This window comes from Nannobrachium achirus (genome assembly GCF_963921795.1).
Source record: "Nannobrachium achirus genome assembly, chromosome: 24".
Taxonomy (NCBI): Eukaryota; Metazoa; Chordata; class Actinopteri; order Myctophiformes; family Myctophidae; genus Nannobrachium; species Nannobrachium achirus.
The window spans coordinates 46,235,319-46,306,026 of NC_137831.1; the positions used below are offsets into that span (position 1 = coordinate 46,235,319).

The 70,708-nt window shown below is 43.2% G+C and overlaps 1 long non-coding RNA gene across 1 annotated transcript; it reads left to right on the forward strand.

Moving 5' to 3' along the window:
- Nucleotides 1–28,942: 28,942 nt before the first annotated feature.
- Nucleotides 28,943–58,052, forward strand: LOC308280003. Its single transcript, XR_013961710.1, has 3 exons — nt 28,943–29,060; nt 35,307–35,460; nt 57,949–58,052. It is a non-coding gene; the product is annotated as an uncharacterized lncRNA (long non-coding RNA).
- Nucleotides 58,053–70,708: the final 12,656 nt, after the last annotated feature.

The following is a 70,708-nucleotide window of genomic DNA, read 5'->3' on the forward strand; positions in this document are numbered from 1 at the left end:
ATGTCATCATTTGTCTGGAAGTAATTCAGTGAAGAACCATGCAGAAATGCACGCAGGCGCACACACACACACACACACACACACACACACACACACACACACACACACACACACACACACACACACACACACACACACACACACACACACACACACGTGTGCACACGCACACATGCCATATGATTGATAATGACTGGAGAATGAGCCTATTGTAAAATCACTCAGTGTAGGTCTACTCTTTTCATAGTCAAACGTAAAACAGCACACAAATATATAGATTTACATGTAGGCATCATGCCCCATCTATTAAAGAGGACAGCTCTCATCACCTTAATTCTGTATATGAATTATTGACTTCCGGCCAATTGTTAAAGGCCCCGTAACAAAAAATAATAGGTAGAAATTCTCATGTGTAACTACTTCCATGTGTCTTGTGACCATGTCCATGTATATGTTCTTGTTTATGTGAGTTCATTGTGTTTTTAGATTATTGTTATTATTTTTATTTTTGTTTATTTTTTTTATCATCTGAATTGCCCAGTTTGGGACATAATAAACTTGATGGAACCGCTCACACACTTGAGCAGCCCGGTGGAAGCTAATATTGTCCTAGACAACAACATTGCTCTCCACATCTGAATGTTTAGAGATTTGAATATTTGTGTGTTGTAATGCTTTAAGATTTGATTCTGAGAATAGTGTGTAGTGTTTGGACAACAAGGTGATGTGTAATTGACATCAGAGAGAGAGAGAGAGAGAGAGAGAGAGAGAGAGAGAGAGAGAGAGAGAGAGAGAGAGAGAAAACAAGACAGACAGGCAGTGTTATGGAATTGTGCATCAATCATTAATCGATGAGGCAATTAGAAGACGAGACAATATTCTAGGTGGTGATGGTTATGCTTTATGTACATGATATGATGGGGAGAAGTACAATGACACAATAACACTGTCATTGATTGGTACAGTAGTTCTGCTCAGAGCACAAGGCAGAGTTCACAGTTCTACTGTCGCTGCTTCAAGGACGAGCTGAACCATAACAAGACATACTGTAAGATAAACAATGGCCATCAGGCCTAGTGGAGACATTTAGACTCTTACAAGCTATCAAATATCATAATGTATTGTATACGTATTATTATACAACAGGTAGTTCCGACAAAGCAATCTGATTGTTTGAAATAGCTATAAATAGTGGCGATATCATTATGGAACAGGTCTCATCAAACAAAGATATCAGCTGTGCTGGTCCCAAAAACGCTGCCGGCTCGCTATCATTGTTTTCGTGTAGGCGAAGCCTTCTAAGCGGCTATGCTAGCAGTTTCATGTGAAGTTCAGGGACATTGTAGCTAAAGGTGGCATACATTTCTATTGCGCTGGTTTCACACTGGAGTTTTATAAAACACAACAGAGCAATTAAACATACTGTAGGTGACACGTCTTTGGTAATAATGTCAACAATGCAGTCATGCCTGGCTATTATGTGCAGTTCTTTGTAAACACAAGTGTACAACCTTTTAATATGTGGGATATGATCTGATGCTGTCCATGGTGTAGACATGCACACACGCACACACAGTCCTGACTCAGTAGATAAAGTGGTCATATTTAACCCTGGCACTCTCTGTACGTTCTGTAGGATACATAATAAGATAAGATGAAAATGTCACAATGGGCTCAGCGCCATGACAAAACATTGGGTAGGGGTAGAGGAAAAAGTGTAACATAAGGGTATTTATTAAATAAGGCCTCTAAAGATAAACAAAAGAATGTTGTTAGCAGCATGACAAAGGATCCTATGAGGTTTGGAGTCAGTTACAGTGGTGTAAGTGTGGATGAGTGAAGCATTGTGTAGTGCAGGGTTTTGGATGGAAAGTAAAGCTAAACAGAACTAAACATATATACACAGAGGCATGGAGACTGGGGGTAGCAGTGGTGGAGACAGCAGGTCTGTCTCCTCTGGATCTCATCTCAGGACTAGAGAAGGAGGGAGGCTTTTATATCCTCCTAGAGTCACCGGGCCCAGCCAGGGGCTCTCCAATGAGCCATCAGCCAATGAGGCCCCACCCTGCTCACCTACAGGGAGACAGTTATTTATTGTAGGAGCAAGGCAGGCACACCCCAAACCACCCAGAATACATGTACTGTGTGGGGCATCACACCCCAAACCACACCCAGAATACATGTACTGTGTGGGGCATCACACCCCAAACCACACCCAGAATACATGTACTGTGTGGGGCATCACACCTTAAACCAGGCATGTCGAACTCATTTTGGGAGCTGGGCCAAATTGGTCAAAAGGTGACTTGAGCTGGGCCGGCACCAGTTGCGGGCATGCATGTGCGCTCACGCACATTCAGTTAAAGAACCAGGTCACCTCTGGGACAACCAGATCTTATTTTATTGTTGTTTGGGACACGATCAACACAATCCTGAGTTATTTTTTGTGTTCAATCTGTGTTATTAGATATTTTAGTATTTCAGCCGATTTCAGCATGCTACAACTGGTCATATGATGCAAAATGCATCATATGACAAGTTGTAGCATGCTGAAATACTAACATATCTAAAAACACAGATTGAACACAAAATAATATTCAGGATTGTGTCGATCGTGTCCCACACAACAATAAAATAAGATCTGGTTGTCCCAGAGGTGACCTGGTCCTTTAAAGGGATCCCTGGCTAATACAACAAATATGCCTTAATACATTATAATTGTCCTCTATAACTACTAGTGTATGTAGTTATGTAGCAAAAAGAAGTTATTGAAATTTTTCATATAGATTCTTGTAAACCATGTTTTTTCTGTTCTATGGTCCCAGTAGGACACACACACACACACACACACACACACACAAAAAAAGAAAAAAGAAAACGGTTTCCATTTTTTCCCCCCGCCCTGGCACTATGTTGACACCATGGCAACATATGGCAATGTGAGTCTGTCTGTATTTCTGTCGACATCATTTCTTCAAATCTGCCTGGCTGATTTTCACCAAATTTGGTGCACAAGTGTATGATGTGTCCCAGAAGACCCCAATACATTTTCACCATGATCGGCCCATAGGTGGCGCTACAGCAATCAATTCAAAAAGCAAATTCATGATTACTTACAAACTACTCATCCAACTTTTATCAAATTTATAAAAAACAATGTATTGTTACAACCCTGGCTATAGGGTTAACTAACTATCAATCAGTATTGATGAGGCAGTAAGAATCAATCAAGACACTATGAGTGGTGATGGTTATGCTTTATGTACTGTACATGATATGATGGGGAGAAGTACCATAACTTTCATGTCAGTGGTACAGTAGTTCTGCTCAGAGCACAAGTCAGAGTTCACAGTTCTACTGTCGCTACTTCAAGGACGAGCTGAACCATAACAAGACATACTGTAACATAAACTATAGCCATCAGGCCTAGTGGAGACATTCTGGGCTCTATTTTGATTGTCTTAAGTACCAGCTCTTATGCCTTAACTTAAAGGCCTGTCCATACCATCTTCAACTACCAAACCTTTCGTCTGCCGACTCACCAGCGTCGTCAGGTTAGCTACTCGCCAGCGTCGGCAGGTTAGCTACTCACCAGCGTCGGAAGGTTAGCTACTCACCAGCGTCGGAAGGTTAGCTACTCACCAGCGTCGGAAGGTTAGCTACTCACCAGCGTCGGAAGGTTAGCTACTCACCAGCGTCGGAAGGTTAGCTACTCACCAGCGTCGGCAGGTTAGCTACTCACCAGCTTCGGCAGGTTAGCTACTCACCAGCGTCGGAAGGTTAGCTACTCACCAGCGTCGGAAGGTTAGCTTCTCACCAGCGTCGGAAGGTTAGCTACTCACCAACGTCGGAAGGTTAGCTACTCACCAGCGTCGGCAGGTTAGCTACTCACCAGCGTCGGAAGGTTAGCTACTTACCAGCGTCGGTGACATGGCATTGGTCCGAAGGTTCATTAGTCCGAAGGTTCATTAGTCCAAATTTGTTAAGAATACTATGCCTAACTCTATCGCTAACCTTAACCCTAACCCTAACCTCAGTAACCCTAACTAAATTCGGACTAATGAACTTTCGGACTAATGAACCTTCGAACTTATGGGCAGTCCCCACCAGCGTTGGCAGGTTAGCATTTCACCAGGTTAACATTCCCCATTGGAAATTGCAAGTGTGGTTGCCTTGAGGTGAGTCACACTTGCAAATATCTCCGTATCTGTCAGTCCTTGTCCCTATTCGAGCGGTGCTAACCATTCCTTGTCCCTTTTATGCCCATATATGGAGATCCACCATGATGATATTAAGTTTTCAAATAATTGTAGTTGTAGTAAAATTGTTGCCTCTGAGATGTAAGTAGTGGAGTAGAATTAAAAGTAGCCTATTGTAAATCGGAAATACTCAAGTAAAGTACAAATTTGGGGGGTAGAGTGCTGTAGTGTTTACATATGAGCTGGGGAGCGATTGACATTATATTAGCCTATTAATTATTGTATGGTGAGAAGGGGAGCGACTTGCATTATATTAGGCTATAAATTATTGTTTAGTGACCCGTTTTTAACAGAGGAAAACAAATAAAAAGGCACAGGCTGAAAATCAGCCTGTGTCTAGGGCCCAGTTTTACGTTAATACGGCCCACAAATAAGTCAGTGTGTCCAAAAACATAGTTAGTGCACTTTGGCTTTGTAGGAGCAGCTCACAGAATGTCATCATTTTAGAGGCAAGGACAACAAGATAATTTTTGTTTTTACTTAAAGAGTGAATAATGTTGTTGTTTTTTCTTTGTCAACTATTATACCCCTGAAGGTCACATTGTTCATTTTTGAAGCACACAGGTCAAATAGCAGGACTGTCTCTCTGCCTGTCCATAAAATTATAAGTAGAACCCCACTGGTGCCTGATCATTGTACTACTAAAATGATGTATATAATATGGAGCATTGTGATGGAGTGCAATGACACCATTTTGTGGTTACTTTTGTTTTTGCAACACATACTGTATTTAATTGTTCTCTGATCACTTAGGCCAGTGGTTCTCAACCTGTGGTTCGGTGTCCCCAAATAATTTTGGGGGGGGGGGGTCCACAGATGATAAACTTAATGTGCAACATTGTTTTCTCACTCAACAGTAAACAAACCAACATAGTGTTAAGTGTACAGTATAGAGGGTATCTGCACAAAGTGACAATTTAACGACTTTCTAACATGTCAAATTAAACATTGGCCAAATTGTCAAATATTAATGTCAGAAATTGTGAAAATATCTACATGCTCATCCTTTAAAATCGCCCTGAAAAACCACTTACAGGCGGCAGCAACTGGCAATAACAAAACAAGCCTAGCCTTACCCTGACCCTTCTGTGTATTACCTACGGTATATATTTTTTGCACTGTTTTTTTTAAGTCACTGTTTATTTATCTTTATTTTCTCCTGACCATATCTACTGCATAGTACTGTGTTCTATCCGTCTGTCATTCAATGTTGAGATACTTCAATGGTTTCCTGTGTAAATAAGCCAAGTGCTTTCCTAGGATATCCTTTTAGTTGACCTTGTACCAGTGAACTGTACCGTCATGAAACTGTACTTTTTTCTATGCAAACTTCTAATAAAGTCTTCAATCATTCAATCAATCAATCAATCAATCAATCAATCAATCAATCAATCAATCAATCAATCTCACAACACGAGGCATTGTGAGCATGTAGATCTGCTATTTCATAACAGAACTGTGTTATACAAAATGTAATACCTCAACTTTTAGTGCTTGTCATGGTGGGGGTGTCCCCAGTTAAAATATGATTATTTTGGGGGTCGCAGCTTGAAAAGGTTGAGAACCACTGACTTAGGCCCCAGTGCTTGTTGAGAGAACCTTGAGCTGTATGGGATTATTGAAACTTGCTCATAGATAACATGGGATGTTATTAGATTGCCTGGAGCCTGCAGCCTTGCAGAGAGGCCTCAATCTTAGACACAGATCCGTGGTCTAAGCACATAAAACGCAATTCTTTGCGCAGGGGTGTCGCACCAAATTCTGGGCCCTGGTTACAAGGATTCACTGTGGGGGCATTATTTTGTGCTTTAATTGAAAGGGTTAGGGTTAGGGTTAGGGTTAATAGCAGATATATAAGCTCTCAGCATGCTGCGAGCTTGTAGAGCTGCTATTTTTGAAAGATTTTGAACATTTTTGTGAAGTCTTTGAATATGTTTTGACCCGATTCTAGATGTTTTTTTTTTTTTGTTTTTTTTTAACCTATGTTTCTATGGCAGTGGTGCTCAAACTTTTTCAAGTTAAGAACCCGCAAAATGATATGTATTGGGCCACGGACCCCCATTTCAAAATATTTAGTTCCAGGGACCCCCAAGAAGCAAAATTTGAGTTACAAATGTTCGCTTAAAAAATACAAATATTCAAAGATTTGCACACATTTTCACGACTTTTCAAAAATAGCAGATCTACCAGCTCGCAGCGCAGGACTTGATAAATACGAAATTCAGACAAATAAAAGAAAGATAGAACCTTTACTAAAATATAAAAGAATATGGATCCGAGATGATGAGTACGTTTCCAGCAGCTTTATTCAGGCAGGTATAACAGCATAGTCCAGGACAGCATAAAATCAAGTAAAAAGTCAGGATAGGAGAGAATGTCTCCAGCACTGAACCACCTCACGGCAGTGTCAGGCCAATACTGAATACCAACATCAAGAATAAAGTCAGTGTCTGGTGGCGCTATAATAGGCCAATGTGAAGGGTGCCACATGTTTTTGGGCCTTTCACAGTAATCGGACGCTGCATGCGGGATTTGAGGCATTTTGTTCCAAAAATCTGTTATGCAAAAGTTGACCCACTGGTGGCGCTATAACCAGTGTTGTACCCGAACGCGTTCAATGAACGATCGTTCACGAACACGTTCATATTTTGAGCGAACGTGAACTGAACGTTCTTTGTTTCCGCTTGATGAACGCTATTGTCGAACGCGTTCATTCTGACGTCCATGAACGGCGCTCCTCGGCTCGTTCGCTCGTTCAGTCCGCGGTCTTCTGTCCTTGCGTCTTTCTTTTCATTCGCATTTCACATTATGCTCCAATAACACCCAGCTTCAGACTTGAAGACCTTGCGAAAGTTGAGCGGACTGAGCGCCTCGGTGCGCTCACTGCGCTGGGTCTGGGTGCTTATCTTCCTCGTTATGTCTCGCAATGCAAGTAAAGCCTGACTACTTTGCCGTATGACGTGTGTTGCATGCCAAAAATAGCTGATCTGCAAGCTCACAACGCGTCGCATCCGCAAGACAACGTGAGCTTGTAGAGCAGCTATTTTAACCAACGCTTAAACATGCAGATGGGTACGACGTTTAGAAACCTCTGACTTCACAATAAGCCCCGTTATAACGTCTTGGAGAGTGGGGGGATGACATAACCGCGCCAACATGCACGCGCGCAAAGCGCGCGTGCACGAAAATTGGTGGTTTTTCGCGGTTTTGAACGCGTTTTATTCGGATTTCCGCGGTTTATTTTGTTGCTAAACAATCGGGAACGGCACACTACACTTTCCCTTTGCCTCTCTCCACATGCACCAGCCAGCAAGATAGTCTATAGTTATATAGTAGATGGAATTCTTGGTACCAACACTCCAACATACAGACAACACCAGTATCATATCATTCAGTTCCAAAAGCTTTTCAGTTAATCTACTTAATTTTACACCACTGTCACTACAGCAAGCATGATGGTACCCAAACGTTTTAGCCTGTGAACCAAGAGAAACTAAACCCAAACAAGTAGAAGTGAAAATAGCCGATCTACAAGCTCACAAACGAGTCGCTTCGCGCTGCGAAGCTATTTTCAAGACCCATACAATGTGTCCACAACGCTAGCCAAAACAGTGTTAGCTAGCAGCATAGCATCCATCATCACTCCAACTCCAATAGCCACGACTCACTCACCAATTGCTGACTGAGTACGATGAGACGAGCAGGACGATGTTTAATGCCTTTATAGCCTACATGGTCTTGTCTTGGTGTTCTGTTTATATTCCATTTATGCCTGTGTTGTTAATTTCACCACGAGTCCATCAGGGCGCAAGCATAGGGCGCAAGATACGCACTGACGACAGAGTGGACGACCGTTAAAGGCTCGTCCTATGAAAGCCATTTCCTCTCTGCACAGAAGGGCATTTCAAAACAAGAGTCTTTATTTTATTTTTTTCATCTATACAATCGATCATTCAACATGTTTATCTTTTGCGTCTTTTGCGTCTTTTGCTTGAAGAGCTGTTCTTTTTGCACACGCATCCATCCAAAAGTCCCTCCTCATTTAAACTGCCTGCTAGTAAGCAATGGGCATTTTGGACGTGTTGAATTAATGTTGTAGATCCTCCTGTCGCCTGTCGATCTTACTGTAGAGAATGATGTGCGCAGGAACGTGCATGCAGCGTTCCTCACACCAGACGCTCACGCACACACAGCGACGCATCTAATCATTAGGGCTACTTCAGAATCAGATACAGTATTTTAAGCCCTTTGTTGCTCAAATCGCGGCCGAAGTGGATGTCTCAGTGACACTTGAGTTGACACAGTTTTCCACTTTGTGACGGCTGGTGATATGACGGCGTGAGAAATACGATGTGTGGCGTGAGAGCGTGAGAAGAGGGTCATTTGCGTGAGTCTCACGCTCATTGCGTGAGGGTTGGCAGCTCTGGTTACGTTTGTGTTGATGAGAGCCAGTTTGCAGCGCAGGGGAGGGAAAAAAAATTAAAAAAAAACACCCCGGCCGGCAAAAAAGGTGGGGGGGATGAGATTACGTTTTTATGAAAGTGGGGGTGTCCCGTCGTACTCACAATGAATGGTGGTGACGCGCCTGAGCACCACACCCCACCACACCACACCACACCACATAAAAAATATCTACATTTTCCATTACACAAACGTAGCCCTATTGGTAAGAAACAAATTGACCCTTAAATGTGATTATAATACAATATACATTTGTATTACAACTATCCTAAATTATAATACACTATAATGGATTATAACTGTGATTATAATACACTATAACGTATTAATATATTACTATGCTAATTATAATACACTATAATAGATTATAATAGTGGTTATAACACAATAGAATCTATTATCATGTATTACAACTATATCCTGGTGATCTAAATGAAAAGTCAGTGAGTGGTCAGTCATTATGAGGGTGCAGGAAGACTGGGCACTAGTGGTTGGCACCTAAATATTGTGGGCACTTCAATGTTGGATGAAATACGGTAATAGTGGCCTTTCTGCCCCTCGCCTCTGGCGAGTTTCTAAATTCTAGGAGAGCTAAGGCAAGGAGCGCTCGTTTTCACCAGCGTCAGCAGGTTAGCTGCTCACCAGCGTTGGCAGGTTAGTTTTACTGAGGTTAAGGTTAGGGTTAGGGTTAGAGTTAGGGTTAGGGTTAGGGTTAAGGTTAGAGTTGGGGTTAGGGTTAGGGTTAGAGTTAGAGTTAAGGATAGGTTTAGGTTTTGGTGCACCTCTGCCGCGGTCCAAGTGACTACAATGGAGCGCTCCCTACCTCCGGTTCAGCCAATCACAAGCTTAAAAATGAGTGCGGGGCGGGGTTTTGCCTTGGCTCTCCTAGAATTTAGAAACTCGCTCCCCGCTGTACTCTGGTCCGCCCACCGCCGCCATCTTGCTGTTGGCAACGAGATGTTTACATTCCAAGCATTCCATAGCAACGCTGTGTGTTGAACGCGTCTGCATTGGCTGCAGCTAAATCAATGGACCCGACAGGACATTTATCAACTGTAGAGAGAAAACGATATGAAGAAAATATCAGGGTCATTGGTGTTGATCCTTACAAGTTAAAAAACGAGTGAATTTAGGACTTTTATCTGTTGGTTTAGTATCCTAAAGCAGGACTTAACGATCTGCAAAAAACACTCTCCCGTTTTTCTCTATGGATGTTTTTTTCTTCAGATGAAAGGCAACAGCAACAACGTTTAATTTCGAAAGGTAGGCCTACAGTAGACTAATAATGGCTTTGCAATCTTGGTTCTCTTGCTAATGTTTTCGGTTTGAGAATGATTTAGTGGGACCATAGTTATAAGAAGAGTGGGACAGACTGTAGGAATTGAGCTAGCTGTGCTAACATGGTAGCTATTTTCCTGTGTAGGCTACGTTTTATTTTTGTGGAAGGAACTATAATCATATCATGTTTATGTCAATGCACACTCACCATAGCTTTGGCTTAATCTAAACCATTTCCATATAGTCATTCTGGCAGGAATATCGCCTGTGACTTATGCTTTTTGTCCTTAAATATATCTGTAACATATCATTATATCTAGCCCTGAAACATGGTCACTCACGACCGTCATGTTTCAGGGCTACTTTATATCAAACTTAAATTTTAAACCACTATATTTGCATAATGGTGGACGTTCAGTTTCTGTTGAATACTAATTTATTGGGCAATAGGTCCTGACACATCTGTGATCTAAATGCATGTATTCACAGCTTCGTTCACACCAAGAACTAGGCTACAACTACAATTTAAATGACCATTGTCTGTTATTTTGGTGTGATTGGGCCGTTCTTTGTAGATGGAAATAAATGAATTAACCCATACAACTAATGAAATGTAATTCTTTAGCAATTTAAAACATATTTAAAACATACCAAACATACCAAAAACGTATGACAATCAAGTGCATATCTTGTCTTTCTCCTCTAGGAAATGGAAGCTGGCGGATGACTGCATCAAAGACAGAGTTTGACAGAGGGTGTTCCACATGCATTGGCTGTCATCAACAACTTTATTGACAATATTTGTATGGTCTCAATAAAATAAATACAATAACAATTATAGGAATCATTCGTCCCTCTCATAGGAATACAGAGAGATGATGTCCACTTTCTAAAGTCATAAGTTGACTGTATCTTTGCTTTAGTGTCATTTATTGATTTTTTTTATATAATTGAACACATTTTTTTATAATATCAGTGATATCACATAGTATTAGAGGAAAATAACATAAACACAGTAGCCTAGTCAGTCTTCTAAAGATAAAAACTGTTGGGTCAGTTACAAAACATAATTCTGTTTTGTTTTAAGCTAATCTTCTGAGTTATATCTAAAGTAGTCATCACTTTTCCACTACTTCTCTTCAGCATGTAGATGTAGGCCTACAAACCTGTATACATTGTTTACAATGATTATTTGAATACCCGCTGATGGACTGTAAACATAATGTAAATATGCTAGCCTTATATAATGGTGGACAAGGTTTAAATGTTTATTTTCTCTTAATGTTTAGTTTGATCAGCTGAAAATTAAATGTAGGCTATATGTATATATGTAATGATCCTGTTGTGTTTACTACACAATTACTTTGTCCTTGTCGTGTGAAACATTTACATGATTAGAGGAACCATAACCATTTAAAAAAATGCAAAGGGAGATGTTGCACGGAGGTCTGTACTCTGGACTCTTCAAGTAGCCTGCATCAAGAGGAGCCAAGATGATGGAAGACAGACGACAAGGAGATGTGTGCCCGCTCCAGTTCCATGTAGCGGTTGTGACCTGTTAGAAAATAAATAACAATGCTGCTCTTAATATAGCCTAAACCATTTCCTTAGATCGGTCATTTTGGCAGGCATTTCGACTGTGGCTTAGGCTTTGTTATTCGTGCCCTTTATATCAATCTATAACAAACCATTTATATCAAACCTAGATTTTAAACCACTGCTGTGTTTATAATGCATCCATATTGGTGGACATACAGTTTCTGTTGAATACTAATTACGTGGGGCAAGGTCCAGACCTGACACATTTGTGATCTAGGCACATATTCAAAGCTTAATTAGGATAGTTCACACACCAAGCACAAGTAAAAATGTAAATGAACATTCAACAACCATTGTCTTGTTTTGGTGGGCAAAACGCTCCCCAAGAAACAATGGCTGGCTATTTTCTAAGGTAAGCTACTTTTATGGCAGGGAACAGACTATAACATCCTTAATTAAGCAGTAAAGGAGTTGCATAAAACACAGTGGTTGATATAATGACAAATTACATGGTTAAAACGGAGTCTACACAGGGAAGTTAGCAATATTAGCATTGCTAGATTCCATTATCCACATCTAGTTATTGTAAAATGCAAAAGACAGATAGCACCAGCAAGGCAAAAGATTGCAAAGTTGCTGTCTGTTGACTACCACAAAAATAAAACGAGTAGCCTACTGATCCCTACACAGGAAAATAGCTACCATGTTAGCACAGCTAGCTCAATTCCTGTCCCACTCTTCTTATTATAACTCTATGGTCCCACTAAATCCTTTCCGAAAACATTAGCAAGAGAACCAAGATTGCAAAGCCATTATTAGTCTACTGTACCTTTCTAAATTAAACGTTGTTGCTGTTGCCTTTCATCTGAAGAAAAAACATCCATAGAGAAAAACGGGAGAGTGTTTTTTGCAGGTCCTTAAGTCCTGCTTTAGGATACACCAACAGATAAAAGTCCTAAATTCCTCTAAATTCACTCGTTTTTTAACTTGTAAGGATCAACACCAATGACCCTGATATTTTCTTCATATCGTTTTCTCTCTACAGTTGATAGATGTCCTGTCGGGTCCATTGATTTAGCTGCAGCCAAATGAGACACGTTCAATACACTGCGTTGCTATGGAAGGCTTGGAATGTAAACATCTCGTTGTCACAAACAAGATGGCGGCGGGGCGGCGCTAAGGAAAGATGGGCGGCGCTGAGATTCCTCCCTATTGTAGAGATAGAAGTAGTCTGATGAAGCATATGAAGATTCATACAGGGGAAAAGCCCTTTAGCTGTACAATATGTGGGAACAGCTTTAGTCAAAAAGGTTATCTGGAGCAGCACATTAAGATTCATACAGGAGAAAAGCCCTTTAGCTGTACTGTTTGCGGCAGTAGCTTTAGTCACAGGGCCACTCTGAAAAACCACATGAGGATTCATACAGGGGAAAGCCCTTCAGTTGTACAGAATGTGGCAGTAGCTTTAGTCAGAGAGTTCATCTGAAGCAGCATGTGATTATTCATACAGGGGAAAAACCATTCAGCTGTACAGTTTGTAAACGTAGCTTTAGTCAAAGTGCCAAACTGAAGAACCATATGAGAATTCATACAGGGGAAAAGCCCTTCAGCTGTACAATTTGTGGCAAAAGCTTTAGTCAAAGTGATATGAAGCAACACATGAGGATTCATACAGGGGAAAAACCCTTCAGTTGTACAGTTTGTGGCAACAGCTTTAGTCGAAAGGGTCATCTGAAGCAGCACATGAGAATTCATACAGTACATGGGAAAGGCCGTTAACAGTATAGATTGTGGCGCAGTTTTAGTAAAAAAAGAAAAAAAAAGAAAAGGTCATCTGATTGTTCAGACAGGCAGGAAGCCTTACAGATTATTTTGAAGCTTTGTTTGGGAATTTGCATGAGGAACATTGTATGTATGCACTTTTGCAGTGTTTATAGTATGTACTACAGCAGGGGTTCGCAAACGTTTTGATGTCACGACCCCCATAATACTATGAAAGTTTAATTAGGTAAAATGGAAATGGAACTTAATGTTTATGTTCATGCTTTTGTTCATTTTTTTTTTAATAAAAACTTGGACAACATTCATTGTATTAGTTTTATTCATTCATTTAAAAAACTGCGCACCCTACCTCAATTCAAGGCCGCTGGCCATGATAAAATCGCCCCCAAATTTCTCATAGACTCAGCTGCCACCATTGCCCCAATCATTACCCATATTATTAATCTATCTATCAAGCAGGGTTATGTCCTCCAGGACTTCAAATTAGCTAAGGTAACCCCCCTGCACAAAAAAGGCAGTAAACTTGACCCTGGCAACTACAGGCCAATCTCAATCCTTAGTTCCATCTCTAAGGTAATGGAAAAAATTGTCTATGAATAGGTGGCTAAATATCTTGAAGAGAATAAACTGATCTACGAGTTCCAGTCTGGCTTCAGAGAGTCCCATTCCACAGATACATGCCTCATCTATTTGAATGATTACATCAAACGTGAAATTCACGATGGCAAATATTGCTGCATGGTCATGCTGGACCTCCAGAAGGCATTTGACACCGTCGATCATTCTATTCTGATTGAAAAACTCAAAGCTATTGGTCTTGATAGCACAGCAGTGAGATGGATGCACTCTTACTTGGTGGGGAGGGAACAGATGGTGGAAGTCAACGGAACCCTGTCCCCCCCTCCTCCCAGTAAACTGTGGAGTACCTCAAGGGAGTATACTAGGACCACTGTTGTTCTTAATATACGTAAACGACATGTCATCTGCTTGTGACTGCAATCTGTTTCTGTTCGCGGACAACTCGGCTCTCCTAGTCTCAGGCAGAGACATATCGCAGGTTGAAAAGGCCCTTAACTGTGAACAAGATCTGCACCTGGCTCAATGACAACAGACTCTCAATTCACCTAGGCAAAACTGAATGTATCCTCTTTGGATCTAGTCAGAAACTTAGCCTAGTTGAGAACTTCACAATTAAAGTAGGTGACACTGTGATAGAAAGAAAAAACTACATCTGCTACCTGGGTTGCATCCTGGAGGCTAACCTATCCAGTGAAAAAATGACCACCAAGGTAATCAATAAAGTCAACCAACGAATTCGCTTCTTGCAAAGGGTTGCCCCGCTGATCAATATTAAATCCCGAAAGACACTAGGAGGTGCTCTTATTGGGCCCCTCATTGATTACGGAGTCCTTGTCTGGTATCGCGACGCCCCAGCTTCCTTAAAGTTAAAGCTCCAAACAGCCCAAAACAAACTAATTAGGGTTGTGCTTGGTCTCCCTCCTCAGACCCACCTCACCGATCATCGCCACGAAAGTGTGGGATGGCTCAAAGTAGCTGACAGAGTACAGCATCTTGCAATGGGCCTGGTGTACAAGATACACTACACCTCCAAGATTCCCATGTACCTGACAAACTACTTCTTAAAGGTCAAGGATGTTCACGATCACAACACCAGAGGCAGCTCCATTAATCATCATCAACGTAGATTTAACACTAAACAAGGCTCTAACTCGTTCTCCTGCTACACCATCAACATGTGGAACGCCCTTCCACAAGCCCTAAAGGAGAGCAAATCCCTAGCCTCCTTCAAAATTGGTATGAAAAGTCACCTTCAGACAGCTGCTACCCGTGACTTGTAAATAGACTAAGCCCCCATGCTCCCCCCCCCTTTTTTTTCTCTTTTTCTGCCTTTGTATTTGATGTTATGCTTTTGAAACTGATATTATCCTAGATAAAGTACTATGTTCTATCCGTCTGTCTTTCAATGTTATATGAGATACTTAAAGTGTGGTTCCTGTGGAAATAAGCCTCGGCTTTCTAGGATCTCCTTTTAGTTGACCTTGTACCAGTGATTTGTACTGTCATGAAACTGTACTTTTTTCTATTGCAAACTTCTAATAAATTCTTCAATCAATCAATCAATTATTTTATGCAAGGAACTGTGATTATGTGTTCTTTGCTCGCATATTTATTTGTAGTAAATATATTTCGATACTAGAAAAGAACAGTTCTAAGACATTTTGTATATATGGCTGTGCCAACGGATAGGAATCATTGCCGCGGCTGTTGTTATAATTGCTGCAGAGATGCACAGAGATGTCCCTGTCCAAAGACAGCACGATCCACTTCCACCTCGCGTTTCCACACTCACCCATAAGGCTTCCATTTAAGAATAATAAAGCCTAAATCATCCAACACAAGTGAATGCTGATTTAGTTCCGGTGACGTCATCAACGTGTCCTTAGAACTTCATTCTTAGTACAGGGGCTAATACTGATGTTTTCACAAATTGGTACCACCCAAGGTGACCGTATGTTTTTTACATTTTTGTCTTCCTACATGTCTCTAGTTTACATTTTGGTATGATAACCCTTTCTGAGAAGTAGCTTAATTGATGTTATCAGCCGCTAGAGTCATACCCAGAAAACATTTCTTTTTTTTCTGGGTATTTAAGTAGGATGTGAGGGGTATAACTTTGTCATGATGCTGAATCCATTGCAAGCATTTGTTTTGCACAAAAAAAACATTCCTTGGGCTACAAATGGCCCCAGAAAACGATGGTTTAGTGATGAAAAGTGATGAGTCATCACTTTTCATCAGTTCCATCAGTTTTGTGGGCGTTTTCTGGGGCCATTTGTAGCCCCATGAATGTTTGTATGCAAAACAAATGCTTGCAATGGATTCAGCATCATGACAAACCCCTAGTTAGACCCCTCACATCCTACTTAAATACCCAGAAAAAAATAAATTCTGGGTATTTTCCTCCTGTATAGAAAGTCGATGGGAGACCGACTCTAGCGGGTGATAACATCAATTAAGCTACTTCTCAGAAAGGGTTATCATACCAAAATATAAACTAGAGACATGTACGAAGAAGAAAATCCAAAAATGTGAGGGTGGTACCAAAATTTGTATTAAACCCTGTACTATCTACAGAACCTTGGAAAAAAATTGGTGATCCAAAATCTAGCGAACCATTATCCCATTCGAATCCCTTATTAGGGGTTTTCCTTTCTTGACCTAAAAAACTGAAATGCTGATTTTGGTCTGGTGACATAATCAGCGTGTCTAGGTGATCTTCTGGATACCCCGGAGGTAATTGGTGACCCATAAGCTAGCGAACAGCCCCATCCAGGGTAAAAAAATAAGCAACTCGTCAAACTCATAACGTGGCAGTTTTATAGGTCGGCCATAACTCCTCAAACTCGTCACATGGTAGTCAATGAGTTTAATATTCTGCGATGCACATGGATATTTTGTCTCATATACTGTACTGCATGTGCCATGAATGGCTACAAACATAACATTGGTCTTCCAAAGTAGACGTATGCTTGTCTTCAAAATAGAAACATAGACTCAGTGCTTTTGAATATGAGTTTATTGACAGTAGGGCAGTCACGATATGACATTTTACATGACGATTAATTGTCACTCAAATAATTGGCGATTAACGATTTAATTGTGTATTTGTCGTTGATAATTACATTTCTGTTTGGCTTTTAGGCTTTGAAGTTGTACATGGTAGATATGACACATAACCTAAATATACAAAGAAATTACTGACATATTTGACAACTTACTACTTAAAAAATAACTTTGATAGTGGAAATAGCCGATCTACAAGCTCACAACGCGTGGCACCACAACGCGTCGCGGTGCGACACGTTGTGAGCTTGTAGATCTGCTATTTCCACTATTTTTGACTTTCTTAAAAATATATGAACATTTTTCAACATGGAAACGATTATGACGATTATGAAAAATAATCACAATTATGTCAAATAATCACGATTAGACGATTATGTAATAATTGTGACAGCCCTAATTGACAGAATGAAAGACAAGTGAGCATTATGGTACACTAATCATATCAACCAGTGTTACATAGAATAGACCAGAAAACCACTAAACATGTTGTGGTTGTTCACGGTATCAACAAGCCTGTGCCCACCAGTAGGTAAGCGCATGTACACTCGGTCCCCCTGTTCCAGCTCGATGATGATTCCATTGGATAAGTATTCATAATACTCGTGATTATTGTATCCGCAGTTGTAAATTAGTTTCTGCTCATTCTTTGACATGTAGATGCAAACATACTCTGGTGACATATTGTTAGCTGCTGTAAATCTGAAATTATAGACTCCTTTCGCTGGTGCTCTGAAGACTCCTACAGAATGAGAGAATCATGCATGCACGCATGCACGCACGCACACACGCACACACACACACACACACACACACACACACACACACACACACACACACACACACACACACACACACACACACACACACATTGAATACAACATGATGAATGAACCATTTACCATATTGTGTAAAAGAAGATGGTGGTTTCAACCTAAATGTCATTAATTGACCATGTTGACCCTTTTAAACACGATTAATTAAAAACAACTACAGTAAAGCTCTCTCATCCCATCCTGATCATTGATTTGATTTCAAGGTGATGCACACCATTGAAGATTTATTTAGACTGCTGTAATTTAGTTATGTCTGAGATATATTAAAGTTGTGGAATTAGTTGGTGAGACCTCATTGATTGTGTAAACATTACTTAATCACCACCTACCTGTAGATGGATTGTATGCATTGCCCACGTTAGTTATGACTTTCTGGTAGACCAGAGTGGTATCAGCATTAAAGGGTCCAACTGTTCCAGAATCAGTAAGTCCAGCAGAAAAGGCCACCTTTGGGTTTGTCTGTCAACACAGAAGCATTGTCCAATTGTTTATATCAAAGTGTATTATGCTATTCAACCAATGCACCAATAAATGTAAATCTGTTGTCCTGCTTTAAAGGGACCCCACCATGCTTTTCAAAATATATATTTTATATAAATATTGGTCCATAATACGGTTTTAACGTCCATAACGGATGTGCCGTTATGGACAGAATAGTAAATCCCCCCGACTTTCGGCACCTCCGCGCGGTCCAATTGAACACAGCAAAGTGTTCTGTATATATATATATATATATATATATATATATATATATATATATTTTTTTTTTTATTCTCTCTCAATAGAATATAGCCTCCCAAAAAGTACCGCCCCCTTCTCTAGGGGGCACAATAGGAAATGAGCCCCTTTGTGACATAAACAAGGGCCTGTGATATAAAAAAGGGCCCGATTTCAAAAGAGTGCCGTTCAGACACGCCCATTCAGAAAATCACTGAAATGAAAGGCAAGGCTTAGACTAGAGTTAACTCACTCAGTGCCAATGACGGCTTTTTTTTCAAAAGCCCTGGGTGCCAATGACGGTTTTGACGGTTTTTGTGTTTTTTGTATAGAAAAAAAAACATTTTTTTTTTTTTTTTTTTTTAACTCATACAGGGCCAGATTTCCAAAATATGAATATGAATGTGCGCTTATAACGCCAGGAAATAGCTATTTTGTATCCCCCCAGACCACCTTAACCAGACCACCTTAACGAATGCACGTTCATCATACCATACCACCAGATGACCACTAGAGACCACCATACACCATACACTGACATGGTCCCATGTTAAGCCTGTTTAAATCCACATAACAGGATGAGACGCTGACTTGGTCCTCATTGACTTAACATGGACGGGCCGCCGGTCACCATTTCAGCTCAATACTGTTCAATTCGTGCTTGATCGTCTCAAACCACCATTGGTATGGGCATCGGGACGTATATAGATGCCACACAGAAAGTTTCAGAATCAAAATCCGACCTAGTGAAGCTACGTGAGGGTCGGATGGTTGCATTGAGGCTAACGCTAGCAGAGGCCTGTTGTCAACAGGAAGCCCTGGTTTAAAGGTGACGTCATAATCGTATCCTTTTTTTTCACGGTTTACGTGTGGACATTAGCTGAGGTAAGCTAACCATTTCGCTCCGTCTATAAACACATATTAAAAGCTTAAACAATGCTTTTATATAAAAGTCGCTCCGAGTCGCTCGGCACCAAACGCCATAGTGAACTAGTCGCTCGTAAAGTCGCCCGGCGCTAACTGAGTTAAGATGTCAAAATGACCTGAGATCAGAGAGATGCTTTTCTCTGTTTGTGTGTTGGCTCCCTCGTTTAGCTGATTGAGAAAATGTGTGTTCATGTGTGTTCATTCTAGTGGATGGACACTTTTTTTTCATTCAAACAGCTCTATCTCTGGAACCATTAATTTTGTCTGATTGACAAATTCTTTTTGCCACTGAATCACAACAACTGTGTCTGTTTCTGTGGGGAAAAAATTATATAAAAAAAAAAACATTTTTTTTCATTGCATAGTAAAGAAAAACATACAAAATCGTGGCACATCTACCTTGGAGCCATTTTGGCATTTGGCATTGAGAGAGTTTTTAATGAATGGGTTTTTGGGGGGGCTGGGAGAGACACTGGGAAGATCAAAAAACAAGAACAAAATGAAAAATGTAAAACAGATTATATTCAAATATTCCAGTTCAATATGTCCAGATTTATTAGGGGTGTAACGATATAGTAACTGCATCAAAATATTGTTTTTAACTTAACAAAATCGAAGTATATTGAAATGAAAAAAGCTAAAATCGAATCATATCGTTTGATTTTGTATCGTATCGAATCGGCAGTGCAAAGAATCGATTGTATCGATACTACCTACTTGTGCATTGTATTTAGCATTTTTAAGACGAAAAAATGAAAAAGAGGGGATTTAATTACTTTTTCATATACAGGTAGCTACACTGGCCTATCGATAAATGTGTGTAATCTCTGTGTTCATGTCAAGGTGCAGGTTTGTCAACATACAATGTCCATGCATCTGGCTGATAATCACAGTATTTACTTATTTATATCCATAATAATATGTTTCCCTTCTAAATCTAAATTTAGTTTAATTTAATCTAAATCTGCACTATCCACACCTTTCACACAGATTTAATGTCTTTGCTAAATAGTTACTATATCGATTTTAAATCATTTAATCGAATTGTATCGTATCGCCATGAATGAACCAATATCGTCCATGTATCGTATCGTCAGCCATGTATCATGATATGTATCAAATCGCTATTAAAATGTATCGTTACACCCCTAAGATTTATACATTCAGGAAGAGCGAATACACTTCCCGGCACCGACACCTGCCGTGACGTTGTCGTGGCAGCCACCGACACCTGCCGTGACGCTGCCGCGGAAGGCACAGAACAGGACTGGCAGTTCGACCGTCTGTCGCGCTGCATCGCCGGCGAGCCGCCTACGCACCGGCAGGTAGGACCGGCCAGAGATTCCGTTAGCCGGTATTTACCGGCCATTGACCGGTTAAATGTTTAATTGGCCGGTAATTATAAAGTCCACCGTCCACCGTGGCCGGCTGGGAAAATGCCTCTTAGGCTATTTTATCATTTACATAATTATTTGGCTAAAGTAGTAAAGCTACAACCATTAAAACCTATCATAATTTTAAAATTGTATCATGTTCTATGAGTCTGACAGCAGGGCTCGCCACTGCTGCTGCTTCATGCTGTGCTGTGCGCATTAGATCAGTCAATATTCGTCGTAAGATGGTTACGCGCATTGAATATATCAGAGCGTCAAGCTCACAACATTTCGCAACGCGCCGCGCTGTGAGCTTGTATGTCTGCTATTTTAGATACGCACGCGGCCATACGGAGAAGCACACATCAAGTTTCACAGCTGACAATTCCAGCAGCGTGTAACAATCAGTGCTATACAGCGTGGCAGGTTTATTGTTATGATCCGAACATAACTGGGGTTCTTCCAAGGTAATCTGGACCAAGCTGGGCCCAGTAGACGATAATAAAAAAGGGACCCGAACTCTGTGGAATCACATGGATATTATACAAGTATGCACATGACTTTCTGATCGCATGGATGGTGCCATAATTGTGGTGGTCAAAGCAACAGAGGCAAGTCAACCTTCCTTGTGCCATCATAACATAACATTAAGAAAACAAAACAAAGGTTGTATGTTTGCATATTAAGGTTTAATGAGACGTGAAGCCAAAATCATATACTATTAACCTATTAATTTGTAGGCCGCTGTGTGGCAGGGCGCGCAAATGGTTTGCTTGAGTTGCGCCCACTTTAGCCTATTCACTTCTTTTTTTGGCAAGCGATACCTCTACTTAAGTAGATAGTTATTATTTAGTTAACTCAGGAACAGATTGCAATTGCATCTGTGATAAAGAGGAAAGAAGCCCAGCGCTAACATAAAATGGTGTAATTATCAGTTGGTGCACCGTACACATTGCACATACAGTATCTCATCTGCAAACACGCATGTGACGTTCATTGTAATATGGCCGATACATTAATTGATTCGCCTGTAAAATATAATCCTGACGGCCAAGGTGGCCGGCCCCAAAAATGCATAGCGGAAACCCTGCAGGTAGGACCGGGGCCTGTTCTTGAACCTTTCACGGCAATCGGATGCTGCATGCGTGATTTGAGGCATGAAGGGCGCCATCTGTTCATTGATCTTGTAGGAATGTGCATGCAAAATGTCTCGCACATCGCAGGCTGTGTTCATGATTTGAGGCGTTTTTGGCAACTTCATCGCTGCTTGCAGCTATATATATATATATATATATATATATATATTTAATATTTTTATCCCTGGATAAAAACGGGTTTAAGCGTTTTACAAACTGCTCAAAATGGTGGAAAATCTAAGGGCGGAGCTTACTTGACAAATACACAGATGTGTTCCTCTTGAGTCAAGGCACGTGTGTAAGCAAGTTGCATGTCTTCAGGCCAAACAAGGCATGACTTATGCCCGTTTAAAGTTTGAATTTTCTTCGTATAGTCTCCCCCCCCCCCCCCCCCCCCACACACACACACACTTTATTTTTCATTTACTTACTCCACAGTTCCTGCACTTGGTCCTCAGCAGTAGTCAGCTTCATTTCTACGGTGGACAGCTGAGCATGGTGGGCTGAAATCAGAAATAATTTGAGTGGCTAAGATTTAGAAAGCTGAGCCATTCAAAATACAATGAATTACATACAATCTATCTCTAAGTTGTTTTTCAAAACTGCCCTCTCCTTGCTGCATTCACTGAGCAAATTACCTTCACTTTCTTCCTTCAAGTCTTTCACCTGGCCTTCACAGGTACTCAGTCTGGTATGGAGATGTTTGACCACGGTTTCGCTGGCAGTCAATTTGGCATCCATGACTGGAAAATATCAGAGAGAACTGCTAGTTAAACCATTTTAAACACATTTCAGTCCGTATTTTAAACTTCTTCAAGGTAAATTTAGAGCATCCTAACCAGTGGCGTCAGTTCAGAAAAAAGCTAAGGTATGGCAACATGACTGGTGTCTTGCACGCGCGTGACACCAGTCATGTTGCCATACCTTAACAACAGGTATGATACATTTATTTTAAGAAGTACAATTCATTTTTTCCCCTGTTTCTACGGTTTCTTGGGCTGGATATGGCAGCCTGGAACGGTTGTTCAAGTGCAGCTAAACTTGGCATGTTAGTAAACGTGCCACAATTAACAATAATGCATTGCACCTGTGCAGCTGACCTGCGGAACCTGGGAATATACCATTCTGTCAAGATGGGGAGAATACAAGTGTAGAGAATATAATACCTTGTTAAAGTGACCATTTTGTTAAATTTTGCATTATGTAGTTATTTTACTGTAATAATAAAACATAATAACCAGCACAGATAGACAAAGAAACATTAATGGATTTATATTTAAAAGTAACTTTTATTTTCCACCCTGGACCCAGGGTATGGCAGCTGCATACCCCTGCCATAACCAAATGACGCCCCTGATCCTAACCTGCCACTGAGATCCTCAGGTTCTTGGATTCTTCCTCGCTGGCTGTCACCCTGGCCTCCATATTACTCATCTTCTCTTGCTGTACTACCACCATGTCTCTCAGCTCTTTCAGCTCAGCCCACACGTCAGGTTGTAAGAGGGTTCAACGTTGCTCGCTCTCTCTTTGACAGGTACATTCTCTCCCTGAGCCTGAGCACCAGCCCCAGACAGACAGAATAGTAAAACGAGCAAAGCCCTACAACACATCATCCTGCAACTGAGTCACTGAAGCTATCTTGCTGGCAGCCAGCTTTTATACTCTCCCACCTCACACACAAATTGGACTCGTTGTCCCAATTGGAAAGTTAATGTACAAACTAAAGTTAATGTACACTAAATAAAGTCAAGGACAATCTGAGAACTCCAACATGTGTTATGATAAGAGCTGTCAAGGTTGTGTCTTGGCTCTGAAAATAGTGGAAGTAAATATACCGGTATTTATGACAGCTGTTGTTATTTAAAGGGGGGTGGGGGAGAGAAAATAGTAGGGTTGGTGTTTAGTGAGATGACCAGATACATTTTCTTCTACAAATGGTAAATGGTGCATTTATATAGCGCTTTTATCCAAAGTCCTTTACAGAGATTGTGCATTATATTCACCCATTCACGCACACATTCATACACCGGTGGCGGAGGAAACCATGCAAGGCACCAACCTACTCATCGGGAGCAATTAGGGGTTCAGAGTCTTGCCCAAGGACCCTTTGACATTAAGGCCATGGCTACACGGAGCTGGATATTTCTGAAGCTAGACATTTTTTTTATGCGTTTGGGGCTTGCAGCCACACGAAGCTGGATATTTCGGCTGCGAAGCTGGATATTTTTGAAACCGGATAAATAAGTGGAGAGGTCGAAAAATATCCAATTCACTGGAACCGTGTAGACAGGGAACCCAGATATCTCTGAAGACTTTACTGTGTGTGTGTGTGCTTGTTAGACCTAGATATCTTTGTCGTGTGGACCTAGATATTTTTCTATGTGGATATATGAAAAACCAGGATATATGAAATATCCAGCTCCGTGTAGCCATGGCCTAACTCAGGGGGAGCCCGGATTTGAACTGGGAACCCTTCGGGAACCCTTCGTGCTCTAATAACGGTTTCTCTACCCCTGAGCTATGCCGCCCCTATATATACTACAGACATGAATCACATGTGTTTTCTTTGCATGATCATTTTTGCTGTCTAAAGGTGTTTGTTTCAAGTCCAGTATTTATCACTGAACTAGAATTTAAGATAGAGTGTCTCTCAGTCTGTGTTAGAAAATTCATTTCAAACTATTCTTATGCATCAACTCAAGTGTATTATGGACTCTGTCAAGCCTGCCTCAGAGCAAAAGGGCCTTCAAACGTTTCATCTTTGTATACAAAGAACCAGTCATTATGTTGATAGACCTTTAATGATCTTGAGAGATATTCAGTTGTCATAGGACAGCAGAAACCACAGTGAAGATGAAACAAAGATACAGGTATGGGCAGTGGTGTGATATGGATTTTAGAAGTGTGGGTCCTCTAAATTCATGACGTCATGCGCGCACGCTGTTTTTATTGTTAATTACTGTTTTTATTGTTAATGTGTGCATATGAGGCGCGCGCGCGTGCAGCAAAATAAGTGTGGGCTCGCTGAGCCCACGCGAGCCCATGGCATCTCACCCCTGGGTATGGGTAAAGTGCAAGTACATGTGTGTGTGTGTGTGTGTGTGTGTGTGTGTGTGTGTGTGTGTGTGTGTGTGTGTGTGTGTGTGTGTGTGTGTGTGTGTGTGTGTGTGCGTAGTCTACAATAAAATGTTAATATTTAACCCTTTCACTCTGTGCTTTCTGTAGGAATTTTGACCGGTAAGCTGGAATGAAATATAATTCCAGTAACTCCCTCCGCTCCTTACGTATCTCTATGTCATAATATAAGATCAACTAGAAAAGTGTGTTCCTCTTAGCCATACATGGGCAACTGGCGGCCCGGGGGCCACATGCGGCCCCCACCTTCACTTAATGCGGCCCACAGGTTAATACTGGAATACTGAATATATTACTGATTTCAGCTGTTACAATTCCAAACATGACCTGCTTTAATTCTCTCAATCTATATTAGTAGCTTAATGACTAGCATTAAAATGTGTTTTTATTTTATGTCCAATGTATTTATTTGTATTTAAGTTCATAAAATTAACATGAATATAATAAATGTGTTTGAAATTCTTTCAAAATGTTACATTTCAGGATTCCAATTCAAAAATAACAAAAAAGAATTCAGGATTCTAATTCAAAAGAAGCAAAAATAGCAGATCTAGCGCGATGCGTTTTGAGCTTGTAGATCTGCTATTTTTGCTTCTTTTGAATGAGAATGAAAAAGTAGGACGTAGCAATATGCAATGTGGCCCTCTGGAGTGAAGGTGGAAATATAGTGGCCCTCGCCATCATCAAAGTTGCCCACCCCTGCTCTTAGCGTAAGGGTTGCCTACCCAGGGTCAGCAGAATTGGGAAGGCAGCCAAATTGGAATGGTGTATAGCCAGTCAATTGGAATGGTGTTATGGTCAATCATTTGATCACATGCAGATGTACCGATTGCGTGGGTTAGACAACATTTGAGGGAACTGTAGAAAAGTCACCAACCCTCCCCCTGGAATGTATTGGTTTATGAGAGTTCATGATATAGCATGTTGTATTTTATTATTGTGATTGCCATCTACCTGTTTGTATTGATACCTTTAGAGATGGTGTAATGTAATGTACTGTATGGACCTTATGTCATAGTATTGTGCAGCAACTAGATATATCCAATGTTTGTGTATTGGCCTATAGTTAGTACTCATGCTAAAATGCCCTTCCTCATAGAGTGCTAATTATTATTATAACTAATGGTTGTTAAGGTGTATTGCATAATTATATATCTAATGTATTATTTTTGTCTATTATTTATAGTAAATAAAACCATAACATGAACGTGACAACCTGGTCCTCCTCTGCTATTCTAACCGAAGCCCTCATGGCAGTGTTGAACAACACCTAACCAGCCCTAAACCACCTAGTATCCACCCTATTCAACAGGAACAGTATCAAAAAATGTGTTTAGAAGAAAATGCAAAATCATAGTCTGGCACAAATGGCCAAGGCCTATACAGGTTATGTGGAGTTTTGTTATAATCCACAGAATCCAGGGGGAACTAGAAGCAGTTCTCTATGAGCACAGGTCTCCACCAGGTCAGGTAGGTTATTGTGGCCTCCTGGTTGTGTTATAATAGGCCAAAGTGAAAAGGGTCTTCTTGTGCCTTCGCGTCAATCGGACGCTGCCATGCATGATTTGATACATTGTGTTACTTCCAAAAAGGTGTTTTGCAAAGGTCAACCTGCTGGTTGCGCTATAACAGTCCAATGTGAAAAGGGTGGCATTTGTTCCTTGACCTAGTGGCAATGTGTGCAACATTTGATGGAAATTGCAGGCTGCGTTCATGATTTGAGGCATTTTGATTAGCTGGTAACAGATGGACGGACGGACGGATGGACGGACGGACGGACTGACTGACGGAACAGGAGGCAATACATAGTCTCGGCCTAGCGGAGACAATAATAGGGACCCCCAGGTTAATGTGGTTTACCTCATAGTACTGTATTTGGAAGCAATGTGAAAATGTTTCCAGCAGTGGTATTAGACAAACATCTTCTGCTTAGTTAATAATGGTTACTCTGGTTAACATTAATTTTAAATTAAAATGCTACATTTTCATATTATCAACAATAAATATCAAATATAGCTGCCAAGCCAGAAAAAGCAGGAAAGCAAAAAAAGCAGCAAGGGAAAGCAAAACTAGAAGCAGTGTTCTTCCGAACAGGTCTCCGGCAGGTCAGGTAGGTTTTTTTTTGGCCTCTATTATAGGCCAAAGTGAAAAGTTTTCCTTTTAGGCAGGGTGTTTAACTGTACTTACTTATTGTACTAATTGTTGTTTTTTTTTACAATACTTGTAGGCTACTGTCTTCATTTTTGTCTAATAAAATATTCAATCAATCAATCAAGCAGTACATGCTGCGGTATCAGTTATGTCAGAAATTTGGGAACTGTTTCACCCATTTATGCCCATATATTCCATGTCCTATGCCCATATATGGTGTTCCGTGTCTAGGCCTGTATGTGACATCAGTGTACTGTAGACAGACCGATGGAGGACAGACAGAGATTCCTGCCATCCAGGATTCTGGTGAATGATGACGATAAATTAAACCTTTGATTCTGTGAAAAAAAAAAATGAAAACAGCTAAACCATTAAACATAGCATTTGATGTAGTAAACCATGCCCACTGTGGCTTTTTTATCACTTACATTTTAATTAACAAACACACACAGTACAGAAAATACACAGACAAAAAAAAAACACAAACGTACTATGTGTGTGTGGGAATACAATTGCCCTCTTCATCATCAATACCCGTCTAGAAAAAGAGTAATTCCCATACCGGGAGTCGAACCCGGGCCGCCTGGGTGAAAACCAGGAATCCTAACCGCTAGACCATATGGGAGGTCTGTTCCTGCCGTTCTTATTTTACAATCTTATACGTTTGAACCATGGGTGTATTATACTGTAAATAAGACTATACAGCACTTGATGTACTTAAGATTGCGAATGTTTGTTTATTATTGTTTTGTTTCTAGGTACGAATGTTTAGTTTTTGTAAATTTTTGTATGACACGCTGTTCCCTTGCGTTGCCGCGACCTGGCGTTTCCCAACGAACCTAAGCACAACGGTGGGGGCCAGTGGTGGGCAATGAGGTAGGGAGCGCTTTGCTGTGTTTACTTGGACCGCGTGGAGGTGCCGAAAGTCGGGGAGATTTACTTCTTTACATCTTACTTTATTTATTCTGTCCATGACGGCACATAACTCGGTACCGGCGCTGAGTCTGCTCATCATGCGACCGTCGCTACCGCTCGCTCGGCAGTGTCTCACGTGGCCCATGGTCGCCTCCGTCCGTCGTCATCACAGAAAACAAGCTCTCCTTCCCTTGCAGCCCCCCCCCCCCCCCCCCCCACTTAGCGGAGAGTGTGGTGTGATAGAGGAGGTCTCCCCGAACACGTGCGTGTGTTCAAAGTGCAGACGCAAAGAGACGCCTCCCATCCAGCGCCCACTAGAGTCCGAAAATTGTGTTTTTTTTAGTGAGTATGTTCGCACTAGAAAGCCAACATAACTTTATTTTACACCTCTCCCACTTAACGGAGAGTGTGGTGTGGAAGAGGAGGTCTCCCCGAACGCGTGCGTGTGTTCAAAGTGTCGACGCAAAGAGCCGTCTCCTGTCCAGTGCCCAATTTGAAAAGGCTATGCACTGCAGTGAACTGCATTTATCCATTTATATATTTTTTTCTAATGTTATTAAAACCTTTTTTTTTTTTTTACCCAGAAATATAATTAGCATTGTGTGTGTTTGTTTAAATGATTAATCTATGTTTTGAATGTGCATATCATGGGACAATTATTTTTCAATTGCCTCAGGGATACTCTTATTCTGAAGAGATCGGCACCGGAAGTCTTATTGCAGCTAACGCTAATGCAGCTCACTTCACATAGGCCTAGAAGCTCTAGAACGCGGTTTTGTTTGTGTCTCATGGCCGTGGTGATCTACAAACAAGCGTCCTCCTTGTTGCCCCTTGCGAGTAGCGACGCTACACATTGATTGCTGATTTGTATCTGTTTTCTTCGGCCTTTTCCGTCACTTTCATCAGGTATTGTTTAGTTAACTTACTACTGGTTCAGACTAATAGCCTAAAAGGCTAAGGCTACAATAATCAACAAGCTAAAGTCAGGCACAGAGAGTGCACAAACAGAGCGTCCAAAAGCAAGGCTTCATGATAAATAGTCAACAACAGCCTCTCAGCGTTGAAATCAGACTTGGAATAATTTTCTTAATGTGTTATGATATAGGCGAGCATGTTGGTTCCTGTAGATTGTAGAAGTAAGCCTCGGCTTTCTAGGATCTCCTTTTAGTTGACCTTGTACCAGTGATTTGTACTGTCTTTAAACTGTACTTTTTGAGCGGTGGTCACACCGTCTCCATAGCGTGGCCGTGTGTGTAGGTATGTTTGTTTGTTAGTTTGTTTGTATGTGGGTGGGTCTGTATGTAGCCTCAAGCCTGTGTAGTACCTTTTCTGACCACACATGTTAAGGGAGGGGCGCTGTTGTCCAGGCCACACACACACACACACACACACACACACACGGGGGGGGGGGGGGGAGAACCACCGCTCAGTTCACACGGGTGTCATTTTTTCTATTGCAAACTTCTAATAAATTCAATCAATCAATCAATGTTTACATGAAAATAACATAATAAAGATCTTCTCAACCACTGAAAACAACTAGGCTATTATTATTTCAATTCTGACAAAAACCGGGACATTTTCGTAGTGAATGTTGAAAACCTAGTCTTTTAGATATATTCCCATTTTAGCTTTGAAACTGGGACAATCCCAGCCAAAGTGTGTCGTCTGGTTTTGATTGAGGTAGGCTATTTATTAGAAGTATTGCATAGGGAAAGGTACAGTTTCATGATACAGTACAGTTCACTGATACAAGGTCAACTAAAAGGAATCTTGACAAAGCATATTTCCGGTCTCCCTAATGTAGTGATGCACGGAAGCGGGGATTGAACCTGGGGGTCCCACTCGCCAGACTGCAAATAGGGCTGAGCCCGATTGGCAGGGCTGTTGTGGGCTGGTTCATGGCTGTACTAACTGTGGGGCTGACTAAAGATAGATAGATAGAAAGATATATTTTTCTAACCTACCTTTTTAGAATCCTTAAGGTGTCTAGTTAATGAATGTTGATGTTACCAGAGCCAATTCCGATATGTTTTTTGGAGCTGTGTGCAGCTCCCTATACGTGGCTGTGTGGGTCTGTCTGTGTGTCTGTCTGTCTGTGTGTCTGTCTGTGTGTGTGTATGTAGCCTGAACTTCCTAAACTTCGGCACGCCACTAGTCCCACAGTTTTGCCACCACACACTCGCGCCATATGTCAAATCGACCGGCTTACTCGGGAATCGTGGGCTATTACTTTTCTAAGAGAAAGGTTCTATAGTTTAATTGATATTAATTTATTAGTGAATTAATTTTCCCCATTGACTTATAATGGGAATTGCAAAAACTCACATTCAATTATTTGTCTCTCGCAAACCATAGGGGCTAGAGTTTCAAGACTTGGAGAGGAGGTTCATAATGATTTTAAGAATGAATCGAAAAATAATTACATCACTCGGCCTCATGGTGGCGCTATAACGGCCCACTTTACGTTTTGCCCCGTAACTCTTGAACCGTAGATCGGAAAATTAAAATTCTTTTTTCCCTGGATTCCTTGGGTCAAGACGCATCTCCCCATATAGGCCACGCCCATTTGCGCCAGGATAGATTTTCCGCCATCTTGAATTTTCTCCAAAACACACTTTTTGCTCCTTTTCCTACATATTTTCTTCAAATGTCACAAAAATCGGTACACATGATCTACACACACACACACACACACACACACACACACACACACACACACACACACACACACAGCTCCACTTCACACGGGTGTGATTTTTTTAACCATATGTTGTCCGTCCTGGATTTTCGGCTATGAAAAACTTTAAATCAACATGTCATAGCTTGTAGTCCCCCCAGGAATCCGCGGAGAAAAAGTCTTGATTCCGCGGAGAACAATCCTGATTCTGCGGAATTCTGCGGAGAACATTTCTTGATTCCGTGGATATTAAAAAACAACCTGAAATGACCAGTTATCAAGCAGAAAATTATATATAGTTCTAACAATAAAGTAAAACTCTTCATGAAATAGCTACAATTAATTGTAATTATTGGTTAGAATAATCAAATAATCATTTTTGAGAATAAAAATCTAATATTAAATCTATTATTTTTTAAATGCTATTGTTTTTAATAATTACTTTCTGTTGCAAAGACTATATTGTCATCCAAACCATGCCCATAGTAACCACATTTTAGAGGATAGCCTACCTACTACCTAGTATGGGTGTAATATGTATTTATTCTCTTCTGCATTAGCATTGTTATTGCCAGGACCATAGAGGCATAGAGAGGAACTATAGTTCAGGACACAGTTTCTGTCAGGAACGAATGTGGGACCGGACCATTACAGCGTCAGTGCTAGCAGGAGGGAAGCTAAGCTATTCCCCAGGCTCTGTATGAGGTGGCCACTGATCAAACCATGTACACATCGTTTTATAATAGTAGTAATAACTACTCCCGCGCTCTGCTGCCACTCACGACTGTTATTCCGCGGCCGTCAGAAAAGTCCGCGAATGGCCGTGAAATCCGCGGGTGGTCGCGATTTCCGCGAAAATTTCTGCAATCGCGGAATCGCGGATTCCTGGGGGGACTAGTATCCGACAGAAACCATTCACCCCATTTTATGTTCGTCTTTGCAAGATGAATTGATTGATATGAAGATTTGCCATGATTCCATCATGTTTAGTGCATTAAAACCCAAATAAACACAAAAAAAGTTAAAATGGATCACAACAACTCCTCCCCCCTGCACCCTATTGATATATTTTTTCTAACATTTGCATTTTTGCAATCTTCAAGATGTGTAGCAAACAAATGTTGATGTTCTCCACTTGAAATATTGACACATGTATGTTTATTCTGGCATATTGTTTGCTATAGTGAATTTTCGCAAATGCAAAAAATCGACATAAGGTCTTAACTATAAATTATTCTGAGACAAATGTCCTATTTGTCTGTTTCATTTTGGCATGAGGCACTGAAGGAGATGGCTAGTGACATAATATGTACATTTATGGATCATCAATACTCAAATAAATGCCAAAATGCAGACAATTCAATAGGCGGAATGGGGCCAGAGGACATTTACCAATACAAATGAAGTTTATTTTGATTTTATTTTATTCAAATTGTTAATACTAGAAGCTCGGCCACCCGAGCGTCTAGTCGGAAACCTGGCCAACTGGGGAACGATGTAAATAGGGAATGAATGTTCCACCCTTTAATGCAAACCCCATTATACCTGTTGTCATACAACCTGTTTTGACCATCTGTTTGCCGGTGTCCATTTTATGTCCATATATGGAAATATCTGTCTGTCTGCATCCATGTTATGCCCATATATGGAGATCTCTATTTCTGTCTGTGTGTGTGTCCCTTTTATGCCCATATATGGTGATCTCTGCCCTTCGGGCGGCCAATCGTCTAGTCGGGGATTTTATGCCCATATATGGATATCTCTGTATCTGTCTATCTTCATCCTGAGCAGTATACACAGATATATACATGACGTCTTAATTAAATTATATGCATAGACAAATTACCCTATTTGGTATTATTTTGGCATGACATGTCATGCCAAAATACCATTTCATGCCAAGATTTGATTCTAGACGACCTCAGGTTTCCAATGGAACCAACCTTGTCAGAGAGAGTTGGCAGAGAGGGGGGGGGGGGGGGGGGGGGGGGGGGGGGTTCAAAGATACACAACATTTTGGCAAAGGATGAACGGCCATCACCAATTTCCAAATGGAATTCACCTCGATATATATGAATGGAAATGTGTGAAAGCCTCCCCTGTACAGAGGGTTAGGGTCAAATTTAGGACAATCTCATGCAGTGTTGGGAAAGAACCATGCCGTTTTTATGTCTTTATAGGGGCGGCATAGCTGAATGGTTAGGGAGCCCACCTGGGGAACTAGAGCCCCTGGTTGAACCAAGTTCGATTCCAAGCAAGGGTTCCAATGTCGATGTGTGTGGAGGAAAATAGGTATACTATCTATCTATCTGCATCTCAACTAAACAATTAAAAGCACATTTCTAAAGCATGTTTAACATGACCAGGTCACCCAAAGTGCTGTACAGTCGTCTATAGATGTAGAACAGTGGTCTGAAGATGCACTAGAGTGGTCAACAGAACACAACAGTGGCCCACAGATGCACTAGAATGGTCTACAGATCACAACAGTGGTCTACATACGCACTGCAGTGGTCTATAGATGTAGTACAGTGGTCTGAAGATGAACAGAGTGGTCAACAGAACACAACAGTGGCCCACAGATGCACTAGAATGGTCTACTACAGATCACAACAGTGGTCTACATATGCACTACAGTGGTCTATAGATGTAGTACAGTGGTCTGAAGATTCAATGCAGTGGTCTATACAGTATATGTTGTACGTGGTCTTCATATACACTATAGTGTCTGCACATGCACTACAGTGGCCTACAGATGTACTAGAATGCTCTACAGGTGCACAACAGTGGTCTACAGTGCAGGCTCGGTAACAGCTTGCCCCTACACAACAGAGCTGCCCAGTCAAATGATATTCTCTATTAAATATGCCTGGTCTTTAGCTGAGACTGGCAGTCCATGATTTTCCTTTACTGATGCTAATGTTTTGCTTTAGTTTATTTTGGTATTTCATGCTAAAGTCTATTCATATTGCATCGTTATGTTTTTTCCATTTTAATTGTACAGCACTTTGGGTGACCTGGTCATGTTAAATGTGCTTTTACCGGTAATTGTGTTGAGTCGAGATGCAGTGCAGTGGTCTATATAGATAGATAGATAGATAGATACCTATTATCCTCCAGTTTACAGTTTAGGCATTTAGCAGACGCTTTTAATCCAAAGCGACTTACAATAAGCAGATACCTATTATCCTCCAGTTTACAGTTTAGGCATTTAGCAGACGCTTTTAATCCAAAGCGACTTACAATAAGCAGATAAAACATCACAATAATAAACAAGATAATATGTCAGTACATCAACAGCAATATAACAAATGCAAATGAATATCTATCTAGAAAACTAAAATAATCAGTCAAGAAAAAAGGTTCTAAAAAAACTGAAAACAAATGCTAACTAGCTTCATGTATGGTCATTGAGTGTTTCAGTAGTGCAAAGGGTTTAGGTAGAGTCTGAAAAGGTGAGTCTTCAGTCCACGGCGAAAGCTAACGTGTGAGTCCGTTGTTCTAAGTGCGATAAGGAGTTTATTCCACAGCTTGGGGGCCAGGAGGGCAAACTGTCTCGGACAAGTAGATTTTTGTCCTGGGGCTTTTAGCGAGGGTTCTGTCAGCACACCCTGTGTTGGCTGATCTAAGTGAAAGTGGTCCACACACATCGACATTGGAACCCTTGCCTGGAATCGAACCAGGTTCAACCAGGGGCTCCAGTTCCCCAGGCGGGCTCCCTAACCATTCAGCTATGCCGCCCCTATAAAGACAGTAATAAAAACGGCATGGTTCTTACCCAACACTGCATGACATTGTCCTAAATTTGTACAGGGGAGGCTTTCACGCATTTCCGTTCACATACATCGAGGTGAAAGCTCAAGTGTCCATTTGGAAATTGGTGATGGCCGTTTATCCCTTGCCAAAATGTTGTCTATCTTTGAATCATTAGGCACCCCCCCCCCCTGCCTGACAAGGTAGCATGACAAGGTTGGTTCCATTGGAAACCTGAGGTTGTCTAGAATCGAATCTTGGCATGAAATGGTATTTTGGCATGACAAAATAAAACAAAAAACAAAAATGCCAAAATAAAACCAAATAGGGTATTTGTCTATGCATATCATTTAATTTAGACGTTATGTATCAGTATTTGAAATTGTTTGTAGAGTCCAAGACTGTAGGCAAAATTAAAACCTGGCACTAAAGCACCTAAATCATTCATATTAACAATTTGAATAAAATAAAATAAAAATAAACTTCATTTGTATTGGTAAATGTCGTCTGGCCCCATTCCGCCTATTGAATTGTCGGCATTTCAGCATTTCTTTGAGTATTGATGATCCATAAATGTACATATTATGTGCCAAATTTTTGATTGGCCGAGGCCTGAGCAGGCGCACTAGGGTAAACAGTAGCCTAGCCTTAACTGTTAGCATACACAAGCGCAGTAATGTTTAACTCGGTTTAACTGCAGTCCCATGTTTGACCACTAGGCTAATGGCTGCTTCAATGTTCTACCGTGGTTCTGGGGGCTTGATCTGCATCAGCACCAGAGGAGGAGGAGGAGAAGGTAGTGCTGCACCGCCTCCCGCTGGCCTGGAGGATCACAGTGATGGAAAAGTAGCTGGACATCCCAGTGTAACAGAGGTCAGTGGGTCCAGATAATCAGGAATCTATGCACTGTTGTACATGTGTAATCTACTCTACTTTACAGCCGTGGTAACCAATAGAGCACGGTTCCCCAATTTGTTTCCCCCAAGGGCCGAATCATGTCTTGGGTACCAAGCCGAGGGCCACAACATTGCAGGGTGCGACGGTGGCGTTCCCGCTACTCCAGCGACAGTTCAGATATCGTCAATGTCGGGTGAAAATCGTGTATGTCCAAAACCGTTCGCTTTGCATTTATCATTTTAAAAATGATTTAACCTCTTGAGCCCCATTGCCCCCGCCGACGGGGGCAACGGCCGTATACCTCTTTTCACCAGTCAATAAATCAATAGAGACCTAATAAAACCACAATTCCCATGTTGATTCAGCTACAGTGGGCCTATAGCATATATAATGTGCTGCAAATGTATGTTCCATCCATACATTAGTCTAATAAATAATATCTTAAAAAATAATGTCTAATATTTACAAACGCCAGAAATATAAGAACGATTTACATGCACTCTCGTATAGAAACACTTTCCCGTAAGCTAAACAAACAAACCCGGTATCGAAACGCATGAGGAGATTCAGCTCTTTCAAATGAGACCAACCTTGAGTCGATACGATGTAAACTCGCCTCTCCAGCCTCGAAAACGTAAGCAGACGAAGTTTGCAAAAAAAAAACATTTGCGCAAATTGTAGTTCCTTTTTTCGGTGTACTCCATCAAAAACGACAAACATGGCCATTTCCAGTCCTAATTTGCAGAGGCGCATCCTTCATGATTCATTTCCATACTTGGAACTGCTTTCTGTGAGCTTACAACGAAAACGAACATGATAGACAGTGAGACACGTCCAATAACTGTAATCCGACCACTCGTACTTTCAACCCCTTGGACGACAAAATTATATGTTTGAGTCATGTTTGGTTGTGATGGATCGATTCTGTAGCCCGAGCGCTTTCCAACGATGGGATAAGGATCGTCATAGCCCAATCTATGCCTGAATTAGGTTACTGCGTAATGACGCAGCTTGGATTCCGACGCATCTTGCAGATTCCCTTTTTGCGCATGACGCACGCGTCTCTATCCTTTGTGAGCTTCTCCTAATTCGTCTGGACAGGCTACATGTTATTGTTCTCTTCTCTTGATGAAGATACTAAGGATACATCAGTGACGTCACTTTCTTCTCACAGAAAGGAAGTGACATCACTGATTTGGGTCTGGAACAGCCTATGGGAACAGCATAGCATAGCATACTGTAGGTAGCTGCTGACACGCAAAGAGAACACCTCAGCTCTTTCTATGTCCCTGGCTTGATGCAGAGTGCCCCCTAGTTGAGAAAGTGAAAAGGTCATGACATTTCAGTCACAGTTTTTGGAATGCATCTTCTTATTGCTCCATTAGGAGTCAAAAGAATGCTATTTTGATGGGTATTTTATACATTTAAACCATGCACAATGATAGATCTGCAAAAAAACAGGGTGAATATGATGGAAAAATTACTCTATTGTGTTCACATATAATAATGTAAGGGACCTGAGTTGTTAGTTGTTGCAGAAATGTCCTTTAGCAAGTCAAATGCATGTTTGGGTACATTTTGTCTCCAAATGGGCATTTCCTCTCCAAATGTGTGTCCGCCTAGCACTACTCTCACTAAAACATCTATATAGTTTGTATAGTGTGGAGCACATTCATCAAATTTTGCATATCAATTGATGACAACTTGGTGGACATTTTCTCAATTCATTATATATGTTTTCAATGAGGTCTTGAGGCTCATTCACTACTCAGAATACACATTTTCCATAGGCGGAGCTCTTTTTCAGTCATCTTTTCCTCAGTAAATGGTCACAGCAGGGCAATTTGGTGAGAAGAATGTGATATTTTACACTGCATTCATGAATTTTCAGGGGTTAGCTGCTATTTGGTGAGCCAAGTGTAGCCATACTCATTGTAGTTTTGTGCCCATAACTGTTCCAATTTGGGCACACATTTTAGGCGGATTTTGCCCCTGGACCCCCCTGGGGCTTAAGAACTAGTGAAAACAGCAGATCTACAAGCACACAAGTTGTGTGCTTGTAGATCTGCTGTTTTCACTACTTTTGTGAGACGGCCTTGTATGATGAAGCAGGGCTTTACTTTGCGAAAGAATGTACACATTTGGAGATAGGAGGTTTCCACCCGACAACGACGATATACTAGTGTTGTTGCTGCTCTTATACCACCATTATTATTGGGGTTGGTGGGGGCCAGACAGTAGCCCCCCGCGGGCTGCAAATGGCCCGTGGGCCGCCTATTGGGGAACCCTGCAATAGAGGGTATGTGTGACATCATCATCATCATACCCTGTTATGATGATGATGATGTTATGCGAGAACACCTACTGAGTGGCAAAAAACTACTTTCTGGCCTTTCTGACAGCCCCATACATCCAAACAGGAAAGTCCTACTTCTTTGTGTAGTTTGGCCAATGAAGTTATTATTTGACCATGTTCACCCCGACGTTAGTCGTCGCTATAGTTGTAAAGACTCGATGAAGACCTGTGTGAGTGTGTGGCATCTAAAACATTGTCCACCACATCTCTAAAAATAATTAGCGCAAGTTAGCGTCTCCGTTGTGTTTACAGAGAAAGATCCTAGATCCATATGTTGAAGAAAGGAGTGTCGATTTCTTTCGGGAGGGGAGGAGGGTAGTGGGGGGGGGGGATACTGTACTGTAGTGGAAAACCTACATATGAAAATGTGGTGTCGTGTAGTGTCGGGCTAAAAACTGGTATGGAAATTCGGCTATATTTTAACCAAATAAAATCACTTGAAATCCTCGTTCACTTCAATCTCCTCAAAATAAACAGTGACAAAACTGAAGTTGTCCTCATTGGCTCCAAATCCACACTGACCGAGCACGAGCAGCCCAGTTTCACCCTCACCATAGACAGCCCCTCAGTTTCCCTCTTCCCGCATCCGAAATATAAACCGCCTTTGCCCCTCACTCTCAACAGTGACGCAATCCTGGTCCACTCTTCCCACTTTCCAAGCACTTCCCACTTTCCCGGATTACTGTCATTCCCTTCTTTTTTGGTTTCCCCCACAAACTCCTCCATAAGATCCAACTGGTCCTGCCAGGATCACAGTGGCCTGAAGTTTTTAACTGGCACACAAGGGTAGGCAGTATTAAAAGGGTTAAAGACAAATGTTTTTCAAACAGCCATATTAGTCATGACCGGAAATAGTAGGTAATTTTGAGCCGGCAAATAGGCTTTTTATTATTATTAGGGCCCGAGCACACACAGTGTGTGAGGACCCTATTGTAATTGTAAAGATTATTCTTATTAGGGCCCGAGCACCACACATGGTGTGAGGACCCTATTGTAATCGTAAAGATTCTTCTTCTTCTTATTCCCCCAAATAAATTGTGTTTTTGAGCCACAAAACGTACTCCAAAAATTGCGCAACTTTTCACACACAGTGGCGAAAATTGGCGTATTTAAAAACAAAATCTAAAGGGGGCGTGGCCTAATGGCTCAACAGTAATAAGTAAGGTCGCAGTTACTTGCACTCCTATACTATCCAAACCTCCACCGGCTGTCAGTCCGTCCTTCCGTCCGTCCGTCAGTCAGTCAGTCTGTCACACGTCACACTTTTGCCCTGCTCTAGAGGTCTTCGGATCCACCCGAGGTCCGAAATTACCCGGGGTCCGAACCGCCCCGAACCGGGTAACGGGGCCGTTTATGTGCAGTGAGGTCGGGGCCGGGTCGGAGCCGCCGCCGTATGTCCCGGGTCCTGGGTATCTGATAGTGAAATCGCCGGTTCCTGATCCCCGAGGGGAGCCGAGTCAGCCGAAATTGAAAATAATATGTGCCCAGGTGCACTACAACGATTTCGCCACCAGATGGCCCTAAATGATACAGCATGTAATCTTAAGCCTAGATAGTGAAATGAAGTTGTTTAGAGGAGACACTGTCTGCGTGTCTGGGGCAGTTATATTATTATTATCAAAGATGTGATATTAACGTAACGTGTTGGTTTGTGGTTCACAATGGAGTTGTCATCGCGTTTTGTCATGCTCTGCAAAGCATATAATGGAAACTTCAAAGCAGACTATAAACAACAACAACACATGCGACAGAAAATGATAGCATTAGCATTGGCTAGCCAGAGAAGAAGGAATAAAGAAAACATGGATTTATTTGTATTTACAAACTGTCCGCAATGATTGACTTACTGTACTGGGAAAACATCTTGTTGTGAGGAGAGGCGCGCAGCATGGCTGAACGCAGCAGCAGTACTGCAACCATTACCATGGCGACGTTTAGGTAAGAAAGTAGTCTCATACAACTCTTAATATAATAACGTTGGCATTCGGGGCCACAGGTTCGGGTCTCGGACCTCTCATTCTGGGCGGGTATCGGATCCAATTTGCATATTAATAGTACGGGCCGTCGGACCGGGTCTGTCACGTTTCGGGGCGAGACGGGTAACGGTTCTGAAATCCCAAATTATAGACGGGTCCAAATGGGTCCGGTTCCATTTTCCCCGGGTCCATTTGGGTTCGGGTAGTTAAAATTGGACCCGTGAAGACCTCTACCCTGCTCATATATCTCCGCAACCGTTGCCCCGATCCATGCCAAATTTTGCACACACACTCCTTACCTGCCAAACTCCCCCGGAGCTCCAGGGACCCCCAGGTGTAAAAAATGACCAAATGTGCAAAAATGACCAAATGACCACCCCAATGGGGCTGCTCGCGGGGAATTCCCGGGGACCACCGACTCCTGGTGCTCCAGAACGGATGCAAAAGTGGTGACGCCCCCAGTGGAGGACCCCCTCCACTGCAGCTCACATAAAATGCCGTAACTCGGGCTAGGAGCGTCCGGGAGAGCCGGGGCCGGTACCTTTTTTGGCCACTGCTCCTACATTTTTTGCCCTAAAATCACGCAAATCGCTACACAGTATGTCTACACTCATCTCATCAACATGAATCTGTCCCATATAGCGCCACCTTCAGGCCGATTTTTAAAAACACATTTTTGGACACTGCTCCTACAGATTTTGCCCTACAATCACGCAAATCGGTACACAGTATGTCTACATGGATCTGTCCTATTTAGCGCCACCTGGAGGCCGATTTTTTAAAACACATTTTTGGACACTGCTCCTACAGATTTTGCCCTAAAATCACACAAATCGCACAGTATCTCCATGTAATCAAAACGCATCTGTCCCATCTAACGCCACCATCAGGAACATTTTGGAAAAACACATTTTTGCCCTATTTGTGGAGATAAGTGGGAGTCTTACTGGTAGTGTAGTAGTGTAATAAGTGTAATAGTGTAATAGCGCAATAAGTGTAATAGTGTAATAAGTGTGATAGTGTAATAGTGTAATAAGTGTAATAGTGTAAAAGTTTAATAGTGTAATAGTTTAATAGTGTAACAAGTGTAATAGTCTAATATTGTAATATGTTTAATAGTGTAATAGTGTAATAGTGCAATACGTTTATTGGTGTAATAGTGTAATAGTGTAATAGTGTAATAGTGTAATAGTGTAATAAGTGTAATAAGTGTAATAGTGTAATAAGTGTAATAGTGTAAAAGTTTAATAGTGTAATAGTTTAATAGTGTAACAAGTGTAATAGTCTAATATTGTAATATGTTTAATAGTGTGATAGTGTGATAGTGTAATAAGTGTAATAGTGTAATAGTGTAATAAGTATAATAGTGCAATAGTGTAATAGCACAATAAGTGTAATAGTGTAATTGTGTATAAGTGTAATAGTGATATAGCACAATATGTGTAATAGTGTAATAAGTGTAATAGTGTAATAGGGCAATAAGTGTAATAGTGTAACTGCTGCCCCTTGTGACGTGGGTAGAGCTATGAGGGCCCGGTGATCGCTGCTTGCAGCTTTAATTAGGGCCCGAACACCACACAGTGGTGTGAGGACCCTATTGTAATTTCAAAGATTATTTCTCTTCTTCCGGCGAATGAATTGCGTTTTTTGAGGCACCAAATGTACTCCAAAAGTTGCGCAACTTTGCATGTACATCATAAGTGGCGAAAAATTACGTATTTAGAAAAAAATTAAAGGGGGCGTGGCCTAATGGCTCAACAGCGCCCCTACAATATTTCAACGCAACAGCCCCACTATATGGTTTCACCTACAAGTCCTTGTTCGTCCATCAGAGTTGATGATGACCATGGCACGTCTCAGTTTGTAGGCTTTTGGTGAGTGCGCAGATGACTAAAAATACAGATTTTAGTGCGGAATTCCCTGTGGCACACGGGACAGGTCAGGGCCAGAGAGGATGCAGAGCCCTGAGGGGCAGGCACAGTTTCTTTCTTGGCCTTGCGCCGCTGCCTCTTCAGCATGGCACATGATCTTCTGCTGTTCTCACAGAGAGAACTGCACCCTCCTGGACCTTTCCTCTCCAGGCTGGTCGATCCTTGGCCACCTAAGTACGAAAATCGGTACACAGCTTTAACTTGTGCAGACTCATAAAAAAGTCTCTTGGCGCCACGTCCGAAACCAAACAGGAAGTCAGCAATTTTGACTTCTTTGTGGCATTTTGGCGCATTTTGGGCCGTTTTCACGTGTCGCACTTAAACAAACTCCTCCTAAGGGGAAAGCGGATCAACGTCAAATTCGCTCGGCATACACAAGACACCTTAACGATGAGAAGTTATCAAAATCGTGAGTTTTCGTAAAACGGCGTGCCCGTGGTGAAGCGTCAAACTTCCTTCGCCAAACAGGAAGTGACCCTCTTCTGATTGGTCGATACTTGATTGTTCCTTTTTTTGGCTATTACTCAACCATATGTCGTACAAACTTCTGGGTGTTGACATTTGACCTGTTTTCCTTGTCCTTAATTAAGGCCCAAGCACACAGTGTGAGAGGACCCTATTGTTATTGCAAAGATTATTAGGGCCCGAGCACACACAGTGTGTGAGGACCCTATTGTAATTGCAAAGATTATTCTTCCGCCGAATGAATCGCGACATGCACATACATCACAAGTGGCGAACATTTACGTAATAAAAAAAAAACTAAAAGGGGCGTGGCCTAATGGCTCAATAGCGCCCCCTACAAAACTTCGTGCCTCAAGCCCCACTATACGGTTTCACCTACAAGTACGAAAGTCGGTAGACACCTGTATCATGTCCGGACTCACAAAAAAGTCTCTTGGCGCCATGTCCGAAACCAAACAGGAAGTCAGCCATTTTGACAAATTTGTCGCATTTTGGCGTATTTTTGGCCGTTTTCACGTGTCGTACTTTAAAGTGATCCCTGACTAATACGACAAATATGCCTTAATACATTATAATTGTCCTCTATAACTACAATGTAAAATTAAAAACACCTCAATTATTTTATTTATTCTAGAAATAGCTAATCTTTCACTCAATGGGGAAATGCCCGTCGCAAGTTGATGATGTCATAAATGTCAAGTGTGATCTATCCCTATGGAATTTATGGCATGCATGTGAAAATAAAAACAAACGTAATACTTCCTATGGTTAATATGAGCATCAAATCAATATTTCAAATGTGTTTGTGTTTTGTTTTTTTTGCACATGCATGCCATAAAAATGACACATGACATTTATGACATCATCAACTTGCGACAGGCATTTCCCCTACTGAGTGAAAGATTAGCTATTTCTAGAAGAAATAAAATATTTAAGGTGTTTTTAATTTGACATTGTAATTATAGAGGACAACTAGAAAAGAAAATTTCCAAGAAATTTTAAGTGTGCCTGCAGCTCGCTAAGTCTGTGCAACCTTGTGTAGCGGTTGGTGTTAGCATTAGCGTTACATTTTTTAACATTAGCATTTTTTGCATAAGCTTTAACATTATGGTTCTTCATATGACACCACCCACATGTCTGTACGACAAACGGATCACGAGATAAAGGGTCACTTCCTGTTTGGTGAGGGGCACTTCCTGTTTGGCGAAATAGGCCCCATTAAAGGTTAAGGACTCTTAATCAAGTCATTTGATGCCACCCACGCGTCTGTACGACAAACAATTCATGAGATATAGGGTGACTTCCTGTTTGGTGAGGGGCACTTCCTGTTTGGCAAAATAGGCCCCAATTAAGGTTAAGGACTCTTAATCAAGTCATTTCACACCACCCGCGCGTCTGCACGACAAACGGTTCACGAGATAAAAAGTCACTTCCTGTTTGGTAGGGGGCACTCAAAAAAAATGTTTGAGAAAAAAAAAATTGAGAAAAAAAAAATTGAGAAAAAAAATGTTTGAGAAAAAAAATTTGAGAAAAAAAAAATTTTTGAGAAAAAAAAATGTTTGAGAAAAAAAAATTGAGAAAAAAAAATTAAAAAAAATTTGAGAAAAAAAAATTTTTTTGAGAAAAAAAATCTTTTGAGAAAAAAGAATTTGAGAAAAAAATTTTTTTTGAGAAAAACATTTTTTGAGAAAAAAAAATTGTGAGGAAAAAAAATTTGAGAAAAAAAATATTTTTTGAGAAAAAAAAAATTGAGAAAAACATTTTTTTGAGAAAAATGTTTTTTTGAGAAAAAAACATTTTTGAGAAAAAAAAAATGTATGACACCAGCCGCGAGTCTGTACGACAAACGGTTCATGAGATGTAGAGGCACTTCCTGTTTGGCAAAGGGCACTTCCTGTTATAGAGGGGGCGGGGCTTAATCAATTACAGCTCATCCCTGTGTGCATTTTAAAGTTTAAATCACGTTGCTAGGCAAAAGTATGGCAGAGTTATGTGGCGCCAAAGTTTCTGTTTCTGTTTCTGAGTCCCCCATTCAAAGTCAATGGGGGTTTTTGAGCGTAGTTTTTTGAGAATTACGTTGCCATGGTAACGCGGATCGGAAAGAAAAGTAATAGCACACCATTCCCGGCCGAGCCGCACATTTTGATGTATATATTGCGGGGGTGGCGTAAATCGTGCGGCAGTTATTACGTGCCGAAGTTTCCCCCATTCTAAGTCAATGGGGTTTTTTGGCGTCGTTTTTTGCGAATTACATCGCAATGGTAACGCGGATCGGAAAGAAAAGTAATAGCACCCCATTCCCGGCCGAGCCGCACGTTTTGATGTATATATTGCGGCGGTGGCGTAAATCGTGCGGCACTTATTACGTGCCGAAATTTTGTGGCGACATTATGTACTTACTTAAAGGAGTAGTTCACCACTTTTCAACCTGTCTTCATATAATAGGTCCTCACTAATGTTCATGGTAAAATATCACAATTTTTTTCTACTCAGTCCAAGTCTCCTAGGAAAGCTGTGGGAAGTTCAGAATCCATAGTCTTGTGACATCATTATTTTCCAAAAAAAAATTTTAATCAATATTTTTGAAAAAAATATTTAGATTTTTAATATCGCGAGAACAATGGCTTCCACTTTAAAATTGCAGGAATAGAAAGCCTGCAGTTTCTATAAGCTGGATTGGTAATTGATGATGTCACAAGACTATGGGTTTCTGACCAGCCCACAGTCCTCCTCTGAGAAAAAAAAAAGAAAAGCTATTTTTGAGTGAGGACCAATTATATGAACATAGGTTGAAAAGTGGTGGAGTGCCCCTTTAAGTATGGCGGATTACAATAAGTGTTTTGCCATTGCTTTGCATGGCAGGCACATTTAATTATAATGTATTAAGACATATTTGTCGTATTAGTCAGGGATCACTTTAACGAACTCCTCCTAGGGCTTTAATCGGATCAATTTCGAATACGCTCAGCGTACACAAGACACCTTAACGATGAAAAGTTATCAAAATCGTGAGTTTTCGTAAAACGGCGTGACCGTGGTGAAGCATCAAACTTCCTTCGCCAAACAGGAAGTGCCCTTCGCCAAACAGGAAGTGCCTCTATATCTCATGAACCGTTTGTCTCACAGACTTGTGGCTGGCATCATATGACTTGATTAAGAGTCCTTAACCTTAATTGGCGCCTCCTTCGCCAAACAGGAAGTGCCCTTCGCCAAACAGGAAGTGCCTCTATATTTCATTAGTCTCGCATGGCCAGACTGTTGCCTCCGCGATTTGGTCAAATGCTCCCGGCATACAGTCTGGCAAACCGGAATAGAAATGATGAGTGCGAGATGAAGCGGAAGTAGTCTCGCGTAGCCAGACAACTATTCCACAATCTCTGAATGCTATGTAGAGTCCGGAACAGCAGCACCCGAACGGCGAGTAATGGAAACGGGCATTACCGTTCAAGAAAATATATTTTAAAATGTCATTTCTGCTTTCCCCCCTGACTTTATAAAATGGGTGCAGCTTATGTACACATCTCCAGTGTCCTCTGTTAATGTCAATGGTGTGAAGTCCGGTCAGTTCTCTCTCTCCCGTGGGAATAGACAGGGATGCCCAATGTCTCCGTTCTTATTTGCGCTCGCCATTGAGCCTTTGGCTTTGTGGCTACGTGCAGAGGAGGGCTTTCAGGGGATTTCACGTTTTGGTACAGAGCATAAGCTCTCCCTTTATGTGGACGACCTTTTACTATATGTCTCTAACCCAGCGGCATCTTTCCCTATTATTCTGCGTATCATAGAACAATTTAAGACTCTTTCGGGTTATAAACTTAATCTACAAAAAAGCGAATATATGTCTGTTAATGCCTCTGCTGATGCACTCCCCCAATCTCTCTTCCCTTTTAAGAAAGTCACAGAGGGGTTTAAGTATCTGGGAATCCTCGTAACTAAGACATTTGCTGCTCTCTTTGCCAAGAACTTCGGCCCATTAGTTGATAACAGTAAGGAAGAGTTGGCTCGGTGGTCATCTCTACCTCTTTCTCTATTGGGACGGGTTAATTTGATTAAGATGGTCATACTCCCCCGATTCTTATATCCATTTCAACATGTCCCAGTTTTCATAAATAAATATTTTTTTACTAAGCTTGACCAGATTATAAGATCCTTCCTATGGAGTAATAAGCGAGCACGCATTAAGTTACAGGTCCTTCAGCTTTCTAGGTCAGAGGGTGGGCTATCGCTTCCCAGTTTTCGTTTTTACTATTGGTCCTCCAACATAAACAAAATTCTATTTTGGAATACCACTCTACCTGAGGGCTCCCCGCCCCTATGGGCTCAGATGGAGGCATCCTCCTCGAGCTTCTCGCTCTGGTCAGTGGTTAGCTCTCAGTTGCCAACTCAGGTTAAGCAGGTCTCCAAAAACCCGATAGTCATAAATTCCCTTAAAATTTGGTCTCAGTTCAGGAAACAATTTGGCCTCCACACAACATCTAGACTAGCCCCAGTACACTGTAACCATCTATTTCTTCCGTCATGCACCGACCCAGCCTTTAAGATCTGGTCTAATAGGGGCTTACAAACTATCAATGACCTTTACACTAATGGTATTTTTTCCTCATTCGCAGAACTAATAACTAACTTCAATCTTCCTAATTCCCATTTATTTCGTTACTTCCAAATTAGGAATTTCATTAGAAATAAGTACCCCCAGTTTCCTAACCGCCCACCGGCAACCGCGTTTGATTCACTCTTGACGCTTGATTCTGGTCAAAAAAGTCTAATTTCGATTATATACGATGACATCTCTAAATTCAATTATACTCGTCTTGACTCCTTAAGGGCCGCTTGGGACCAGGACCTCGGGGTTACTATGTCTGATGAGCAATGGGATGAGATTTTAGACTCGGTACACATACATTGTGCACAACATAGACTTCTGCAATGCAAGCTCCTACATAGAGTCCACTACACAAATGCAAAACTAGCCAGGATATATCCTGAGAGGTCGGATGCATGTAATAGGTGTAAACAGTCGCCTGCAGATTACATGCATATGTTTTGGTCCTGCCCCAAACTGTCAGGGTTTTGGACAGCAATATTTAATACCTTGGGAAGGGCATTAAACATGCAAATTGTTCCCGACCCCATTTTGCCCTTTTCGGAATCTCTAACTTACCTTCCTATCTAGGACGAGTAATAGCCTTTACAACTCTGTTAGCAAGAAGATTGATACTCCTCAATTGGATACATCCATCTCCCCCAACACACAACAGATGGATTCACAAAATTCTATACTGTATCAAACTTGAAAGACTTAGATTCTCCCTCAGAGGTTCCTTGGAATCCTTCCACAAAACGTGGCAGCCCGTGCTGGATTACATCGGCACTCTCACAATCACAAACAAACCTAACAATTAGCCTGAGCAGAGACTCCCCCCCCCCCCCCCCCCTCCCATCCTCGTGTCTTTCCCTCTGTCTTTGTCCTGTCTTGGTTGAAAGTGTGAATGGGATTTTGCGACTGTATGTTTTTTGTTTCATGTTTTGTGTGTTCTCTTTATTTTATTGAATCTGTATACACTGACTTTTGATGTTGAATTTGTAAAAAATAAGTGCAGTTTACATTTGTGACATTACCTATTATGATGCCTTCTAATACTCCTGCCAAAAAAATGAATAAAGAGATTTGTAAAAAAAAAAAAAAAATGTCATTTCTGCTAAGCAGCAAGCTAAACATGCTTATATGATTTTTATTTATATAATGATAAATGTGTGCGATGTGAGACTGAAACGGAAGTGACGAGGAGGCTTCACTTCCTTTTCATCTCGCACTCATCATTTCTATTCCGGTTTGTATGCCTATATATATATAATATCTATAATATAGCATTCAGAGATTGTGGAATAGGTGTCTGGCTACGCGAGACTAATATTTCATGAACCGTTTGTCGTACAGACACGTGGCTGGCTTCATATGACTTGATTAAGAGTCCTTAATCTTAATTGGCACCTCCTGCGCCAAACAGGAAGTGCCCTTCGCCAAACAGGAAGTGCCTCTATATTTCATGAACCGTTTGTCGTACAGACTCGTGGCTGGTGTCATATGACTTGATTAAGAGTCCTTAACCTTAATTGGCGTCTCCTTCGCTAAACAGGAAGTGCCCTTCGCCAAACAGGAAGTGCCTCTATATCTCATGAACCGTTTGTCATACAGACTCGTGGTTGGTGTCATATGACTTGAATAAGACTCCTTAACCTTAATTGGCGCCTCCTTCGCCAAACAGGAAGTGCCCTTCGCCAAACAGGAAGTGCCTCTATATCTCATGAACCGTTTGTCGTACAGACTCGTGGCTGGTGTCATATGACTTGATTAAGAGTCCTTAACCTTAATTGGCGTCTCCTTCGCCAAACAGGAAGTGCCCTTCGCCAAACAGGAAGTGCCTCTATATCTCATGAACCGTTTGTCGTACAGACTCGTGTTTGGTGTCATATGACTTGATTAAGAGTCCTTAACCTTAAATGGCGTCTCCTTCGCCAAACAGGAAGTGCCCTTCGCCAAACAGGAAGTGCCTCTATATCTCATGAACCGTTTGTCATACAGACTCGTGGCTGGTGTCATATGACTTGATTAAGAGTCCTTAACCTTAATTGGCGTCTCCTTCGCTAAACAGGAAGTGCCCTTCGCCAAACAGGAAGTGCCTCTATATCTCATGAACCGTTTGTCGTACAGACTCGTGGTTGGTGTCATATGACTTGATTAAGACTCCTTAACCTTAATTGGCGCCTCCTGCACCAAACAGGAAGTGCCCTTCGCCAAACAGTAAGTGCCTCTATATTTCATGAACCGTTTGTCGTACAGACTCGTGGCTGGTGTCATATGACTTGATTAAGAGTCCTTAACCTTAATTGGCGTCTCCTTCGCTAAACAGGAAGTGCCCTTCGCCAAACAGGAAGTGCCTCTATATCTCATGAACCATTTGTCATACAGACTCGTGGTTGGTGTCATATGACTTGAATAAGACTCCTTAACCTTAATTGGCGCCTCCTTCGCCAAACAGGAAGTGCCCTTCGCCAAACAGGAAGTGCCTCTATATCTCATGAACCGTTTGTCGTACAGACTCGTGGCTGGTGTCATATGACTTGATTAAGAGTCCTTAACCTTAATTGGCGTCTCCTTCGCCAAACAGGAAGTGCCCTTCGCCAAACAGGAAGTGCCTCTATATCTCATGAACCGTTTGTCGTACAGACTCGTGTTTGGTGTCATATGACTTGATTAAGAGTCCTTAACCTTAAATGGCGTCTCCTTCGCCAAACAGGAAGTGCCCTTCGCCAAACAGGAAGTGCCTCTATATCTCATGAACCGTTTGTCATACAGACTCGTGGCTGGTGTCATATGACTTGATTAAGAGTCCTTAACCTTAATTGGCGTCTCCTTCGCTAAACAGGAAGTGCCCTTCGCCAAACAGGAAGTGCCTCTATATCTCATGAACCGTTTGTCGTACAGACTCGTGGTTGGTGTCATATGACTTGATTAAGACTCCTTAACCTTAATTGGCGCCTCCTTCGCCAAACAGGAAGTGCCCTTCGCCAAACAGGGAGTGCCTCTATATCTCATGAACCGTTTGTCGTACAGACTCGTGGCTGGTGTCATATGACTTGATTAAGAGTCCTTAACCTTAATTGGCGTCTCCTTCGCCAAACAGGAAGTGCCCTTCGCCAAACAGGAAGTGCCTCTATATCTCATGAACCGGTTGTCGTACAGACTCGTGGCTGGTGTCATATGACTTGATTAAGAGTCCTTAACCTTAATTGGCGCCTCCTGCGCCAAACAGGAAGTGCCCTTCGCCAAACCGGAAGTGCCTCTATATCTCATGAACCGTTTGTCATACAGACGTGTGGATGGTGTCAAATGACTTGATTAAGAGTCCTTAACCTTAATTGGCGCTTCTTTTGCCAAACAGGAAGTGCCTCTATATCTCGTGAACCATTTGTCGTACAGATGTGTAGGTTGTGTCATATGACTTGATTTAGAGTCCTTTAGCTTAATTGGTTTAACTAGCCCTGCCCCCTCTTCTGATTGGCTGCTGCCCCTTGTGACATGGGTAGAGCTGCGAGGGCCCGGTCATTGCTGCTTGCAGCTTTAATTATTATTATTATTATTACCCCTATCGATATTTGCGTACACGACAACCAGTGCTATTGCTGGTGTACCGCACCAAATTTCCATGGCCCACCATATGGATCCTGTGGGCGTGAAAAATAAGGGGGTGGGCTTTGCATGTTCTCTGGGACCCCATCTACGTATGGACACCACTTGATCGCCCATCAGCTCTCTGGATGATCTTTTATTCCTTTTTATGTGTTCCTTATTATAACTGCTAGGAATCTTGCAGTTCAAGCACATTTCCACAGTGTGGCAGGCTATTTTCAAAGCTATTGGAACAGCCCACCGTGTACAGACAGAATCACAATCTATTGCCCGTGTACAGTGCATGATCCAAACTTGTGAGGGGCATAAAATCTGTAATAAATCGCTCCAAACATATTGTAAAAATCTAAAACTTCTGTCCATCCATATTCAAAGTAAGCCGCATGTAGGCAGTTGTCCTTCACGTATTCATATATATTTAATGTATTTATTCCATAAATATTTTTTGGGTGAGGGGGGCTCAACCCAATACAGCAGATCTACAAGCACCTCGCAGATCTACAAGCACCTGCCAGGGACACAGTTTGGTTGGCCTGTATAAGCCTTGCTGTCAACACACTACTACACCAACCATCACCTGCCTACCAATCAGGTCACCAAGCCAGGTGTGGTCAATTAGTGCCTGTCTTTTGATCAGTGCCTCCTGCCAAGTGGCCTCAGTCTTTCTTTGGAGTTCACTAGGAGAGAAGCATGTCTGAGCTCAGAGCAAAGTGTGTTTGTTTTCCATTTGGACTTACTGTGTTTTGTTGGTGTGTTTGCAACCAAGACCAAAGGAATAGCATATGCACATCGCCTAACTTACAGGGCAGTACTGTAGTATAGCCTAGGCATGTTCATGTAAAACTATTGGCCGTGTACACTAAGGCATGTAGAAACTAGGGTACACAGTGGATAATCCCATCAACGAGGAGCTACAGGACTGGCGGGAGCCTTGAGCAGCCTGGTGGGGACCCCGGGTTTCCAGGGGGTCCCTGGCTGGTTCCCAAAGTGTGGTTTGGGGACCCCCAGGGTTTCCATGGCTGGTTCACAACAGCCTAGTACATTCATGGCTGGTTCCCAAAGTGTGGTTCGGGGACCTCTGGGGGGCCTTACAGGGTTTCAAAGGGGTCCTTGGCTGGTTCCCAAAGTGTGGTTCGGGGACCTCTCTGGGTCCCTGAGGGGTTTCTGGGGCCTTGGCCTCGGACTGCAGAGTCCGGGGACTACCGATCAGGGACCACCTCCGCTCCTGTCCGACTTTGGGGCCTCGGCCTGGGACTGCAGAGTAGCCAGGGACCCCCTGGAGTTCCGGGGACCCCCGGGGACCACCGCCAAAAAGCTAAAAAATGACCAAATGATCCCCCCAAAGGGGATGCTCACAGGGAATTCCCGGGGACCACGACTCCTGGTGCTCCGGAACGACGCACCAGGTCGCGCCCCTAGTGGAGGACCCCCCGCCACTGCAGCGCAAATAAAATGCTGTAACTCGATCTAGGAACGACCGGGAGAGCTGGGGCCGGTACCCACGCGTCCGCCTCGGCGGCCCGGAGACGGCCGTTCATAGAGCGCCACCTAGTGGCAGACCCCTGCAACTGCAGTCTGCTAAAAAGGCTTTAACTCGGCCCGGAGCGACCGGGAGAGACGGGGACGGCACCCAGGGGGTCCCCGGCGGCAGGGCCACCGCCTGGGCCCCGAGGGACCCCTGGAGCTCCAGGGACCCCCAGGGACCCCAGCGCCACCGGGAAAAGAAATATGGAAAATACTCAATTAGCCGATCTACAAGCTATTGCTCCGGATCCAGCCTACTGTAGGCTAGTGAAGCCATCTAAACTCTCCACTTCCCTAATCTATTCTCCCACTGTGCTGGACTTGGATGTGCTGGGCTGTGCTGGACTCTATCAGGCTCTGGTGGGCTGTTTTTGGCTCTGGTGGGCTGGGCTGGGCTCTGGTAGGCTATACAGGGCAGTACTGTAGTATAGCCTAGGCATGTTCTGGTGTAGATGGACACTAATATGGGTATAAGTAACTCAGAGTGTACTAATGGAACCAAATGGACCCTACTAATGGAACCAAATGGACCCTAATATGGGTATATGTAACTCAGAGTGTACTAATGGAACCAAATGGACCCTAATATGGGTATATGTAACTCAGAGTATACTAATGGAACCAAATGGAGCGGCCCTGCCATGAACTAGAAACACCACATAGTGTTGTCTTGTATGCCTGTTTACATCTGCCCACACTCATAATAGTATGTTGGTCCGTCTTTAGAACACGAAGGGTTCCCAGTTCGATCCCGGGCTCCCCCTGAGTTAATGTCGAAGAGTCCTTGAGCAAGACTCTGAACCCCTAACTGCTCCTGATGAGCAGGTTGGTGCCAAGCATGGTTTCCTCTGCCATCGCTGTATGAATGTGTGTGTGTGAATGGGTGAATGTAATGAATGTGTGTGTGAATGGGTGAATGTAGTGCACAATCTATGTAAAGTGCCTTGGATAAAAGTGCTATATAAATGCACCATTTACCATTTATGGGATAGGTCAGGGGTCTTCAATAGGGGGTCCGGCACCCCTAGGGGGTCCTCAGAGCTACTGCAGGGGGCCCTGTTGTAACAGAATGTGTGATAGGAACGTCTTTAGTTCTGTTGTAACAGAATCTTTGTGTGACGGGAACGGTGTACATTACACCCCTATTCTGAGGGAAATAGCAGATCTACAAGCTTGAGCTTGCAGTCCGGCTATTTTAGGCAAAGAGGTTTGATGTAGAAGTAAAACATAAGTGGAGACCAAGTACAGCCTTGTTAAGCATTTCATGTCATGAAAGGTGCTCTACAAATAATGTTTATTACTAGTAAGACGCCTCAGGGAGACATGCGACCTTGCCAAGGTCGCGCCAATTCTTGGCCATTTGGCCAGTGATGTATATCGGACCAGTTACCCATATATGGAGATCCATGTACTGTATATAGTACATCCCTTTTATGCCCATACATGGAGATCCCTGTCTGAACCAGGCCATGTCTTGGCCATCTGGCCAGTGATATAGTATATATCAATGACATCAGGGATCTTCATACATGGGCATAAAAGGGATTCTGGGAATACCCATATATGGACTTTTAAATAGGTGATGTCACCTATGATATCACCTGTGATGTCACAGTGATGTGTCTGGTGTAGTGCTGTGCACCCTGGTCTGGCCTATTCAAGCCAGGTCCAGCCTGTAATGGCCTGGTGGAGACATCTAACTACCCCCCTTCCCTGGTCTATACTCCTACTTGGCAGGACTGGGCTGGACTTAGGTGTGCTGGAGCTCTATTGGGCTCCTGTGGGCTGTATTGGGCTCTGGTGGGCTGTGCTGTGCTTTGCTGGGCTCTGTTAGGCTGTATGGGGCAGTACTGTACTATAGCTTAGAAATATTCATGTAAAACTATTGGCTGTGGCGTGCACACAAAATCATGTGGTAACTCAATATGGTTATTGTGAGGCTGAAGATGCTTTCCATCATAGTGACATGCAGAAAAAAACTGTCCATATAGTATGGTTTACATAGAAGTCATGCCTTAGTGTACACGGCCAATAGTTTTACATGAACATGCCTAGGCTATACTACAGTACTGCCCTGTATAGCCTACCAGAGCCCAGCCCAGCCCACCAGAGCCCAAAACAGCCCACCAGAGCCCAAAACAGCCCACCAGAGCCTGATAGAGTCCAGTCCAGCACAGCCCAGCACATCCAAGTCCAGCACAGTGGGAGAATAGATTAGGGAAGTGGAGAGGTTGGATGGCTTCACTAGCCTACAGTAGGCTGGATCCGGCTTGAATAGGCCAGACCAGGGTGCACAGGACTGCACCAGACTCCACCAGGCTGCTCCATACTCCAGCCAGCTCTGTAGATCCTGTGTACACGGCACTCCTAACTCGAACGGTCAAGGGAAAGGGTCGTTTTAGGCGTCAAAACGGGCCCTTTGTCCTTAAAATGAATAAAAAAATCTAAGAAATATGTTTTGTTTTAGGCCGGACACACTTTTCATATTTGAAGCATGCCTGATCCGATGGAATGGGTTTCGTGTCTCTCCGACACTTTGAACCCTTTACGATTGCGAAAAAGACACCGAAACCCGGATTTTTGTCCTTAAAATCAATAAAAAAATCTAAAGAAATCCGTTTGTTTTACGTAGGAAACACTTTTCATATTTGAAGGATGCCTGATCCGATGGAATGGGTTTCGTGTCTCTCCGACAATTTTAACCCTTTATGATTGCGAAAAAGACACGAAATTTGCACGCCACCAACACGATTACACATTCTTTCGGATAAAAGACACATATTCTGACTTACTTTTTGACGCTGAATCCAACAAACCCGGTCTCGTGTCTCTACGACACTCCTAACTCGCAAGGTCAAGGAAAAAGCCACTGTGTACACGGGCAAGTTTTACATGACTTTGTGTACACGGCCAATAGTTTTACATGAACATGTCTAGGCTTTAGTATTGTACTGCCTCGTATAGCACAACAGAGCCCAGAACAGCACAGCCCACCAGAGCCCAATACAGCCCCCCAGAGCCCAATGGAGTCCAGCAAACCTAAGTCCAGCCCAGTCCTGCCGAGTAGGAGTATAGACCGGGGAAAGGGGGTAGTTAGATGACTCCACCAGGCCATTACTGTCCAGATCTGGCTTGAATAGGCCAGACCAGGGTAGACTGCACCAGACTCCACCAGGCTGCTCCATGCTCCAGCCAGCTCTGTAGATCCTTGCACATGCGATTAACCACTGTGTACACGGGCAATAGTTTTAAGTTTTACATGAACCCTCAGAGGGACACTGTGGGCTTATCAAGTGGTCCATGGCCGGTTCTCAAAGTGAGGTCAGGGGGCCCACAGTGTCCCTCTGAGGGGACACGGCACAGACCGTGTACACGAAGGGCAGGAGCAAGTGTTCAAGTCCCATAGAATCTATGGGAAATGTACACAGGCGTGTACAAAGTCAGTAGTTTTACATGAACCCTCAGAGGGACACTGTGGGCTTATCAAGTGGTCCATGGTCGGTTCTCAAAGTGAGGTCGGGGAACCCTCAGAGGGACACTGTGGGCTTATCAAGTGGTCCATGGTCGGTTCTCAAAGTGAGGTCGGGGACCCTCAGAGGGACACTTTGGGCTTATCAAGTGGTCCATGGTCGGTTCTCAAAGTGAGGTCGGGGGACCCTCAGAGGGACACTGTGGGCTTATCAAGTGGTCCATGGTCGGTTCTCAAAGTGAGGTCGGGGGACCCTCAGAGGGACACTGGGCTTATCAAGTGGGAGCACAAAGTTGGTGAGGGGGGTACTAGCTATAGTAGGATGATCAGGCTTGTCGAGGCCAAAGGGTGTACTAGAGTCTTAATAGGCACCATTAGGTTGTTCTAGGCCATTGTCTGCCCTTTAGCTGCTCACACAATTGAGACCAAACACTGTGTACAGGAGCCTTAGTTTGTGTGTACATGACCAATAGTTTTAAATGGATATTTCTAGTCCATCGCACACAGCCACCTTGTGCACCCTTGGTTGGTTCGTCTTTGTTTGGGAAGGAGGGACTTTGAGGATGTACCTCACTTTGAGAACCGACCATGGACCACTTGATAAGCCCACAGTGTCCCTCTGAGGGTCCCCCGACCTCACTTTGAGAACCGACCATGGACCACTTGATAAACCCACAGTGTCCCTCTGAGGGTCCCTCGACCTCACTTTGAGAACCACCACGGACCACTTGATAAGCCCACAGTGTCCCTCTGAGGGTCCCCCGACCTCACTTTGAGAACCGACCAAGGACCACTTGATAAGCCCACAGTGTCCCTCTGAGGGTCCTCCGACCTCACTTTGAGAACCGACCATGGACCACTTGATAAGCCCACAGTGTCCCTCTGAGGGTCCTCCGACCTCACTTTGAGAACCACCACGGACCACTTGATAAGCCCACAGTGTCCCTCTGAGGGTCCTCCGACCTCACTTTGAGAACCACCACGGACCACTTGATAAGCCCACAGTGTCCCTCTGAGGGTCCTCCGACCTCACTTTGAGAACCGACCACGGACCACTTGATAAGCCCACAGTGTCCCTCTGAGGGTCCTCCGACCTCACTTTGAGAACCACCACGGACCACTTGATAAGCCCACAGTGTCCCTCTGAGGGTCCTCCGACCTCACTTTGAGAACCACCACGGACCACTTGATAAGCCCACAGTGTCCCTCTGAGGGTCCTCCGACCTCACTTTGAGAACCACCACGGACCACTTGATAATCCCACAGTGTCCCTCTGAGGGTCCCCCGACCTCACTTTGAGAACCACCACGGACCACTTGATAAGCCCACAGTGTCCCTCTGAGGGTCCTCCGACCTCACTTTGAGAACCGACCATGGACCACTTGATAAGCCCACAGTGTCCCTCTGAGGGTCCTCCGACCTCACTTTGAGAACCACCACGGACCACTTGATAAGCCCACAGTGTCCCTCTGAGGGTCCTCCGACCTCACTTTGAGAACCACCACGGACCACTTGATAAGCCCACAGTGTCCCTCTGAGGGTCCCCCGACCTCACTTTGAGAACCACCACGGACCACTTGATAAGCCCACAGTGTCCCTCTGAGGGTCCTCCGACCTCACTTTGAGAACCGACCATGGACCACTTGATAAGCCCACAGTGTCCCTCTGAGGGTCCTCCGACCTCACTTTGAGAACCACCACGGACCACTTGATAAGCCCACAGTGTCCCTCTGAGGGTCCTCCGACCTCACTTTGAGAACCACCACGGACCACTTGATAAGCCCACAGTGTCCCTCTGAGGGTCCTCCGACCTCACTTTGAGAACCGACCATGGACCACTTGATAAGCCCACAGTGTCCCTCTGAGGGTCCTCCGACCTCACTTTGAGAACCACCACGGACCACTTGATAAGCCCACAGTGTCCCTCTGAGGGTCCTCCGACCTCACTTTGAGAACCACCACGGACCACTTGATAAGCCCACAGTGTCCCTCTGAGGGTCCCCCGACCTCACTTTGAGAACCACCACGGACCACTTGATAAGCCCACAGTGTCCCTCTGAGGGTCCTCCGACCTCACTTTGAGAACCGACCATGGACCACTTGATAAGCCCACAGTGTCCCTCTGAGGGTCCTCCGACCTCACTTTGAGAACCACCACGGACCACTTGATAAGCCCACAGTGTCCCTCTGAGGGTCCTCCGACCTCACTTTGAGAACCACCACGGACCACTTGATAAGCCCACAGTGTCCCTCTGAGGGTCCCCCGACCTCACTTTGAGAACCACCACGGACCATATGGCTCTCTGCTGCCCTACATTGGGAAATTGTAGTCGGCACAGGTGCCGTACACGACACCCTGTTGCAAGCGTACACGCCCCATTATAACTATGGGGGCGTGTACGCTCGCGTGTACTTCGAGCCTATATTGTACACGAGGCTTATATTTTTCTATTGGAACTCCCTATCGTGTACGGCTTAACTATTGTTATTATTATATTCAGTGTGTGTGTGTGTGTGTGTGTGTGTGTGTGTGTGTGTGTGTGTGTGTGTGTCAGATGTCCAACAATGATGGCTGTGTCTCCTCCCTGAGCTCTGCTGCCCCCTGGAGGATTGATGGCTGCATGGCTCCAATCTTCACCCTGGAGGACAATAGCATTGAGACTGAGGCAGGCTGTGAGTGACCACCACTGTTGGGTATCATTACTTTTTATAGTAACTCATTAGGTTACATCGTTACTGCCTTTAAAAACGAATCCGTTACATTACTATGTTACCCACTGAGAAAAGTAACTTGTTAGTTTACTCTTTCTGTTACCAAACTTTAAAACCCACCTGCGAGGAAGTTTGGTAAACATAAAAATAGAGTGCAGCCTACCGGAGTGTTGTGGAGCTGTCAGTTTTGTGTGGTTTCTAGGGCTGTAATCTAGCCCTGTTTTAGGGATTCGAACTTCGGGGGGATTTTCCGAACGAACCATCGAACCTTAGATGGTTCGTTCAATTGAATAAAAACCGAACGTTCGGACAATCGAACCATCGAACGTACTGTACCTTCAACCAGCTAAAACAGTGTAGGAAATGTTTTAAATGCGCTGTTTTAACCATTGAAAACGCGTGGATGCGTGGCCGCATTAACACGTAGGCTAACACTTGGAAAATCCAACCCAATCGGAGAAAATGTTGCGCAGTTTGTTGACCAACAGGCTCAATGTCTGGCGGAGTTGCACGGATGATGATTAGACTTGGTGACAGCGTCGGAGCGCGTCGCGTTCGGGCTGAACTGGTCTCGATGTAACAAGTCTAACAACCCCAGAAATCGCATTATAGATCCTTTAGGGGGTTGCAATAAAATCCATCTTTGCTCATGCTTAGGAGAAAGGCTGTTTAATCTTTGGGTGCATGGATGGGTGTTCGCTGTTCAGAGCACTCACACGTCTGTCTATGCCCAGCTCGGCTGCTCTCACTCTACTGTCATCAAGCGTGTGTCAGCGAGGTTCACACAGCGTGGTTCGCGGCCCCAAACAGGAGCGGAATTGGAGCGAAGCACGGTCCTTGATCGCTCCAAGCTGTTCTGGTGCATTTTATAACTACTATAACGGTCACCATTAACTGTTAGTGTTTACCGGTAGGCCTAACTTATTTCGTATTTGGCTATCTCTACTACTGTGATATTCTGAATAGGCCTATCACATTCTGATAATTATTTTTCGTGTAAAAAAAAAAAAAAAAAACTGAACCCATTAATTTCGAACTTCGATTGCCAACGTAACGAACGAACGTTCGAATCTGTGATATTCTGAATAGGCCTATCACATTCTGATAATTATTTTTCGTGTAAAAAAAAAAAAAAAAACCTGAACCCATTAATTTAGAACTTCGATTGCCAACGTAACGAACGAACGTTCGAATCCCCGAAGGTTCGCTTGCAGCCCTAGTGGTTTCGTGCAGCTTCAACGTGGATATAATGTAATGACATTAATCTATCCTTTCACCAGTACATCCAAAAATATTGTGAATCCTTCCACAGCCTTACTAAAGAACTTCTCTCAAGCCCTGCCATGTCGTGAGCGACTGTAAATTAATGTAAACAAGACATGTGCACAAATAGGTTCTCCTTATATTGCTAATAGATGACCACGGGTAACCCGGTGTTACACCAAATTTTGTAACCTGTAGAATGACGCAACCACCACAGACTATAAAACATTTCTGGTCAGTCACCTTTTTCTGTGTAAAAAGGGGGCCATGCTGCATGCATGTACGGTATGCCTCCTCAGACTCCACTGACGGAGAGAGAAGAGGTCATAGTCTAAGATATGAAAAAATGAAGCAATCATGAATCACACTTAACCTTACCTCTTCTCTCCTCCTCCTAGGTCTCTCGCTCTTTCCTGTGTGTAAAGAGGAGGTTTCCGCTGAACATGGGGAGGAGCTACTTCAAAGACCAGAGGAGGCTGCTGGGTCAACATTGACATTACTAGCAGTGAAACGTGAAGATGATGGCAATGAAAACGGAGACACAGAGCCTCTAGCCAGCACCTCAACTAAACACATGAAAACACAAGCGTATATAAACTACTTTGTACCTAAATCAGAACCAGCTGGTGAAGACCAGCTCCACCCTTCACATTGTTCTGAATCTGACATAACTGAAGACGGTGATTACTGGTCGGAGGAGACCAGGGAAGACCAGTCGGCTTCAAACAAACTGAACTCGAAGATGTTCCAGGACCTGAAATCAAACACAGGAAATAGAAGCTGGAGGTGCACAGAGTGTGGCACTGTCTGTTTTACCAAGAATAATCTGGAACAACACATGAGGATTAATCATTCAGGTTCAGAATCCTTCTTCTGTAGTGAGTGTGATAAAGTATTTGGTTCCATATTTCACCTGAAACAACACCTGGTTTGTCACGCAGCAGAAAACCCATTCAGTTGTACAGATTGTGGGAGATTCTTTGATCACTTGGGTGGTCTGAAAAACCACATGAGGGGTCATTCATGTGAAAAGCCCTTTAGTTGTTACCACTGTAGTGAAGGGTTTGATGACAGGAGCCTCCTGAAAGAACACGTGAGCTCTCATAGAGGTGAACTCTTCACCTGCCATGTGTGCCGTAAAGCATTTGCTGAAAGGGGTGTCCTGAACAAACACATGAAAACTCATTCAAAACGTGACGACGGTGAAAACAGAGAGACAGAGCCTCTGGCCAGCACCTCAACTGAACACATGAAATCACAACCGGCTCATGACCACCAGGTCCTCCCTTCAAATGACCGGGAGGAGACCAGGGAAGACCAGCCACGAAAAAAAAACTTTGCTTGCACAGACTGCAGCCATTCCTTTCGTTACAGGAGATATCTGGAAGAACATATGTTAATTCATTCATATGAAAAACGCTTTGCTTGCTCAGCGTGCAGCCAGGTCTTTTGTGACAGTAGCCATCTGAGAGAACACATGAGAGTTCATAGAGGCCAAGGCCCCTTCGAATGCACACATTGCGACAAGGTCTTTGTTTACCAGACAACCCTGAAACAGCACATGAGAGTTCATACAGGTGAGAAACGGTTTGCGTGCGCAGAATGCAGCCAAGAATTTTACTACGGGAGACATCTGAAACAACACATGCGCTCTCACACAAAGATCTTTAGCTGCAGTGACTGTGATAAAGTATTTCCTTCCTTGAGTCACCTGAAACATCACATGGTGAGGTACCATGCAGGAGATAACCCCAGCCGGTGTACCGAGTGTGGCGAACCCTTTGATTCCATACCTAGTCTGAAAAAACACATTGGGTTTCATACAGGAGAAAAGCCCTTTAGTTGTTACCAGTGTGACCAAGTCTTTGATGACAGGAGTCGTCTAAAAGAACACCTGAGCTCTCATTTAGGTGAAAACCCTTTTGTCTGCACTGATTGTGGTAAAGGCTTTCTTTATATGAGTGACCTGAAAATACACAGGAGGGCTCACGCATACAAAAGCTGTACTGAGTGTGGCAGAGTCTTTCGTCGAATGTTTAGTCTGAAGAGGCACATGCGTACCTGTTCAAAAAGTGTGAGCAGTACAGTTGATGGCAAAGGCTTTGGTGTGAAAGCAGAACCTCTACAGATAAATGTGCTCCACCCTTCACATTGTTCTGAATCTGAAGACCGTGAAGGCTGGTGGGAGGAGAAGAGGGAAGACCAGTCGGCTTCAAACAAACTGAACTCGAAGATGTTCCAGGACCTGAAATCATCAAAGCAAACTCCATCCACGAGGGCTCGGACAGGAAAGAGAAGACGGAGGTGCCACACTCCGTCCTCGAGGGCTCAGTGCACAGAGTCTGGCAGAGTCTGTTCTTCCTTGAATGATCTGGAACAACACATGAGGATTAATCATTCAGGTTCAGAATCCTTCAGCTGTAGTGAGTGTGGTAAAGTATTTGGTTACAAATTTCACCTGAGACAACACCTGGTTTGTCACGCAGCAGAAAACCCATTTAGTTGTACAGATTGTGGGAGATTCTTTGATTTCTTGGGTGGTCTGCAAAAACACATGAGGGGTCATTCATGTGTAAAGCCCTTTTGTTGTCACCACTGTAGTCAAGTGTTTGATGACAGGAGCCTCCTGAAAGAACACGTGAGCTCTCATAGAGGTGAACTCTTCACCTGCCATGTGTGCCGCAAAGCATTTGTTACTGGGGGTGGCCTGGACAGACACATGCAACAGCACATATATACAGGCGAAAGCCTCTTTACTTGCTCAGTTTGCAGCAACGATTTTAGTTCAATACGTGCTTTGAATGCACACATGGACATGGCGGTTCATGCAGGTCCATTTACCTGTACAGAGTGTGGTAGAGGTTTTTTTCATTTCAGTAAACTGAAACGTCACGTGATTTATAGACACAGTTTATAGACCGCCCACCAAAATGATTTCTATGACCTACTTGAGGAGAGCTTAAAATACGGCGGTGAAAAGAACATTTCTAAGACATTTTAACCTATTTAGTGCTCCTGAAATTAACGGTTTAACATGTCCAGTGCGCCTCCCCCCGGTCCCATTCACTAGCGTTGTCTTATTTTGAAGGCCAGAAGTCCATAGCATGAACACTTCCGGTCTGACGTCATTGCGTCATTCACAGGAAGCGATCGTGTTTACGTGGTGCCATGCTGGATCGGATCCGTGCTTTCCAACATGTGCTTTATAAGCGAGCAATCTGCCTCCATCTTCGCTTCTAAAGTGTAGTTTTGAGATAATGGACATTAAAGATGAGATCCCCCGTCCACCTCAATGTTATGGGATTACTATTTTGTGCCCGTGGAGCCGTGATGATGATGAATCAGCGACGGAGATGGACTCCGGAGCTTCCGCCATTGTACTCGGTAGGATACCCGCCGTTACAGTAATATATTACTTTTCACAAGTATATTCGGGATCGGCACCATGTACTTTTCGAGTACTTTTCACGAGTATTCTCGGGATTGGCACTAAATCGGTTAAGAGTGCCTGCAGCCTGCTAAGTGTGTGCAACCTTGTGTAGCAGTTGGTGTTAGCATTAGCATTTTAGCATTAGCTAGCATTAGCATTTGTAACATTAGCATATTAGCATTAGCATTTGTTAGCATTAGCATTATTACCATTAGCTTGTTTAGCATTAGCATTTGTTAGCATTAGCATTTTTAGCTTTAACATTAGTGGAAGTAGCGGTTAGCATTAGCGGTTAGCCGTTGGGGGCGTGCGACCACCCACCAAGTTTGAGACCAGTAACGTGTTGGGAAGAGGAGTTATGGTCAAATAAAGCTTTGGCCAATCAGAAGAGGGGATGGGGCTAAGTTAAACCAATTAAGCTGAAGGACTCTGAAACCAGTCAAATAACATCACCCACAAGTCTGTACGACAAACACTTGACGAGGTAAAGCCAAATAAAGTTTCGGCCAATCAGAAGAGGGGGCGGGGCTGAGCATAAGAGGGGTTGGGCTTAAGTAATAAGTCCCTATTGGCCGGTGAAGTCCAGACACCGAGTTTTGAGAGCGTACCATGATGCAAACTGAAGTTATAGAATTTTAAAGCTCAGCCAATAGGAAGGCAGAGAGGGCGGGGCTTATCATTACAGCTCGTCCCTATTGGCCATTTAAGTACTCACGCCAAGTTTCGAGGCGGTACCACGCTGTGAACTGAATTTACGGCTGTTTGAAGCTCAGCCAATAGGAAGAAGTCCAAAGTCGCGTGAGCGTTTTAAGGTTCAAATCACGTTGCTAGGCAAAAGTATGGCAGAGTTATGTGGCGAGTCTCCCATTCAAAGTCAATGGGGATTTTGGGCGTAGTTTTTTGCGAATTACGTCGCCATTGTAACGTGGATCGGAAAGAAAAGTAATAGCACCCCATTCCTGGCCGAGCCGCACGTTTTGATGTATATATTCTGGGGGTACATCGTGGGGCAGTTATTACGTGACAAAATTTACGGGAAGATTATTATTGTGATATAGTTAATTAAGTATGGTGGATTACAGTAAGTGTTTTGCCATTGCATGGCAGGCACACTTAAATATAAACTGGGGTAGAACAAGGTGGACTCTCCTTCAGCGAGCCCCACAAATATAAACTAGGGTAGAAAAAGGTGGGCTCGCCTTCAGCGAGCCCACAAATATAAACTGGGGTAGAACATGGTGGACTCGTCTTCAGCGAGCCCACAAATATAAACTGGGGTAGAACATGGTGGACTCGCCTTCAGCGAGCCCACAATAAATAAATGTATATAAACTCTGGAATAACATGGTGGACTCGCCTTCCGTGAGCCCACAATAAATATAAACTGGGGTAGAACAGAGTGAGATAACTGATTATTAGGCCTGATTATTTGTTCTCCGCCCTCAATGGATTGATTGCCCCCGAATTAGGACATTATGGACTCTTCAATGATAGACATTACAGACTGGTAGATAGCCTGTCTGAAGGACTCCTGGGGTTTGGGATTTGTCATTTGCTGTTATGTATTCTGCTTTATTACATTAAACCCTGTTTACTTGTACCCTTGGTTTGGTTTCTTAACTCTGCTCAAACCTGGTTTAAAGAACCTGTTTGCTTGGTGTATTTATTGGGTTGTTTTAAGTGGAGTCCTGGGCTCCATAGTGTCCAGGTGGCGTTGTCGGCAATTTTTCCTTTTTAATAGTTTTTAACCTCTCCACACATGGACAAATAAGCGTTTGATTGGTTGGTACTAATTTTCGGACTTAAAAAGGTAGTTCCGAGCTCCCAGACTGTGATGACCTAACCTCGGTACATAAAACATGAACTGCGGCATGAAACAACGGACCTGAGAGTTGGTACGTCACACGGATCCCCCCCCCCCCCCCCCCCCCCCCCCCCGCCCTTCGGGTAAAAACCAGAGCTACTGTTGTACCCAGCCCCTCATTTGTTTCTAATTTGCTTTAATAGCCTCCACCTCCATCTGCAGCTGGCTTACTGTTCTGGGGCTGCTCAGTCAGTGCTCTCTCACTCTGCCTCCCTGTATAGTAGACGGAGTCATTTCCTTCTTTTATTCTATCAACATTTTTGCTATCAACATGTCCAAGGAGAAGTCTTAACGTTCCTGGATTGCACTATAAATGTGACGTTATAGACTGCGAGGACCCAAGCTTCGTCCCTTCTAACAAGGAAACAAAAACTATTTTTAATGGCGATGGTCCTGTCTGTGGCTGTGAACAAAACCCTACCATTTAATTTTGGACAGTTACCTTTCCCACAAACCAGCCCCGGCCCGCGGGCGAGCTCCGGAGCTCGCCGCGGTGGCCGGGTGGATGCTCGCCGCGGAGCTCGCCGCGGTGGCCGGGTGGATGCTCGCCGCGGAGCTAGCCGCGGTGGCCGGGTGGATGCTCGCCGCGGTGGCCGGGTGGATGCTCGCCGCGGAGTGAGCCGCGGTGGCCGGGTGGGTGCGGAGCTCCGCAGCCAGACGGAGGTCCACCGTGAGCTAGGGTTGTTCGATTAATCGATTTTTAATCGTAACCCGTTTTTTTTCTTTTGGACGATTTAAAAAAATGGAAATCGTAAAATCGATTTTCACTTTAATTAGGGAAATTCTTACTCATTGGAGCCTTGCACGCGCAAAAAGTACACAGCCCGGTCCTCCTAAAGCAGGACGACAAGGTCTGACACCAAATTAATACCTACTTTCTCTCTGATGTGTCATTTCTTTGATGCGCGTTTAGCGCACGTCAGACTGAGCAGAGTTCACCACCGCACTGCGCTCACTCGCGATGGTTCAAGCAGAAAACAGAACAAAACGCTGCTGAGCTGGTAAACTTACTTCTTGTTGTAGTTTGAAAGAAGCTTATTAATTCTGTGTTACCCACCTACTGACTGTAGTCTACTCCTACTGTCCCTGTCACTGTGTTAATTTTGCGTCGGGAAGCGAATCGCTTCGCCTCCGTTTACAATCAGTCAACATCTCCGTGCATGAGTGGTGCAGGGCAGGGGCGTAGCCAGGAATTACATTTTGGTAGGTGAAATGCCAGCCAAAATTCAGGGGTGGCCTTAGCTATTTTTTCACCCGTTTCACCAGCCTCCAAGAGCTGGCTTGTTTTGGCTGTTTTGTCACTCACTATTGATAATGAAACACTAAGGACGCTAAGTTAACTTCTGTATGTGATTGTTGCGCAACTAAAGTTATTATTATTAATACCCTCATTGTTTTATTGCATTTTGCTATTTGGCTATATAAAAAAAATCAAAAAATGAAACAATAATGAAAAAAAAAAACATTTCCTTGCATTTTTTTAATGAAAACAAAATAGTTGAAACAATGTATTATTCTTTTAACAAAAAATCGAAATCGAAATCGAAAATCGGGATTTCAGAGAAAATAATCGAGATTTTATTTTTTGGCCATATCGAACAACCCTACCGTGAGCAGGGCGAGCGCCCCGGAGCCCGCGGTCAAAAAGTTTGGGAACCCGGCTAGAGTGAGCTAAAACACCCCGGTCCTCCCTTCACTATCCCCGGCTATAGCGCTTAAACACGCCGCCTCTTCTATCACTGTCCCCGGCTATAGAGGGAGCTGGCCACTCCCTTCACTATCTCCGGCTAGAAAGAGCTCCACACCCCGCCTCTCCTCTCACTATCCCCGGCAACAGAGGGCACACACACCCCCGGTCTTCCCTTCGCTGTCCCCGGCTAGAGTGGGCTAAAACACCCCGCCTCTCCCCTCACTGTTCCCAAACAGCGATCGCCGATTCTGAACGTACTTTACTATTATATGAAATGGATGCTTCCCTCTGTTTCCCAAACACTGGATCGGGACCCATTTGTGAGTCGCGGAGACAGTTTTATGGTTTATGGGCTGTTATATTTCATACATTTTTATACATTATACATAAATACAATGCGGGTGGGGTTGATTGTCTAATGTAGATTAACGTTCTCTAATGTCTGGTCTAGCAACGGTCGCCCTGTGTCATTTGACAGTAGGCTTATATCATACAACATAGGCCTACAGTAGGCTATAATCAGAGCTGCAACATTATCCTATTTTTGTATTGGCCCAATATTAACATTATTTGTTATCAATGTTGGGTCCGGGGAGGAGTGGATAGGAGGGGAGGGGGGAGGGGTGGAAAAACCCCACTAGATGCGCCCCTGAGCAAACAAAGGCCGTTTTGGTATTGCAGCTGGAGAGCCTAATTATAGCACAGCTAGTAGAAACAAAAGGAATGGTCAGAGTGTTTGTTGAGGGTTAAGAGCTGTCTAAGACTCAATTTTGAGCATATATTTATTCAAAAAATAGAGTTTTAAAAGCATGGTGTAGGCCCTTTAAATCGCTAGTTTTGTAATGTTTTCCCATTCAACTGGAACTTCCCCGGCGGCAGTTGCCTGTATCTGCTACAATGGGAAAGATGCAGTACTTGCATCTGCCGCCGGGGGCTTTTCTGAATTTAATGAGACTAAATAAGCGATTTAAACCGTTTTCCCAACGCCGCAGTTCATGTTTTATGTACCGAGGTTAGGTCATCACATTCTTTTTTTTTTTTCTAGATGTGAGCGGGCCGAAGGCCCGTGAACCTCTAGTCTAATACAATTTTGAAATTCAAAGCGTTTCATTGGTCAGTACTACTTTTCTGACTAAAGACAGACAGGCAAACCAATCGGAGGCCTCTGTGTCTATGACGTACTATTTTTTTTGGCTAAACTTTGATTGGTCTGTGCCTGTGTCTATGACATCATGAACAAATAAGCGTTTGATTGGTCGGTACTAATTTTTGGCTAAGCACGTCCTAAATCATGGCAAACCACACACGTGGATATTGGAACCCTTGCCTGGAATCGAACATTGATCAACCAGGGGCTCTGGTTCCCCAGGCGGGATTCCTAACCATTCAGCTATGCCACCCCTATAAAGACTAAAAAACAACATGGTTCTTCTTACCCAACACTGCATGAGATTGAAGACGGTAATAAAAACGACATGGTTCTTACCCAACACTGCATGAGATTGTCCTAAATTTGGCATGTCTGTACAGGGGACGCTTTCACGCATTTCCATTCACATAAATCAAGGTGAAAGCTCAAGGGTCCATTTGGAAATTGGTGATGGCCGTTTATCCCTTGCCAAAATGTTGTCTATCTTTGAATCATAAGGCGTTTACCCCCCTGCCCGACAAGGTAGAATGACAAGGTTGGTTCCATCGGAAACCTGAGGTTATCTAGAATCAAAACTTGGCATGAAATGGTATTTTGTAAAACCAAATAGGGTAATTTTCCATGCATATCATTTAATTTAGAGGTCATGTATATGGGCATAAATGGACACAGGCAAACAGATAAATGGGGTTTGCGTTAAAGGGTGGGGCATTTATTCCATATTTACACCGTTCTCGAGTAGGCCGTTCGCCGACCAGACGATTGGCCACCCGAAGGGCAGAGATCTCCATATATGGGCATAAAAGGGACTCAGAGATCTCCATATATGGGCATAAAATGGATGCAGACAGGCCCAACACCACACCACTCCACACCGCCCACTTGTGTCAGGTTTTCCACTACAAGGACCTGGGTAGAGTTGTGTGAAAGTGGTACTAAACGTGGTACTAAAAAGTATCCAATCTAGAGTAGTTCTGAGCTAGGCCAAACAGGGCCAAACACTTCATAATGACTGACTTTTCATTTAGACCACCAGGATATAGTTGTAATACATTATAATAGATTATTGTGTTATAACCACTATTATAATCTATTATAGTGTATTATAATTATCATAGTAGTACATTCATACTTTATAGTGTATTATTCACAGTTCTAATCCATTATAGTGTAATATAATTAGGATAGTTGTAATACAAATTTATATTGTATTATAATCACAGTTAAAAGGGTCAATTTGTTTCTTACCGGTAGGGGTACTTTTGTGTAATGGAAAATGTAGATATTTTTATGTGGTGCGGTGTGGTGTGGTGTGGTGTGGTGCTAAAGCTGCAGTTGAAAAGGGGCTTAGTGTCATAGTGTCCATGATCAAGCACACATGGGCATCAAAGGGGGCTTGAGCCCCTGCCCTTTTATCCGTCTCTGAAAAGTGCAGACCATGAATGCTATGGTGAAAGAAATGCAAATGCACCCCTTTCCATGCCATACCTGAAGGCAGGATTGAAGAGAATTGCCTTGTTCAAACTCTCCTTAACTTGAATGCAACATCTTATGTTGAAAGAATTGCCTTCTCTGTGTAGAAATCCATGTTGTAATCCACATCTGCGATTATGCTTAGTGTGGTATCAAGCATCTTGACACGTTGTGGGCTTGGAGGTCTGCTATTTCCGATATTTTCACCAAAAGGCCCTTTTAGAAATGTCAGCCCCTGCCTACCTAGCATACTCTGCACGTCCCTGTCCATGACATGAGCAAGACACTTTACCCTTAACTGCTCCCTGGTAAACCGCTCCTAATGGGATGGGTTGAATGCAGAGGGCTAATATGTAGGCATATGTGGAAATGAACTGCATGTGACAAAAGGCAGGGGACCCTAGTTTATTTATTTTTACTTTTTTCATTCTTGTTATTACATTTTAACAACACAAATTGTGGGTGGTGTATGTGGGTCTCTGTCATAAAACATTTTCAGATGGGGTTACTATACGTAGCCTACTGTATGTGAAAAGGTTTGAGAACAACAAACATGGCGAAACTGAATTGCCGCAATATAGTCTTGGATAACTGCAGTGACACATCATGCTGTGTAGTGTTTACCTACCGGTATTTTGCGATGTAATGTAGTGTTTGGCAGATATGAAGAGAGGCATCATGAATGTCTGCAGCATGCAAGTATCCAGGGACGTGCTGGCCATTGGGAAAAGCGGGACTACACCCGAACGGCCTTCGTTCCATTTTGGGGGCTGGGTGGCCAACAAAGTAAATCGTCACTGTCGGGCAGAAACCTCCTATCTCCAAGTTTCAAATGTGTAGATTGCCGTCGCACAAAAGTGGTGAAAACAGCAGATCTACAAGCACACAACGCCTCGTGCTTGTAGATCGGCTGTTTTCAATAGTTTAAATAATTTTTAAAATGGTTTTGGACATACAAGGTTTCCACCCGACAATGACAAAATATAATGTACAGTAGAATTACATTGAATAATGTTTTGACAAACTGCCAAGTTTAAATACAACATTTAAGTTGAAAGTGATTAAAACTATAGTGAGAGGCTGCAGGTTGATTGCGACCGTAGGTCGCATTTACTATCAAAAGCTCCACGGGCTGTCTGTCAGTCAGTGAGTCCGTCACACTTTTGCCCTGCTCATATATCCACAACCGTTGCCCCAATCCATGCCAAAATTTCCACACAAACTCCTTGCCTGCCAAACTACAAGTTCCAGGGACCCGGAGTTCCAGGGACCCCCAGGTCCCTGGGGGACCCCCAGGTGTAAAAACATTACCACATACACGTCACACTTTCCCCCTACTCATATCTCGGCCACCGTTGGCCCGATCCATGCCAAAATTTCCACACAAACTCCTTGCCTGCCAAACTACAACCTCCAAGGACCCCCGGAGTTCCAGGGGGACCCCCAGGTAACTGGGGGACCCCCAGGTGTAAAAAAAATACCAAATGTGCAAAAATGACCAAATGACCACCCCCACGGGGCTGCTCACGGGAAATTCCCGGGGACCACCCACTCCTGGTGCTCCAGAACGGATGCAAAAGTGGTGGCGCCCCCAGTGGAGGACCCCCTCCACTGCAGCTCACATAGAATGCCCTAACTCGGCCTAGGAGCGTCCGGGAGAGCCGGGGCCGGTACCTATTCGTCCGCCAAGGCAACGCGGAGACCCCACCCCTCATTTCTCACATGGCCCTCTT